The sequence below is a fragment of the Xenia sp. Carnegie-2017 genome, unplaced genomic scaffold, assembly GCF_021976095.1.
Source record: "Xenia sp. Carnegie-2017 unplaced genomic scaffold, XeniaSp_v1 HiC_scaffold_19, whole genome shotgun sequence".
Lineage (NCBI taxonomy): Eukaryota > Metazoa > Cnidaria > Anthozoa > Malacalcyonacea > Xeniidae > Xenia > Xenia sp. Carnegie-2017.
The window spans coordinates 11,687,859-11,741,625 of record NW_025813481.1 but is presented as its reverse complement, the minus strand read 5'-3'; the positions used below and the strand labels follow the sequence as shown (position 1 = coordinate 11,741,625).

Here is a 53,767-nt window from a genome sequence, read left to right as displayed (position 1 = left end):
AATCCTTGCTGTAATGTGAGGAGGGGGGTGGCGGTGGCAGGTGAAACTTGAGTCTACAAATATAAGGTTCATGCAAGTTAAAATCGGTTGCTCATGTGTTCAGAGAATATTCTAACCATTTTAGGTGCCCAAATATAAATATTTATATAAATTTTTTTATTTTTTAGATCTTTAGACATAACGTAATGGTTGAATTGTAAATATTTCAATATTGTTGTAATCATTAATATCGCCTTTTTTTATTTTAAGCATATTTAATTATTAATATCTTGAAATAGTTTATTACAGTATTAATAATGATGGTACTATTTGCTTTGTTCTAATCCAGACCATACTTCAAACTAAATCAATATTTCTTCTGATGCAATCAATTTAATATACTACACTTGTTTGCATTTTTTAGTTATCAAATGCTGAAGATTTGTTAGCTAGCCATGACAATAAATATAATGATAATGCGCATCACCCGTCGCCGGGTCGCGAGTTTTTGCCATTTTTAGAGTCCCGACCATTTAACACTCATAGTGGTGAATGCACAGGAAACGACCACTATGATTTTGGCCAATCAGCGACTGACAGTGATGAGGCTAGCGAGGAATTCGACATGGTCACTACCCAGAAGCATTTAACTGGAGATATTCATTACACTAAAGAAAGTGAGCATGGAGATGCATCTTCCATTAAACAAGATTCAAAAAAAGAAGTTTCAAGCAGACACACCAACAATGTGGTCAAAACCTTAGCACAATCCAATAAAGAAAACAAATGCATAAAACGTAGAAGATGCATACCGAAAGCCCATACTCCAGAAAGTAACAACCAAAAACTATGGTGTCTCTGTCAAAAAGAAGATGTTGGAATCTATATTTTGTGCGATGAAAAGAAAGAAGGTTGTCTGGAGTTTTATCATCCAGAATGCGTTGGTTTACCTCATCTTAAAACAAAGAAACAACTCGAAAAATACAGTAATTGTATAGACGGCAAATCTTATATCTGTCCTATTTGTGCTAGCAAAAAATCCCGCAATAAATACCGTCCACAAGAACTGCTGTCACTTTCAAACAAAGAAACTGATGACAATGATCCAATGCACGTTTTTTGGCACAAATGATATTCACGAGGAGGGTGTCCTGGAGTCACATGGAGAAATGGAAGACGTGGTCGATAACAGAGAATGTAATGTACTTTTACATCCTTCTTCACCGTGCATTGATGAAAAAGATGAAAACATATGTATTTCAGATCGTGTATCTTACAGCATGGAAAGTAGTCCGTCGATTGAGAAAGTCATTTATCACTCTGACGAATTTCAAAATGTCATTCCTATGATTATAAGGAAGAGGAAAAGTACAACTGACTGACTTCTCAAGCAAGTGGCGCGATGATTGTAATGATAAAAAGTATCATCTCCCTCAGCATTTTTGCAAAACTTGACAATGTTGATAAAAGACCTTCTACTTGTGAAAGTGATTCTAGCGATGGGAGCCGATGAAAATATCAGAAGATGAAGATAATATGGATAATGTTTGTGCTAAAGCAACATCTTCACCATTCAGCGATGTTGAATCGTATGAGATGTCTTCCAAAGAAAAGAACGTTGGCAAAACATATGCTAATATTACCCCAAACAATAATTGCAACACATCAAACTATTGCTCCGATGAGCACGAAACTTTCCAGAGAATGATGGACTGCCCATATTTGCCACGACCAAATACATTCTTTATAGCCGATGTTTGTAGGTCTGCAACATTTTTTGAGTGAAGCAGAGTGGTCAAGGATCAGACCTACCACGGAAAAACCAAACACTCTTCGGTGCCCATGGACGGATATCATGATGGATCACATGAAAAAATCCAACGCCTACTGCACCTTCCAATTCGAAAGGCATTTCATCGCTAAGGAAAATTCGAGGAAAAGAAATACGCCGATTGTGTTTAATGCTACAGGTCACTGCATCTTTGCAGATTGTTCTTGCAAGTTTGTATTGCAAATCTTTCGCAAAGACTTTCTTCCCAAGAAAGTTACCGTAACTTATGACGGATCTGTGAAACACGCTGCTGGAGAGCGCCAGTCTAGGTTCATAAAGAGTGACAAACGTAAGCAACTGGCAAATCAATTTCACAAAGGACCTGGCCAACCTTCAAAAGTGTACCAAGAAATAAAAGAGGAATATCGGTAAATGCAAAGGCAGCTGGAAATAGAAATGAATGTGGTAAAATTCCAGATACTGTGAGAAAATAGCCAGTGAAGGAAGACAACAAACTCAGCTGGACAAAGACGTCATGACTTCCTTGAAGATGGCTATGGATGATTTAATTCAGCGAGAAAAACAGCGCGAGATGCCTCCCAAACAGATTGAAGGATTTGTTCAAGCAATTTCATTTTGTCCACTTTGGGTATATATGTGGAATGAAGATCAGGTGCGTCTTTGGCATTACTTATGCATGAAAGATATTGCATACATGGACGCAACCGGAACGATTGTGCAAGATTTCATGGGCAAAAGAGTACTTTATTATGCAATTATTGTTCGACACCCAAAGAAAGGAAATCCATCAGTGCCGATTGCCGAAATGATAACAAATGATCACAGTGCTCCCAGCATACGTTCCTTTATTGAGAGGTTTCGTCGAGATGAGGCAAACGTTTTCAAAGGAAACGTTCGAATACCTCGTCAGTTAAATACAGATTACTCAAAGGCGTTGATATTGGCTGCTCTGAAAGAGTTCAACGGAGAAACCCTTGCTCAGTTTTACTTCGAGCATTCAGGATTGTGCAGAGGATGGCATCAAACGAAGATTTTGCATTTATGGTTTTACATGTTGGCTGCAGTCATTTCATGAACATAATTCATAGGCGTTTGAAATCAATTATGCGTATCAAAGTCAGTACGACAAACGAGGTGTGGTATCGCTTTAACATGTATTGTGTGTCGCTGTTGGTAAACTCTAGAACCCAAGAAGAATTTGATCATATTCTTCTACCTGTTGCAATTTGCCTGCTTCATAAGACTCAAAATGATGAAGTCCAAAACGCGTTCAGCACCTTATGGAAATTGATCCATGCAATGGAGGAACGAGAACAAATCCTTGAACATGTTGAAGTGCATGGAGTCTTTTCAAATGCAGGCGATGATGATGCCGATCTTACTGAAACAGACAGAAATACAAGTCAAAATCCATTCAAAAATCATTACGATAGCTTGCTACGAAATGTCAAAGAAAGAGCGATGGAAGATGCAAAACATAGCAAGGCAAATAATAGATGCTACGCACCAGAATTTTTTGCATTCATAGAATCTTATCTTTGTGAGATGCCTTTGTGGTCTGGTGTACTTTTAGGTTCATTAGACCGATACATAGAGGAGAACGATCCAGTTTACGAAACATTACACGACTATCCGTACCTTTCATTTAAATCAGAAAACTCAAAAACAGAGGGCTATGTGGAAGGTGTCATGCGAAACTTAAAACAAGAAGATTTTCCAAACAAAAGAAGACTGCGTCCTGATGCATTTGTTTTGGAAAATTATGACAGAATTAGGCGACGAATGACAGATTTCTCGGATAGACTAACTGCTAATAAACCTACCAGAAAACAAAGACGTCCAATAAATTCTTCGAAAAATTTTCAGACGCAAACATCGGACAAAACATCTGCACAAGAAATCGATATAAAAGAAAATACAAAAAGAAGCGAAAGCAATACTATCGTAAGTTCAGATGACACTTCAGATGATGAAGTTGATGATTATTCACAAGTCAGTGAAACATGGGGGAAAAAGACTCCATCGACACCAAAAACTAATGCTAAAGTTGGACAATTCCAGCAGTCACCGGCAATTCCGTTAAGCGAAACTCCAGAAATCAATAAATGTACACAGAGTAGACGTCCACCGTCATCATTCTTAAATTTTTTAAAGGTAGTAAGAAAAAGAGCTTCTAAAATCGCCCTAACGCGTTTTTAACGAAAGAGGCAGCTAAATTATGGCTAGATATGTCGGCAGAGGACAAGTTCCGCTTCAAGGATACAAGTATGTTGACGAAAAACAAACAAAGTAAAGACAGCGAGCGTACGAAATCCAGCAAATCCATTGGTGCGTCGCACAAGATGCACGTGTCTTTGCTAAGAAAAGAATTAACAAGAGGTTTAATCAATAAGGGTAACGATTGCTGGTTGAACAGTCTTCTGCAATGTTTGCATGCATTAAAAGTTGAATACCCCGAAACAACGACAAAATGTAATCCAACTGTAGTGAAAGTACTGAATAAAACCTTGCGAATATTAAAAAACACGAATGACAAACCTTTGTATCCACAACAGCTGCACGACATTTTTAATAAGTATTTTGGTTATGCGAGTGGCCAACAACACGATATTCACGAGAGTTTTATAGTTTTGCATGAACATTGTGACGCAGGCTCCTTTAGAGGAACGTACAAATATAGAAAAATTTGTGATGTATGTGGAAAAACTCGGTTGCATGATGAGGAAACCTTCATGACGCTTTTTGCTTCCGTTGACAATGGCAACAAAACCTTAACAGAAAAAATCGAAGAGAGTTTAATCGATTCTGTATTTACACACTGTAGCACATGCAGTGTGAGGACGAATCACGTTCGCATAGGTGAACTCAAAACACTGCCTAAAATTTTATGCCTTGGTTTCAAAAGATTTGTTTCAAATGGATCAGGAGTTACGAAGAGTTGTCAGAGAGTTCCACTGCCATTAAAATTAACATTGCAGAATGATGGTGCATCGGCCACTTATCAATTATCCTCATGTGCATTGCATTACGGCTCAGGTATTGATGTTGGCCATTACACAGCTGTAATATTCAAAGATGGAAGAGTTTATGAGGTCGACGATACATTCGTCTCTGATATATCACAAAAGTGGAAGCAAAGGTGTCAACTTATGCGTACATAGCCTTTTACTCCGCTGAAAATTTTAGTGACAAAGGTTATGGAGACGAACGACAGTCGTCAACCCAACTCAGCGATGATAGTGACAATGAGGACATACCCCGAAGTACAAGCTCACCAAATTTTGTGGGCTCTGTTCATAGCACAAGTGCGCCAACCGCACAAACGAATAGTAGAGATGTCCAATCAAAGGTCGATAGTTTGCCTCCGTCAATTGCACAAAAATATAAGAAAATGTGCAAGGTATTTCACTCACTTTGTGATCTCAATGTAAGAAATGAACGTGTTGCTTCATTTAAAACACACGGATACAATCTTCTGGGAAAAGATATCAAAACTCTTGAACCTTTGGAAAAGGGTTTTTCAAACGATACATATGTTCTTTCCAACCCTGGATGGCTCAATGATGAGGTTATAAATTGTTACCTTCTATTGCTAACAAAAAATACGGAAAAGTTTGGATTGCGTAGTTTTGCATTCACGACACAATTCATGACAAAACTTCGATCCGTACGCCAGCCGAACAATAAAGAGCGCTTTCATGAAATGTTAAGGAGGCACTACCGAGGTGTTTTGTTTCATCTTTACGACGTGATTGCAATTCCTATAAATGTTGGACAAGGTAGTCACTGGTGTATGGCAATAATCAACACTGTTGAATGTTGCATTTATTTGTACGACCCAATGGCAAGAGGCAGTCAATATCTAACATTGGTAGATAATATAAAATTTTACTTCAAAGAACTTTACCGAATGAGAGGTCAATGTATCGAAATAGCAAACAAAATTTCGTGTCGGAATTCTCGGCGCATTGGGAAGACAAATTTCCAGCGCAGAATGATGCCATTAGCTGTGGTGTTTTGTCCTGGCTTATGCTCGTTATAGAATGGGCTTATATGATCATAGTCCAAATATTTTTTTGATAAACGCATTGCGACCAATAATTGCTAATGAGCTGTACATTAATGAACTCGTTTTCATTTCAAAAACAATATTTCCTCGTGACGTTAGATGTTGTCAAATACCAACGTCTTACAAGCAAAATGTCGGTCGTCTCGTAACTCTTAAATGTTTTGTAATGGGGAAATACCTAGACAGTTCCAATGGAAACACAATGATAACATTGTTTCATTAAATCAAACTTATAGCTTTACATTGGAATATCATAATTGTGGTGAGTACGTTTGTTATGTTCTTTTCAACGACGAGCAAACACATCTCACAAACACATGTATTGTTACCGCTTTATGAAAATCAATTAATGAAGAAACTAACTGTATGTCTTGCATATACCGATAAATTCATTGTTGATGCACAACTGGCTGCTCTAATGCGCCGTTGCTGCAGAAATGTCAGACAACGCAACTGGCTGCTCTAATGCGCCGTTGCTGCAGAAATGTCAGACAACGCAACTGGCTGCTCTAATGCGCCGTTGCTGCAGAAATGTCAGACAACGCAACTGGCTGCTCTAATGCGCCGTTGCTGCAGAAATGTCAGACAACGCAACTGGCTGCTCTAATGCGCCGTTGCTGCAGAAATGTCAGACAACGCAACTGGCTGCTCTAATGCGCTGAGAGACGTCTCGTATTATATCACGAGAAAATGCGGCTGTCCATGTCGGAATTGCACCACCCTATCGCGGTGTGGTTCCTAGGCATGCTGATGAGCCCTGATATTGGGCGAAACAGTCACATTCTTTAAAGAATAGAAAAAAATGAAATAGATTAGATTCAAAGTCGAAGCATCGTATAGTTACGCTATTTTGTATTAGTACTTCACTATGATGAGTCATTTCTACGATAGGAGTGAGGTCAGCTACTTTTAAAAGCAAATTAGAGCTCTGTCTCTTTCTGTCTATGTCTAATAAAGCTATCTTTCTGGTAAGATAGCTTTATTAACTTGTGTTAAAAGGCGTTGAAGGGCAACAAAAGTCAGAAAGTAAGGACATCCTAGAATATATTAGTACCAGTTGCGAAATTGTATGTTGTATGTACGAGATCAAAATGGACACTTGCACGCTTCATTTGTACGATTTTTATTGTGCGCTCGTTCGCTACGCTCACTCGTTTGTTTTCAATCCTCTTCTACTCGTGCATAAAAATCGTACGCACTCACCAACCATGAAGGAATATATTAAAATCACGTGTTAACCCTGACCATTTTACAATAAAGATGTCATTCTGATGTCGAAACATGTTTGTCATCGAAAGATGTCGTTCTGATGTCGAAACATGTTTGCGCTTAAAAATCGTCGTGTTTCTCAAATTGTAATGTTTTATTGACAAATAACTTTAAAACACCAACACTATTCTGGAGTTTTGATTTTTCGTGCTATTATTATATTCTCCTACATTATTTAAATTTCGAACCTATGAATATGTTTATTTTTTTGCAACATATTATTTTTTTAGTGATTTACAATGTCTTCAAACTTGACAGCTGACATTGTCTTTTGTTTCATAGCTAGTTTGTCGATGAATGACGATGACGCATGCAAATGCGTGCACCAAGGGTTAATCGTTCTTCGACACAAACAATAGAAATAAAATCAGTTTATCGTGTTTTGTTTCTTCAATCACTGCAAAAACAATATTAAAATTTTTTTGATTTGAAATCTGCCAAACCGACATTCTGTGCGTCATCGTTGAATAACAAAATACGTCACAAAGTTGTTGCATTTTCCAGTCGATGTCAAGTATGCTGACTTTGGAAATTACTTTTTATCAGCAAAAAAAAATAAAACATGCTACCTTTTGTTAGTTTTTCTACAAAATATCAGCAACAGCCTACTCGGATCGGTTCAGAGATCATTTTAATGTTTTTGTAGAAGACGAAACTCTTACCAAAAATTCTGTAACTTCCCTACCAAACAACACAACTGAAATTTTCTCCGGCAGTTGGAAATCTTCAAAGGAGTGGCCTTTGCTTTGCCGCCTTTTCTCTTTAGTTCACTAATTAGGAATGCGATTGGTCCATCATAAAGAAGTAGTAATGCGATTGGTCCATCAAAAGAGATACAAATGAAGAAGCCAGTGTTAATATCACGCGTCATAATTCTCATTCACTTTTGTTGAGTGTGCCGTGGTAATAACAGATTAGAAGTGTGTACGGAAAATGTAAGTGAACAATCCTTTATAGCAACTAGATTGTTTCAATAATTTTACCCAAAGTAAAATAAGTATATATATTTAGACACAACCATATGCATATTTTGATTGTTTTTATGCTTGGGATTGCCTTATTCTCTACCAAAAGTTTTATACATTAATACGCTGCATCACATGGTACTAAAGCATAAATATTTAAGCTTTCTCCGGAGGCGAAACTATAATGATATTTTTTATTGTATTTATGATTCCATTTTTATGTAATGTGTCACTGCTTGAACGTTCGTTTACTCGTATAAACGCATGAGCATCGCCGCGTTTACACATGTCGGTGCCCAAGGCATTTTCTCATTGCGGTACCCCATGACGCATTGCTACTTCCTTTTAGCATGGATCGCGGGGCACATGGCATATTTGCCACTGTGCGATATCGGCGCTGGGCATAAGACGATAAGTTTGTTCACGCTGTACAACTAATGATAAACATTATTTTCTATTTAGAAATGGCCGAAAAAGAAGCACAAAATGGTAAAACGATAAGTAACATTTTTTGCAAAGTTTCTTAGTTTTCTGCATTAAGTGAAAAGAAATATTTCAACTTGTCTTTATGGCAAAGTGTACAATGTTCAACAATAGTTGATTCAATTCTATTACATCACCATCAACCTTACTTAAACGTGCTTATGCTAAAGAATAGTCGCAAAAGAATTGTGTTTATTAACATGCATGTTATCCAATCAGTTTAATGTGTGTTCTTTGTTCCAGATACTCAAAACAAACGAGAGAGGGGTAAAGGTGAGCCAGTTCTTCGGAATAGATATAAAATTTCAAAATGTTAATAGCTAAATACATTTGCATAAAGATGACTCAAACCTACAAAAAATATCTCTTTTTTTATGAATCGTCTTAATCAGAAGAAGAAAATCGAAAGAAGCGAAAAGGTTTGTTGCATAATTTGTACAATATATCGACTAAGAGTGTTTTTTGTACTTGTGCTTAACATAGTACTTATACATGTATGATAATTGAATATCTTTATGATCGTTTTTCATGTTAAGCGAACGCCAATGAATATAGTATAAAAAGCTGTTCCGCAACACTGTAAAATTCACTATCGCTTTTTATAACAACCATCTAAATGCATGGTTGAGAACAGGTTTCCAATTCTAATACATTTTTTTTGTATTTTGTTGGGCATGGAAAATCTCTAACGTCTTTATCGTTCGCAACTTTTTAGCAGACGTCGAAAACAAGCAAGAAGAAATAAGTGAGTTTAAACTAATGACACACTTGTTCGCACAAATTATATGTTGATTTTATTACTTTATTATTTCAGAATGTAACACATGCAATGACGTGGGCACGCCCCGAAGATTGCCCAACCAAACCGCGTCGAGGGGCGGGTGCCAGGAGAGGCCGCGGCGGACGGCGTGGTCGTCCCCAATGGCGAGGTCGCGGAATTTGGCGGAAGGGGCGTGGGGCGTGGAAGGGCGTGGCCAAGGGCGTGGCGGCGTTGTTATCAATATATTTACAAGGTAGAACGATTTTCATTAAACATATATCAAACAAAAAGATTAAAATTTACTTCATCAATTAAGTAGTGAAGCTTTTTAAACTATATTCGCACAGAATAAAAAGAAAACATTCTGATTCTGACTCTATTCGATCAATCAAAAACAAAACTTATTTCAAAACAATGCAAAAAATAAATATGATTTTCTTTTGTTATCTCACATTGTTCTTACCATCTTTGCAGGGACTAAGGAGGTTAGAAAGTCTTAACGAAAGAGGAAAAAAAGTTTAAAAATCGCCAAAAAAATAAAAATTTTGAAAAGTATCTTTCCTGTGTCCAATCATTATTACAAACAGCTATTCATTATCAATCAATTAAATTCGCCCGGATGGAGGGCAAATTCAGGTCCCCGTTGTATTGCGACCTTGTTTCGTGAAGCACTAAAAAAGTATACACGAAGAAGCCCAAACCATTGTGCCATCTGACATCCAGCTTTTGTTTGGCTCGTTCTTTAATAAACTGCATGTAAGTTTTTAAGTTCTTAAGGAAATTTATTAACTAAAACGTTAAAAAATGTTTTTTACGAGCTGTTATTGTAATTACATGTTGTTTATAAGCTATATGATATGTCCATTCAAAGAAACAACAAACAAAACATTTTTCTTCCTAATTGTAATCCTCAGAACAAGATCTTTAAGACGATACTAAACACAAGTAAATTGTAGCGTGTTAACTTCATCAAAATTAGATATATATAAACATGTCAGTTAAGTACCGCGAATATTAATTAACGCAAAAATGCTCTACCTTTCCAAAGCTGTAGATTCGCTCCTGGAATTTCGGCCACAATAATAAAGACATATTTGTAATCCTCAGAACAAGATCTTTCAGACGATACTAAACACAAGTAAATTGTAGCGTGTTAACTTCATCAAAATTAGATATATATAAACATGTCAGTTAAGTACCGCAAATATTAATTAACGCAAAAATGCTCGACCTTTCCAAAGCTGTAGATTCGCTCCTGGATTTTCGCCCACAAAAATAAAGACATATTTGTAATCCTCAGAACAAGATCTTTAAGACGATACTAAACACAAGTAAATTGTAGCGTGTTAACTTCATCAAAATTAGATATATATAAACATGTCAGTTAAGTACCGCGAATATTAATTAACGCAAAAAGTCTCCACATTTCTCAAGCTGTAGATTCGCTCCTGGAATTTCGGCCACAATAATAAAGACATATTTGTAATCCTCATAGCAAGATCTTTAATCTGATACCAAATACGAGTATATTGCAGCGTGTTAACTATTTCAAAACCCGGCATATTTAGACGTTAGTGAAATAATGCAACATGACAACTTGCCTATTAATTAACGCAAAATGCTCTACCTTTCCAAAGCTGTAGATTCGCTCCCGGCCACAATAATAAAGACATATTTGTAATCCTCAGAACAAGATCTTTAAGACGATACTAAACACAAGTAAATTGTAGCGTGTTAACTTCATCAAAATTAGATATATATAAACATGTCAGTTAAGTACCGCGAATATTAATTAACGCAAAATGCTCGACCTTTCCAAAGCTGTAGATTCGCTCCTGGAATTTCGGCCACAATAATAAAGACATATTTGTAATCCTCAGAACAAGATCTTTAAGACGATACTAAACACAAGTAAATTGTAGCGTGTTAACGTCATCAAAATTAGATATATATAAACATGTCAGTTAAGTACCGCGAATATTAATTAACGCAAAATGCTCGACCTTTCCAAAGCTGTAGATTCGCTCCTGGAATTTCGGCCACAATAATAAAGACATATTTGTAATCCTCAGAACAAGATCTTTCAGACGATACTAAACACAAGTAAATTGTAGCGTGTTAACTTCATCAAAATTAGATATATATAAACATGTCAGTTAAGTACCGCGAATATTAATTAACGCAAAAATGCTCGACCTTTCCAAAGCTGTAGATTCGCTCCTGGAATTTCGGCCACAATAATATAGATATATTTGTAATCCTCAGAACAAGATCTTTAAGACGATACTAAACACAAGTAAATTGTAGCGTGTTAACTTCATCAAAATTAGATATATATAAACATGTCAGTTAAGTACCGCGAATATTAATTAACGCAAAAGTCTCCACATTTCTCAAGCTGTAGATTCGCTCCTGGAATTTCGCCACAATAATAAAGACATATTTGTAATCCTCAGAACAAGATCTTTAAGACGATACTAAACACAAGTAAATTGTAGCGTGTTAACTTCATCAAAATTAGATATATATAAACATGTCAGTTAAGTACCGCGAATATTAATTAACGCAAAAAGTCTCCACATTTCTCAAGCTGTAGATTCACTCCTGGAATTTCGGCCACAATAATAAAGATATATTTGTAATCCTCATAGCAAGATCTTTAATCTGATACCAAATACGAGTATATTGCAGCGTGTTAACTATTTCAAAACCCGGCATATTTAGACGTTAGTGAAATAATGCAACATGACAACTTGCCTATTAATTAACGCAAAAATGCTCTACCTTTCCAAAGCTGTAGATTCGCTCCTGGAATTTCGGCCACAATAATAAAGACATATTTGTAATCCTCATAGCAAGATCTTTAATCTGATACCAAATACAAGTGTATTGCAGCGTGTTTACCGTATAAAAACCGTACTATCTTGAATCCTGTGGTACCTTCACAGTCCACTTTGCATGGCTGTAGATTCGCTCCACGAATTTGAGCCACAAAAGTAAAGATATATTTGAAATCCTCAGAAAACGTACTTTCGGATGTTACCAAACACAAGTATTTTCCAGCGTGTTTATTTCTTGAAAATTAGGCCTTTTTAGATGTCAACATTTATGCATTGTAAACATCGCGCAATTATTTAACGTAAAGAGACAAAAGCGGAAGTAGTCTTTAAAAGGCTGTAGATTTGCTCCAAGACTTTCGACCAAAATAAAAATAGTATAATCCTTGTCTAAATAACTTGGTCTTTACAACGGCACCAAACACGTGTGCATCTTTTGCTTTTTTGTAGCAAAAAATACGGTTTTTTTCTATTTTGTTTCTGAAACTGATGTTATTTAATAATATTAAAATGAATGTGGTGTCAACTTCACACTTTATGCTAATTTTGAATGTTGTGGTGAATCCTGTGGTGAATGTGAGGATGAATGTGAGGATGAATGTCAGGATGAATCCTGTGGTACCTTCACAGTAGTGAATTATTCCTTGCCCAAGTTCTGTGTTAATTTAAACAAAATCAAAATAGCATGTACTTACGATGTAAACGTTGATCAGCTCGTTGTACCAAATATATATTCTTTCTTGGGTGAAAAATTTTAATAGCTAAAGATCGACTTGCCACTTGTAATGAAGTATTAAGAAGACACGTGCAAAATAGTATTCTGAGCCCGCAAAGTTCCTTAACGTCTACAACGATTCACGTTTCTTTTATTGCATATTTCGCCAACTGTGTCGCATCGGTCGCATCCGCGTCATAACGTTATCAAACTATAAATTAAAATTGATTTTTATCAACGCTGACACAGCGAACGCATATTGATATAAATGTTCAGAAAAAACGAACGGCGTGATTTTTGTATTCGACATTGATACAACGTTAAGGTTCATCTTAACGTTCAACCGACGTTGAAACAACGTCAGACAATAATGACGGGCACGCGACCAAAAAATCACCTTAAACTAAGGTTCATCTTAACGTTCAACCGACGTTGAAACAACGTCAGACAATAATGACGGGCACGCGACCAAAAAATCACCTTAAACTAAGGTTCATCTTAACGTTCAACCGACGTTGAAACAACGTCAGACAATAATGACGGGCACGCGACCAAAAAATCACCTTAAACTAAGGTTCATCTTAACGTTCAACCGATAATGAAACAACGTCAGACAATAATGACGGGCACGCGACAAAAAAATCACCTTAAACTAAGGTTCATCTTAACGTTCAACCGACGTTGAAACAGCGTCAGACAATAATGACGGACACGCGACCAAAAAATCACCTTAAACTAAGGTTCATCTTAACGTTCAACCGACGTTGAAACAACGTCAGACTATAATGACGGGCATGCGACCAAAAAATCACCTTAAACTAAGGTTCATCTTAACGTTCAACCGACGTTGAAACAACGTCAGACAATAACGACGGGCACGCGACCAAAAAATCACCTTAAACTAAGGTTCATCTTAACGTTCAACCGACGTTGAAACAACGTCAGACTATAACGACGGGCATGCGACCAAAAAATCACCTTAAACTAGGGTTCATCTTAACGCTCAACCGACGTTGAAACAACGTCAGACTATAACGACGGGCACGCGACCAAGAAATCACCTTAAACTAAGATTCATCTAAACGTCTAACCGACGTTGAAACAACGTCAGACAATAATGACTGGCACGCGACCGAAAAATCACCTTATACTAACGTTCATTTTAACATTCAGACAACGTTGTTTCAACGTTACAACATAACTTCCTTACCTAATGTTAATGTCAATGTTCAACTAACACAACGTGGTTAAAATTTGAATAAGATAAAAACGTGATAAGAACGTTGAATTAACGTTATGTCATAACGTAACGTAAGTACAACCTTCAGCCAAAGTTAAGAAAACGTCGTGTGCTGGCTGGGCAAAATCATACGACAGTTTTTTCATGATTGCACAATTTTCAGTTATTTCGCTGATTCACAAAATGATAGCGACTTAATGCAAAACATTTTAATTTCAAATTGTAGGCCATTCATTTGGGTGGATACACTGCAAACCATTTTTACTTTATTTAGTGAAATTAGGAAAAATAATGAATGGGACAAAACAAAATAAACCTTCTCAACAATATAACTAAATTTTTTAATTTATTTTAAAAAAAATTAAAAAAAATATTCACGACATTCAAAGTCCCTACTCTACGAACACTATTCAGTTAAGAATATTCTAGAATATGTATAATGAATTAAAAATCTCAACCTTAACTCATTCGTGTTAATATAGCCAGTAGAGACTGTACGGACTGTAGAGTGTGTATAGCCTGTATAGTGTGTACAGCCTGTATAGTGTGTTTAATATGCATCTCTCACTCACTTTTTTATTGACGGAATTTCAACTATTTAGCTATAAACAAAACAGGCACAGTTTTGGTACAGTTTTTTACATGGACAATATATCCGGTGAATTTTGAGATTGTTAAAAATCTTGAAATGCAACTCAGTAACTACAAAACAAAAATGACAGTTAAAAAGTACTAGCTTAATTCTACATTGCTTAGCAATGTTGTAAACAAGCAAATTTTTGCATATAGTGGCTGCTAATTAGGCGATTATCACAGTATGAAATTTACGAATCAATTTATTTCGAACGTATTTAGATAACTCGAATCGCTTTTCTGGGTAGAATATAAAGCCAACCGTCTTTACTTGGAAAAATTAGGAAGGCATTTCAATAAGATGCAACGAAATCAACATTGTCAACGCACTGTTCCAAATGAAAGGAAGCTCAAGTGAAATTCGGGCGAATTCCGCTCGTGCCCATAATGATTTTGCGTGAAATTCAATCAAAACGTTTAAAATTCACCAGAGTTGATAAACTTTGTCTCTTTAAAAAATTTTTGTTATATTAGTCGTTGTTCTTTGCGTTCATTTGCATTTATTTCCCATGTATTTCATCAGTCGCACCGTCGTCAGTCATACCATGATACTCCTGTCATCAATGCGAATCAGGTGGTAATTATTAAATCCATATGACGTCTTGAAGATGAATTGCGTAAGTAATCACTTTCGTCTATTCAATGAGGAAAATTAAGCTTTTTTTCCAGTATGAAAAACCAAACGTTGGTAGTCGACAAAGATTTTCCAAACAGTACATTTTAACAGTACATTTTATCCTGGCTGCGTGTGAGTATATTTGCTGTGGCAGTCCTCTCTCCCACGCAAGGTATCCTTGCGGGGCATTTTAAAAGTAGCTATCAGAAGAAAAGTTTTTTATAACATATAACACCCGCAAGGATATTTTGAAATTGTTAACATTTTTAAGCATATGTCTACGTTGCAGTTAGAGGTTTTAATCTGTTAAAGACGAAATTGGTGACGAAGTGATTGATTGCAAAAGAAAAGGTACGTTACATAGACTAAGTGCTGTTTGATTTGTGTTGTAATGCATTAGTAAACATTTCAGAGCACATAATCATAGTGCCAGAAAAATTTCCAGCGTTGAAAGGTTAGATTCAATAGCAAAGAGCCTGTCTCTGTATCCTTTATCCCCCTGCATGCGCCAATCTCAAGAAAAAAATTCAAAAGAGTGGTTCGTTGGGCAACCGTGAAAAAAGTAGAAAAATTATTTGAGGCGATGTAACTACCATCTTGAACTCCATATCATTTGAGGTTTTATTCGCAACATCATTCCTTAATTCTTGAAGCCCATAATGACCCACGCTTTACCTTTCCTAAAAATTGAGAAACAGGAAAGTTTATTAAACAGATGTGAAAAATTGCACAATACGAACTAATGCAGTCAGCATTCTATGACTAAAATCAATATGACTCGCCACATTAAATGTTTCGTTAAGGTCCAATCTTTCTGCGTTACTCAGCTGAATGAACGTTTTCGCATAAACAAACAGCTTGTCCCTAATAATGTGATTGTGTAATTTTCAACGTTTTTTATAAAACTCACATCTTTAGATAACAAATGACTTATTAGGACTATGACAAGCTATTCTTCTAGAATGGCGAGAACATCATCATTGCATGACAATAATTATTTGAGAGGGGGTGGATAAAGAAACCTTGTATAACTAAAGTGCATTTCTCGCCGTTTTAATAGCTTCACTCAATAGCAGCTGCCTGAGTATTTATTTGACAATAATCTTGATATGTGTATTTCAAATCCTTTTCTCATGAACCTTGCAGTTCCCAAAAGCGTTATTTTCTCTATTACTGCATAACCTTTAAACCAATACTTAATTTTTCTATTATTAACACAAAATAAGTACCAACAGGCCTTAAACAAAAACAGTTTTAACTTCCTTTATTTACCATTTCTTTCGAATATCTCTTTTTAAGGACTCATATCGATAGTTCTGCTATCACAAAGACACGGGTTATCTTTAATTACACATGTTTGCTGTTGTTTGTCGGTGAAAACAATATCAGGCTCTCTGAGCTCAAAAATGTTATTGCATTAGATTAAGTAGTTCCATAACATTTTGGTCCTGTACCAATAATATTGCAATTATTTTCTGTTCCAACCAGCTCCTTGCTCTATCACTTCCATGCTAACCACACATTTCCCATTACGTACATTACGCTTCCATTTCATCTTTTCAACACTTCCTTTACACTTCTTTTACATTTTTCCCAAGACAAACTACTTTTGAGCTTTTCTTCTAATTTATCCTTGTACCAATTCCTTCTTTCTTTCCATTCCATAACTAAAGACTGAGTCATTCAATGCACTGTGGAGCGCGTGGTCACGTTTTCTTACATAACTTGCTCATGTCATCTTGCATCCAGCCAGCAGGGGTTGCAAATAATTCTTTTACATTCTCCCTGCAGTTGGCGCTTATTCTGATCCACAACTCTTCCGATTTTTTTCTATGCTCTCAATTTACCGTCTGCTTGACAGTCATTTTCACTATTTTCTTATATTCTACAAGTATTTGGGTTTTTCATCTTTGTTGGTTTAAGTTTGTTTCCAAACTAAACTTCCAATCTAATCTTTCTTCCAATTTTTTTATTTCATAAATTGAAGTCAACCTCTTATCCAATACTCGTTTGTTTCAAATACTTGTTTCTCTGTGCCTCTTTAATCCATTTATTGTTTGACGTTGTCAATTAACATGCTACCCGTACTTCGATCTTAAACTTCCTTAATATTTACTGTACTTGATCTTATTGTAAACTTCCTTAAAATTATATCGTGCAAATATATTCTAACAAGTTCTCTCTTCACAATAACATGTTTCACACATTATATCATCTTATTGACATCTACCAAATGCATGCTCCGAAATCAACATATTTTCAACGCTAGGCCCTTTCTCTATTTGCTGTGGTGCTATTGGTCTACCATTAAACATCTCTACCTCCACTCTTGTTTTCCCTCTTCTTCTTTATTTAATTGATTCGGTTATTCTCATCCCTCCTTTTTTCCAAACTTCTTATTTTTTTCTCTTAAAACGTTGATTACACGAGCCCGGTAGCCGGGATTCAGCGAAGCGTTAAATGATTTTGTCAAATGGAAACGATTCAATACTTATCATTAGATAAATCTTCTCAAGCAACTTCACAATATTCCGATTTAAAAACTACACGAAAAATTATTAAAATAAAAACAACCAATTTGCCCTAATTTAAGAATTACAACAGGAATGACGTTTGGCGCTTACTTTCAATCCCTTGAAATCATCGGGCTTGCTTGTCTCTATATAATCTGGCCCAAACTTGGTATTGTTCCTATTGGTTTACTATTCCGCTAATTGCATATACGCATCAAATGTTTTACAAATAACATTTCCTACATGTTTTTAGATGTAGATTGTCCAAATGAGTGCAGTCCAGAGGGGGACTGTTGTTCATGTTGCCTGACGTTTCGGCAAACTAGGCTGTAGAAATCAATATTGACGACGGATAAAATACACATCTGACAGTGTAATAGTTAGATTATACGAAATTATATTTTAAAGTCAATCTGTTTACAAATGTTATCTGATAACGCTTAGTACTAATTTTAGTATGGAGCTACTAGCAATAAAGTTCAAACAAATCCATAAAATATCACAAATAAGTTAAGTTATTCACATCGCTTCGACGCTACAGTAAAACTTTAAACCAAAATATAAATTGTGTGCTGAAGCAATGATAGGATGCTTGCGGCAAAGCCAGCATAATTTCTCACTCCCACTATCTAAAGAACTTGATAATTTTGCTGGAAAAGTCACTAAATAGCACGGGGGAAAATTTAAGGAAGCTTCACTACTGGTGAATGCCCCTTGATAACAATGAAATTTTCCATTGTAATACCTTATTGTGCAAAACCTATTTTAGATTGCTGAATCAAAACAGAGCACAACTCAGGACTGGCCTACTTGAAGACTTCAAGCTTGCAATGGATCCAATAGCATTAAGTTGGGAACTATTGTCGGGTTTTTCAGTAGGTGGGAAACCACTCCTGGAATTACTAGGTGTAATCGACAGCGAATTAACCATATTAAAAGCAATGTGTAGAAAAGATCTCCAAAGCAGCATCAGTCATTTCAGGAGAGGTGTAGAAAAACTAAATCTCCCAAAGTCAATTGAAAACAAAGAATATGAGTCGCTACCATCAAAGACACTACAGTCGGCTAAAGAGTCGTTTATCGAGGCGGACAGAGAAGCAAACAAGGCATTTCACAATAAATCATTAAAAATTGAAGAAAAAATAACTGCGTGCATGATTTGCATCGCAAGTTCTATTCTTCGACATTTTAATGATAGTGAGGCAGCAGAAAAGGATGCTATGGTATACTTGAAAAACTTGAATTCGTTGCACGAGGTAGGAAAGCTTTTTTCTTTTCCACAATTAACCTTTAACAAAAACCAGAGGGACAAAAACATTGAAAATGTACTGATGGTGAATTTATTACTAGCCAATTTCATTTCAAACAACACATTTATAAAACGAGCTGTTCTTGACTGGCCATTAATTGAATCAGGTGTGCACAAGTTTCATCCTTTGTATTTTAAAGATATTGAAGGAATCATGAGTTCTTCCACACCTTGGTACGAATCTCGTTTTTGTAAAGATGAAGCTCACCTATTTGTCGACAAAGAAATCACAATAACCAACGAAGGAGAAGTGCTGATTTTTTCTGGAAAAAGTCTCCAAAAAGTCGACAGCGAAACAGGAAAGCTTCAACCGTGGTGTAAAGAAAGTTGTGAGATTGATGATTGGCAAGTTAGATGTATGACAGCTGATAACAATGGCGTGGTATATGTTCTTTCTGGTTATGGAAATAAGAACACTTGGAACTATCAATTGACAGTTTTTTCAGAAGATGGCGCTATCCAACAATCTACTTTGAAGTTTCTTGACAATATAGAGGCACGAAACTTGTTTATGGCCGTCACAAATGATGAAGTAGTTGCTATTGCATTTGTTGAAGGTGACCAACCTAACATCAACCTATGTGTATGCTACAAAACTGGTTTTCTCTTTCTCGAACCTTGTAGGATTATAGGCATTAATAATCCACTTGTTGACGAGTTGAAATCTTTGTGTTTTTCTGCTGATAGGCAAATAGCCATGATAACCTATCGAAATCCCCGTGAATATTACAGAATGCTTTTCTACAACATGGAAGCAAATTTATCAGATTGCATGAAATTCAAACCGTCCCTTGATGAGATCAAAGAATATGATCAAGTTATTTACACACCACTCTCCAAGTGTATCACAGGTTATTTCTTTAATAAGGATGCTTCAAAGTTATTGATCGAGACTTTTTCAACTGAAACCAAAAAACTACAGTCGTCGCTCGTATTGATGAAAGCAGGATATGATTTGGGATTGTTTAATGGCTCATTTCGTATTGTTTATCATGATAACGGAGGAGTGGCTTTGGTTACAAAAGAGTGCATAGTTCATTTAACAAAAAATTTAGAAGAAAATCCCAGTCAAAACCGAGTGTTTATGGATAGGAATGAGCCTGGCCTTTCATCAGCAACAAAAAAGCCTGATACCAACCATAACGTTCGTGCCTACAGCGTTAAAGTAAGAAAAAGAAGTGAACGAAAAAACGAAGACAGCTCGGAACAAAAACTTGAAAAGAGTTTCAGTCAAGGAAGTTATTTTAAGACGCTTAAAGAGTTGGAAAAAAGTTGATAAGGCGGAGTTGTACTCCAGTATCTAATGCTATTACTCAATTCAAACAAACAAAAGGCAAAGTATTCATTGAGTCGCACGTAGAAATACGTTATTATCGCACATACTCTAATTTCATTGCTTCAAAGCAATATTGCATGGCAATTCGAGGTCGCAAAAATATCAAGATGACAAAATTTTTAGACAAAATTTTACCACTAGCACTGTCAACTTTCATACATATCACGATACTTCAACATATATATTTTGATCAATGTTTATTGTGGGCACTAGAACTCCTAATGTCTTATATGAAATTATAATAACAGCATGCACACATGTCAAATAGCAACAATGTCAATAAATTTATACGTTGCTTAATTGCTTCCAAGCTTTTAATGAGTATAGATACATTGGTAGTTACAGAATACAAAAAAACTGCAGAAACTACTGAAGTATATTTCCTAGTTCCTATGGAGACATTTAGTGTGAATGTTGTAATGGTTTCTACAAATACAACAGTGGCAGCCTATGTTATATAGTCCCAAGTCTATAAACACAATTCAGTCAACAATGTTTTGGATTCGTAATACCTTAACACTAAGAATAATATTCTCGACTTTCCTTTACACAATTTATCATTATATCCAGTGTGGGGTGTGTAGCCTATGTAGTGTATGTCTAGCAAGCTGAGTGTGTGTAGCCTGAATAATTGCATAGCCTAAATCAATACTAACTACATTGCTCAGAGATAATGGAAACGAGCAAATTTTGGCAGACATCGCGCGGCTGCTAAAGTGTTAATTGTCACGAAATGAAACTTAAATAGTATAATTATTTCAAATTTTTTTCGAAATTATTTTGGCTGATTTAACAATATGGTTATTAATGCAAAATATTGGATGACGAAATTGCTGGGTAAGAAACAGTGCTAAGTTTTTTTATGGCAAAAATGTATAAGACTATTGAACGAGATGCAACGAAATCAACGTTTTCAACCAAATGCTGACACATTAAAAGACACGCAGGTGAAATATTACGTAATTCTTTTATACCCATACTGATTTTGTGTCAAATGCAGTCAAAACGTATGCAATTCACCATTCCTGAAGTACTTTATCTTATTTTTAAATTGGTGGTAAATTTTCCATTGCATGTTCCATAGTGATGTACTTGACGATCGCAATGTATTTCATTAGTGACGCCAGAAATGATTTTAATTTTGGTCATCGATGCGAATCAAGATTTAATAATAAATCCCTGTGACGTCTTGATGATGGATTGCGTAAATTATTAGTTTTCTTTATTAAGGAGAGCAGCCATTAAAGAGAGAGAAAATTCTAGTCAAAATTTATTTATCATTATATTTTTTTCATCTGTGGACTAATTTCTGTTATAAGCTTACTTTACATTTATCAAAAGTAATGTACGACTACCTACTTTTCCCTTCTTTGATTTAACCTTATCAGCTTGTTGGATACGTGAATAAAAAATTAGTTAAGCATTTAAAATATTCCTCCAATCAATTCCTTCTCCCCGTTTGCTTTGAAGAGGACAAAAATCTCTTTATAAAACTCAACTCCCGCAAAGATATTTTGAAATAGTTAACATTTTTACATTTCATCAAAAGTTATATATCAATGTTGCAAAACATTGTTCGACTGATTTTGAAGGTTTTAATCGAACGGAAGCAAAACTGGTGACGAAGTCGTAGTTCGCACAAATTTACGGTAGGTCATACAAATTTAATTAAGTTGTAATGCATTAGTATACAATTCAGGGCACGTAATGATACTCCTAAGAAAGTTGCGTAGCGTACAAACGTATCTTTCATTCGCCAAGAGCCTGTCTTTAAACAGTATGGCTAATTAAGCAACCATGAAAAACGCGAAAGAATTAAATAAGGCGACAACCTAGAAACAACTCCATATCAGTTGAGGTTTTATTAACAACATCATTCCATCAACATAAGTAATGATACGATTTATAAAATTTCCGCCGGGAATCTTTTAACTTGACTGAAGTATTTTCAGTTATTACTTTCATTCATTTGGTCATGAATTCTTGAGTTGGTCATAGTTAGTTCGCAAGTCGACACACAGATGGTTGGTCCCAGATAATAGCCAACGGCCTACATGCGCACAATAGTTAGGAAATGAGAAAATTGAATAAATAAATGTAGGAACTGCAGAAAATTAGAAAACATAAATCAATGCAACCAGCACTCGATGACAACAGTCTACATGGACCATTGCAGAAAATGTGCCTTATATTTACGATTACGACATTGAATGAGCTCATCGTATAAGCAAATAGGTTTGTTTTTGAACATGTGATGAGTAATTGGCAACTTTTCTCATATTACACATATCTTCAGCTTTGGACAAGCGCTTCTTCTAGAATGACGAGTTAATGATTGTTGCATGCACAACATAGTTATGGGGGATTGGGTTTGAGAAAGAAACCTTATTTTGGTTAAAAAGTGTGCATTTACGATGACAACAGTCAATATGGACTATTGCACAGAATGTGCCTTATATTTCCGATTACGACATTGAATGAACTCATCGTATAAACAAATATGTTTGTTTTTTAACATGTGTGAAGTAATTGTAACTTTTCTTTTAATACACACATCTTCAACTTTGGACAAGCGATTCTTCTAGAATAATGAGCTAATCATTAATGCACAATATAGTTATGGAGGAGGGGATTGAGGAAAAAACCTTATTTTAGTTAAAGTGTGCATTTTCGGTGTTTGCAATAGCTTGAACTATGTAACGCATAAAGTTTACAAATAGTAGCCTATTCATTTCATGTACCGTACAAAGCAAACGCACAAAACAAATTTAAAAATTATAGAAGTTTTGCTATGGATTTATCATTATTATAGATAATGCTAGTATTTTCCCACAAACTCAAATCTACCTGCCTACAGGAGGTAAGCTTCGACGGAATTGCTCATTTTAACTACATCTCCATTTCTCTCGTGATCATTGCTTTTTAAGAAATCGTTAATTTCTGCAACTGCTGAAGCTTTATATCAGTGCTCAGTTTCTCTATTCTTTCCCAAATAAGTTCTAACTTCCTCCAAAATTAGAGGAACATTTTTAATTTCTTTTATTTACAGTTACTTTCGAATATCTCTTTTCAAACAGTCTCTGTTATCACCAAGATTCACAATATCTATAATTGTACATGTTGTTAATTACTCGTGTTTCCTTTCGGTTTACTCAAGTATCATTCTGTGAAAGAACGGTTTTCCATGGTTGACCCCATCTGGTTTACCTGTTTCCCACCCTCCAATCAAGTACAATGGTGGAAGATTTTCTTGATGTTGGCTCCCAATGGAACCACACATATGAGGAAGACTTAGAAAAAATGTACTTTTGGGTAGCCCATTAGAAACGCTTTTATGATATTCTTAACAAAGGAGTTTAATTCCTATTTGGGCTCATCCTAAGTGCTTCTGACCTTTTCCTCCAAGATTTCTGTAAATCACTTCCTCTTTATCAATGGCCTATTGTACTCTTTTTGTGCTAAGAAAGAGGATGCTGCAAACTTTCCTTATATTCTCCCCATACTCCGTACCTATTCTCATCCACCATTTTTCTGATTTTCTTTCATGCTCTCATTTCATCATCTGCTTTTGTAGTGCACAGACAGATGCTTGCTGAATTGTTGTTGTATTTGAATCATTATCTTCTTCAAAATCTGAAAGTACTTTTTCTAACTGCGTTTTTCTTCGTTAATTGTTTGTTGTTTCCAATCCAGATTTGTCTAAGGCATTGTACTTTTTGAAGAGATATTTCTTCACAGTTTCATTACTTTCGGATTCGTTAACGTTTTTACTATTTATTTTCACGTTGTTGCTTCTCTTTTAAAATCCCTCCTATAAGTTTCATTGAAGAACCACACTATAATTCGTCTCAGCATGACATGTTTTTCGCATCATTTTTCTCTCCTTTTGTTGTCGTCCTGTGTACACATAGTTTTTTTTTCATTATGTCGTACATCGTTCTGCCCATAGCATATACCCTTTTACTGTTTTATAAAGATTATTTGTGTTGCTGAAGTGACTTTCCAAGACCCAAGTCTGTCCTTATTTACAATGCTTTGAATTTCTCTAGGAAAACGTTTATCATTCTCATTTCTCTCGTATCCTTGTTATCCTTTTTATTGCCCATGAACTTTATTGCTATCATCTACTTGAACGTTTTCATCCCCTGGATGACCAACATTTTCTTTCCTCTAAATAATAATTTCTTTATCCTATTCACTTTCTACACCATGATCTTTACTTTAATTTTGACGATATCTTACACTTAAGGTACGTTTACACACAGCGCTTTGTCGGGCCGACAATGACGCCATATTACGTGTTCTTGCCATATTTGGAAAGTCGCCGACTAAAAAAATCGGATGAAAATCTATAACAAACTACAGATTCGTTCCCGATTTTTACTATGTTGCTATGGCTTCAGAAACAAGCAAATTATGATTATCGAAAAATCATCAAAATGTTTTCTTTCAACACGGAAAAAGAAAGTGCTGAAAGCGTCGTTGTTTTTATTCAAAAGCAAAAAGCTGCAGAGATTTAGAAAAAATAGTTAAGAATATGTTCTTAAAAAAAGAAACACGGCAAATTTACCTTGATTTGCACTTTTATACTCACACCGATCTTTATATTTGTTTTCTTCTTTTCTTTATTTTTTGAAGCAATAATAATAATATACATTACCTTCGTAGCTACAATGACAACTTTTAATTTCGCTTTGCTATTGTTCTTCGACATATTTGTTTTCTTTTTTGAAATCGCGTAAATACATCGGATGCATTATTTACACACAACGATTTGTCTTTCACGACAAATGTTCCATATATGGCAAGAATCACGTAATATGGCGTAAGTGTCGGCCCAACAAATTGTTTTGTGTAAACGTACCTTTAGTCTTAGTTCCTTTTTGTCCATCAAACTCATTGGCTTCCTTTCGAAATATCTTTATATAACGCTTTTGGCAATAAACGTCCATTATCTTACCAAGGAAGTTCCTTTTTAAATCTAACTATATCCATAATGGAGCAGTTAAAATTTATTTTGGCTAACGCAAGATCTACAACTCGGCTAAGAAAATGTCACGAACTGTGACGTAACCAGCACTCAAGTTTGTTCATGCTACGTAAATATTTTGAAGTTCACTCACTGTACGTACAACATAAATGAATGAACTTAATGATGAAACATTTACGTAGAATAAACAAATTTGTAAGCTGGTTACGTCTCTGGTGACAAAAAACGCCCAAAGACAGACTGTATATAACATTATAAAGATTGTATACACGTAGTGTATTTAAAGTGCATATAAACCTTATGGCGTTTTGGTCTTGTTTGAAAGACCATGTCTTAAAACACATATTCGTATTAATAAAAATAGAATGTAAAACTTTTCTTTTAATCCCCCTTCAAAGTCTGGATTTTGCACCCAATGTTTTCCCGTATGGGCTCTGGAAACGAGTTGTTGTTTCATACATCCGCCGACGTCATGCAAGTAACTAGTAGCGATTGTGGTCTAATCATTGAGGTCTTATAGAACTCAGCAATTTTAATATGACAATTTTTAGTTGACAATGTTAATTTGACCGTGTAAACGACAAAAAAGTTGTCAAATTTTATTTAATAATTGCCTGTTTTGAAAAGCTGGCGTGCTAGCTTTTATGTGACAAATAAAAATTATCACATACAAAAAATGGGTCGTGTAGATGGCTGTCAAATAAAAAGTCTCACATATCAAGGAGCGAAGTAGATCACAGGCTTCACATAAAACAAAACATGGCGGGTGATAAAAAAAACTGGCCCGATCAAGTGGGGAGTTGGTTTCTCGATACTGTCAGAGAAAGAGAGAGTATTTGGAATACCAAAAGTGAGCATTACAAAAACAGAAATATGAAGAATGCACACTACCGGGAAATACAGCAAGCAATCAAAGTTGAACTGCCAAACGTTGATTTGCCAAGCATCAAAGGTGAGTGATAAGATTCTAATGGAGTCGAAAGAATTGCATTTTAGCGATGTATAAACATTGTTTATATTCTTTGGTTTGCCTTAAATCGCAAAGAAAAAATATCTTGTCCTGCTTACATGGCAATGTGTTTAAACTTCTAACTCAGCTTGTTTGCAGGCCAAAATTGGTAAAGGAAAACATATCCATCTTTAGCTTTATATACTATTATTTGGATTCAAATAAGTCTATTCTAATAAAATGTCTGGCTTAACCTTTTAGCAGAGATACAGAGCTTAAGAACATTTTATAGAGAAGAAGTTTGAAAAATAAGAAAAAGCCGAGGTACAGGAGGTGGGGCTAGTGAAGTTTATGTATCAAAATGGACGTTTTTTGACCAGTGCAGTTTCCTGGATGAATTATATCACACAATCGTAAAGTATTTACAAATGCTATTGATGAAGGTTTTCCACCAGACAGAGAAAACCAATTGAATGATTTAATTATTGATAATGAAGATACAGGAAGTGAATGTAGTTTCATTTCAAGCTCAAAGAATAGAAAACAATCACACAGTCCATTTCTTGAGTCAGCAACATCTGCCTTGAACCAGTTGGCAAAATAAGCAACATCTGCTCCTAAAGACCAGTGGGATATTTTTGGTAAAGATGTAGCACATGCAATGCGTGGTCTGGCAGATAAAGATATACAAAGACGTGTTAAGTTTGCCATACAATCGACTATTTTTAAAGCCCCCACGGGCTCAATACCAACCATTTTATCAAGCAGAACAATCAATAAATAATCAGCTTCAACCACCATCTTATTAAACTAGGGTATTTTAAATGAACATGTTTCAATGATTAAACTTCTACATCAAAATAACTTATACATTTGTTTTTGAGTTTCCTTTACTGTATTTATGTGTATATAAAGGGCAACATCAACCAGCAAAACAAGTTTTCATATATTTTTTATATACAAACGAGGTAAATTTATGTCATTGTTATAATTCCTTAGTTTGTCATTGTCCATTTAAAATCAACTGCCCCTTCTTCAAAGAAATAGTCTTTAAGAGCATTTCTGATTTGTCTAGCATGAATTAATGATGGGTGGGCACTGGCATCTGGCTGGATGTCACATATTTTATTTTCATTGCCTAATTGTGTTCTTCAAGAACCATTCACAACATTTCCTACTATATCTTCAAAGTCCAGGATGGATGTGTGTAAAACTGGTCCTTCTGACTTATCAAAAGGTCATGCAGTGCCATGCAGGCCCTCACCACCTGCATTGCATGTGGAACATTCAACTCCAATGTTCTCAAAAGACATCTAAATCGACTACACATCAATCCTAATGCATTTTTGACAATTCTTTGTGCTCGTGAAAGTCTATAGTTAAAAACTTTCTCATCACCTATTGCAGTCTGGTGTGGATATGGCTTCATTAGATTTTCATTCAAAGCAAAGGCCTCATCTCCAAGCAGAAAGTAAGGTATAGGCAATAATGTATCTCTTAGTTCTTAGGCTTGTGGGAAATAGCATGTCTTGCGTATGTTTTTAAGTGACTGTCTTTAAAAATTCCTCCATCTGACTGGCTGCCAGGGGCTCCAAGATCAAATGAGATGAATTTAGCATCTGCATCTGCAATTGCCAAGAGGACTATGCTAAAATGTTTTTTATAGTTAAAAAAACTCAAAGGCTGAGTTTGGAGGTGCACGCAAATTGATATGTTTACCATCAATGGTGCCAACTGCAGTTGACAAAACCCATTCTGAAACAAAAAAAAATATTATCTTTAGATCTTACAATCTACTAGTGTAAATAAATTATTGGAATAAATTCAATACCTGTACTTCTGCTTGTGCTGCAATTGTTTTACTTACAAGACATCAAAAAATTCAACATCACTATCACTGTCTTCCAAAAAGGTAGCACTTTCAGCTTCAAAAGTCTTGATTAGACAAAATAACTCTAACAACCTACAACAACATGGTATCAACTGCAAAAATTAAATTTCAATTACAAAATCTTTGACGAATTTAAAACAAGCTTCCTTCATCGAAGAAATCAGTCTCACGCGGAAAATATACAGGATTTAAAACAAAAATCCTTACCTGTCTACAATTCATTTCAGAAGGCGCACTTTCTATCATCAATGCCTTTGCAAACTATTATACCGTCTGGTAAAATCTTCAGGTTTGAAGTGCAGCGAGCAAATGCTCCACATCTTTGCTATGGGGCATTTCGCTCGTTTTAAAGGGACGAAATGTAGCCACTTTCTCTTCTTTTTCTTTTTTAAAGGATCTTCTGATCCATAAAAAGAAATGCCGTGAAGTCCTATGCCCTTTCTCGGGCAAGGAACGCTAGAACAGCCAGCAACTATACTGCAATTAAGCATGTCAAAGCAGATATTTCACTATATCAAAGCAGATATTTCACTATATCACAATATCTATTCTGTGACTATATTTTTAATGCATGCTTGCTGAAATGTTACTTTCATGACGTCACGCTTTCCTCAAATGACCGCGCAGTTCCAGTATATAGCCGGGAAATCGAGCAACTCAAATAGCCAGTTTTTTGATAATTTTAATTGAGTGTAGCACGAGAACTATTGGTCCAACGAAGAAAAAAAATTTGGAATATAACGTTTTACACCACGATTCAGTATACAAAAAATCCCATAAGCTTTATATGCACTTTAAGTAACGACAGAACGCAATTATATTTGTGCTCAGTCGCTGAAAAAACAATGCATGAAATATCATTTTCTAAACAAATTTAGGGGCTTATTAAATGAGCCCGAATAGCCGGGATTCAGTCAAGCGTTAAATGATTTTGGCAAATGGAAACGATTCAATACTCATCATCAGATAAATGTTCTCTGGCAATTTCACAATATTCTGGTTTGACAACTACAAAAACATTTAAAATGAAAACCATTGATTTATCTTAATTTAAGAATTACAACAGGAATAACTTGGCGCTTAATAAACAGTTGTAATTTTTGCGCTTGAAGTTTTGACTCCTTTCAATACCTCGAAACCATTCACGCCTCACTGAAATTCCGTTAGCCGGGATCATGTAAGCAGCCCATAAATTATTATTTTGCTGAGAAGTCAGCATAGCACGAGCCAAATACAAACTTGCTTTGCTAATGTAATACCTGTATTATACAAAACCAATTTTAGATTGCTGAAACTTGCGATGGATCCAATAACAATAAGTTTGGGCGTGATAGGAGGTTTACAAAAAGGTGGGAAAACATTGCTGGAACTCCTAGGTGTTGTTGAAGGCGAATTAACAATATTAAAGGCAATATGCAGACAAGATCTCGACAGTAGTATTAGTCATTTCAGTAAGGGTATTGAAAGACTGAAACTTGCCGAGTCAACTAAAAACGAAGAATTCGAGTTGAAAGAAGAGCGAAAACAGTTGGCTGAAGAGTCTTTTACAGAGGCAGACAGAGAAGCTGGCTTAGCATTTCATAATGCATCATTAAAAATTGAAGACAGAATAACTGCATGCAAGATTTGCATCGCAAGTTGTATTCTTCGAAATTTTAATGATAGTGAAACAGCAGAAAAGGATTCGATGGTATACTTGAAAAACTTGAATTCGTTGCCCGAGGTCGAAAAGCTTTTTTCATTTTCACAATTCACACTTAATAAAAACAGGAGGGATAGAAACGTTGACAGCATAGTGATAACCAATTTATTACTAGCCGATTTCATTTCAAACAACACACTTCAAAAACGAGCTGTTCTTGACTGGCCATTGATTCAATCAGGTGTGCACAAGTTTCATCCTTTGTATTTTAAAGATGTTGAAGGAATCACGAGTTCTTTCACACCTTGGTACGAATCTCGTTTTTGTAAAGATGAAGCTCACCTATTTGTCGACAAAGAAATCACAATAACCAACGAAGGAGAAATGCTGATTTTTTCTGGAAAAAGTCTCCAAAAAGTCGACAGCAAAACAGGAAAGCTTCAACCGTGGTGTAAAGAAAGTTGTGAGATTGACGATTGGCAGGTTAGATGTATGACAGTTGATAACAATGGCGTGGTATATGTTCTTTCTGGTTACGGAAGTAGAAACACTTGGAAATATCTAATGACAGTTTTTTCAAAAGATGGTATTGTCCAACAGTCTACATTGAAGTTCCTGGACAACAAAGATGCACGAAATCTGTTCATGGCCGCAACACAAGATGAAAGAATTGTTGTTGCATTTGTGATAAGTGATCAAAGCAATATCACCGTGTGCGGATGTAACAAAGATGGTGAGCTTTTTCTGAAGGCGCTAAAGGCAAAAGGCAATCGTAATCCACTTGTTGGTGAATTAAAATCGTTATCCATTTCTTCTGATAACAAAATGGCAATCATAATTCATCGAGAGGAACGTTTTCGCAGATTTTATAAACTGTTTATCTACAACATGGAGGGAAATCTATTAAAAGTCATGAAATTTAATCCAAGCGTGAAAGAAATCAAGGCATATGATCAAGTTATTTACACGCCAGTCTCCAAGTGCATTACAGGTTACTACTTTGAAGATGTTTCTTCAAAGGTAGTGATTGACACTTTCTCATCTGTCACGGAAAAAACATCAGTCGTCGCTCATGTTAATGAACACAGAATATAACTCGGGTTTATTTAATGATTCTGTTCGTCTTGTTCACCATGTCAACGGAAAGGTGGCTTTGGTTACTGATGAACGTATAATTCACTTGAAAATGCACTGTGCTAAGAATGCCAAGCCTGCTACACATTTCGATCGTCAAGAATGTGCACAACGGAAAAGTTCTACTTACGGTTTATCCCAGAAAGGTACCTTCTCAGCGGAAAATTTTGCTAAAGTGATGCTTGAGATTATTGAATATGTTCGTAAAAAAAGGGGGAAAACTGACGAAGATGTGGAACCCGACTCTGAGAAAGACACCAACCAAAAATCGATTTCTCATCTTGATGCAAGGCCGCTAATAATGCAAATTTTATTCTCTCACGTCATGCATGATCTTCGTGGGCAGACCAAAGTTAAGTAAAAATTTCTGAAGATTGTTTTGGTGCGCTTATTTCATGTAGTTGAAAGTGAGCGAGTTTCAAAGATGTATGATATATATAAGCTTGTGTATATAGCTTGCTTTTCTATTAAAAACTGCACCTGCTTTTTATAAGTTACGTAATATTCATGATCTTAGACACGTAGCGGCGTGCGAGATATGAAATCACAATTGCAAACATTTGGGTAACCAGCAAAAAAGTGAAAAATTCAAACACAATATCTGATCGAAATTTTAATTAATCACGAAATGTTTTCCATTTTGAAATTTATTTATTATGGATTTTGTTACGTTATACTACATTTGACATAATGAATTATGGATTTTTCACATTATTTTTCTGTTCTTTAACTTGAACTACAAGTTAAAGTAAAGAATTCGTTCAGTTCACGTGGAAATATCAGAGCCCAGCTAAACTGTCACAATGTTTTGGCGTAACATCATGCAACCCTGTTGAAGAAGATTGCAAATAGTTGCCTGAACAATCGAAATCGTGAAAGCGATTGGCCAAAAAACATTTCTATAAAGGCTGATGGAGAAGATAGGAAAGTATTTACTGATTCATTAGCGTGCAGAATTTACATAGCAAAATCAGTTATTTAACATTTTCACAAAAGAGAGGAAGATGAACTTAAAGAGCTTAAATGCCAAAAGTTAGAGCAATATGCTGTTGAAATTTGAAATTGGACGATTTCTTTTCGAACAAAACATCCCAAAACAACAAAGTTCTAAATTTTCTATGATTAACTATACTCAAAAGGCTTTTATTATCCATATTAAAAGAGACTTAAAAAGCCAAGTGTTTCAACACCTTGGTAAGTGTCTCGATCACTTGGGGATGAAGATTAGCTGAAACATTGAAATGACTTCAAACAATGACAAAGAGCTGCTTGTTTTATGGGAAAGCAATCACCAAAAATTCGACAACAAAACAAAAAGCTTCGACGGTAGTGAAAGGATTGTCACTTCATTTAAAACAATGTACGTTGAGCAAGAATCTATACTCTGAAGTACTTCAATAACAAAGAAGTGAGATACTCCATGCACGTAAAACTTCAGTCTGAACACAGGAAATGATTAAAAGCGGAGCTTAGGGGTTTATTACGTCTTGTTAATAAAAGTATATCTTTTATTAACTGTGTTCGCGTCATCTACTTCCTCTCACCAAGATAAATCAAGCTTGTTCTTTTAGCCAATTTAGAGAAGCTAACAACTTATTTGAGATTTTTTTCCCCAGTAAGAGTTGTTTCTGAATATTTTTACTATGGCTACTTCATGTATAAACCACAGTTAATAGCACAGCACTTATGGAAAGCAGGCATTATCTTTTATTTAATGTAATGTAATTTTATTCTTACTCGATGCATGTTTTACTTATTTATATTTTTAGTTATTATATTTTGTATTTTTTTTGCCGCTGTAATCTCTGATTGAGTTTGTGGTAAATAAAGTTACAAATTACAGTTGTACGTTGATTTACGTAGTGCATATCAAAATACCTTAATCTTCCAACATGCAAAGAATATAGACTTCAATACATTTGAGCAATTTTACACTCCTTAAAAGAGGTTTTTAATGAGCACTGGTCGTTCAATATATTTGAACAAGAAAACCTCATACTCGAAAAAGATTTTTTTCATGTGCACTAGTCACTCAATACATTTGAACAGTAAAATTCTAAACTCCTAAGAGCTTTTTCATGTGCACTGGTTGTTCAATACATTGGAACAAGAAAACTTCAGACTTCTTGAAACAGTGTTTACATGTGCTAGGTTGCTCAATACATTAGAAAAATAAAATTTTACACTCACTTAAATCATTAACGCACAATAGTAAATTATTTACGTAAACTGTAAATAATTTTTACATACTTGTTCTCTGTCTCAGATGTTTTAACAAGATTTTAGAGCGCTAAACCAAGATGTACCAGTTCCAGGTGTACTTTCAATTGCTCTGCAAATAAAAGAATGTTCGAAAGTTAAGACTTTAAAAATCTACAAAAAATCATTGACAGCCAATTTGGTCTAAGTCATTACAAATTAGTTCATCTCGAAGGTATTCAGGGGATTTACAAATTACTTGACGCAAATTATGCTAATTTTAAAGTGTGGCCCACTCAGTTGGGAGGGTGCTAAACCTTTTAACATTATTCGGTGAAATTTTAAAGAATAATGGTTCTAAATAATATAAACCTTATCAACAATATAAGTTAAACTTAAAGGAGCGCGCACGTGCATGCTGCTTTTTTACGTTCATTCAAAGACAAACATTTTGTGTTAAATGCAATATGTGACGATGTATATCAACAACGCCGTCAAAGATATACAGGTCAGCGAGGAGAATCAAAAGTTATTTAATAAATTCCCAATGTCTTCACAATAGACTGCGTAAATTATTACTTATGCTCAATGCATGATCAAAAAAACTTAACTTTTTCAAAGCAAAAAAAACGTTGGTAGTTTGGAAATATCTTCCAAAGGAGTACAGTTGCTACTGCAGTCATTCTCTCGCACGCAAGGCTCTCGTGCAGGCTAGTTCTATTGCTGCATTAGAAGAGAGACAATTCAACTTTCGATGGATAGTTTGAAATTATTTGAATTGCTAAGTTTATATCCACGTTGCAAGATAGTATTTGACTTTTATTGCATCACAATTCTCATTTAATTGAGGCAAATGTAGTGAAGAAGTGATCGTTTGCAAAATAGAAAGTAAGTTTTACTAACAGGCTTACTTGTGTTGCATTGCCGTAGAGCGAACAAATTACATTGCGTTGAAATGTTTCTTTCAATACTCAATAGCCTTTTGAGCATTGCACATATCACCCTCCAATAACACTTCAAGACAGCAAAATTCACATCCGTTGGTCATTATTTTTTGGCTGTAGTATAATGATTACCAAGGTAACGTAACACCAAAATTAAACCTGCAGTGCAACAAATCTCTCGCACCACTGGATATACATTAAACTATCTTTCCAATTGCTATTTTGACTTTTGCCAATCATTGAAGTGGTTTTACGCTGTCACAATAACTGTTTTTTTCATCAAAATACTAACTCACATTGAATTAGTTTGATTTGTGCTGCCTTCCTGCCGGTTTTCAATCATCATTCTTTACATGAACAGTTTTGCATGGTTGAAAAGCATTATCTGCTCTACCTGTTTCCCAAAGGCAATGGGAGGCTTAAGCTACCATCACTTGCCCAAGGTGACCCCTCAGGCTAGTAGAGGGAAAAAGACGCCTTACTTTTCCATTCTAAGCTTGCTCCAAGCTAAGCCTAGCCACTGCCCTGATGCATGTAATGAATATTATCACGTATTGATTATAATCACCTATAATGGTTCGTGCAAAGCTAAAGAAATAAAGTTCAACTGAGAAAACATTAACGACACCAGAATTAAAACAAAAGAACGTTTTGTAATGAAACGAAAGCAAATGATGCGTTTTCATTGAAAGCTGACATGTTGTTAGTTAATACAAAAGGAATTCAACACATCTGGGAAATTTTTACAATCCTAAAGTGTTAACAAGCGTTCTGATTGTTCAATAAAAAAAAAAGTAAATGTTGAATAAATATGGAATAGAAAGAACGAGTAAATATAATAATGTACGTTTTGAATTCATTCAGCTTCCGTATATTGATCGTTACAAAGTAACAGACTTCTTGTGTGTTAAACCGTTGGAAAGAATATGAACTAAAATGGCAACAATTTACTGGATTTCAATAATTTATAATTACAATTTGCTCTTTAATTATTTCCACATCAATCCGTTCTATGACTTAAAAATCCCAGAACGTAATGTTCATGTAAAATTATATCTATTTTAATAAAGTAACATAGGAACAAGTTATTGCATTTTCATTAGGCATTTTCAAATGTTTCACTTTGTCTGATTTCAATTTCACTATTATCCCTCCCCCGGCTACGTATAAAAACGAGGCATTTCTTCGAAATTGTAACGTTTTGAAAAAATGATATAGGATATTACAGTAACACGAAGAAACCCAAGACATTATGCCAAAGTCAAGTCGACATCATCTAGTTGTAGCAATCTTTGTAATTTACCTTCTTATACAGCGTACCCACCAACACCGACCCAACCATGAACAGTGTAGACCTTTTAAATTAGGTAGGGCAGAGATATCATTCATGAGTTATGGTTTTTCACGAGATGATAAAAGATTTGCGCGATGATCAATCAATGTCAACATGTGATCCTGTAGTCTCTACAGAAAATAAACATCCGCCGAAGTATAACATCACCAGAAATTAGGGACATTTTGCGACTGCGCTCGCACTCAGCGGTTCCTCTTTTATACAACTAATATTCAATAAGCGTGGGAGTTTCACAGAGTTTTATAAGGCTCTTAAAACTATTTTTTCTTTTTAAATCAATCTTTGGAGGAACTTATAAAAATAAAAATAAATATAAAGAGCACGAACGTAGGTTTTGTCTTCGAAAATTAAGATGTTTGACATGTTCAAGAAAAAAAATATGCAAATGTTTGAGTCACATTCAAAAGCGACAACCTTATTCATTATTCTACAGAAGCAAATTTGTCAAAAGTTTAAGAGCTTTTGGAAGTATTCTATCGTGACTAAATCAACTATCAAACAAACAATTTCAGTAAAGGAAACATTGGACTTCAGTTTAAGAGTGTGGCAATTGGGATATGAGGACTAGGTGATGTATTATATGCTCGAGTCCGTCAATCATTTTCAGCATATTCATATAATTGCTATAGAAACATTAGCTGCAAACCAACATTCTTGTCACATATCAGGGAAAGTCTGTGCTCTTCGTAGTCGTTTTCATTTATCATTTACAGGTAATTTATAATGCTCGGCAGCTTTACCACAGTTATCGAGTGTGGCAGCTTTACCACATTTATCGAGTGTGGCAGAGGGGGAATATGCTATACTATCATGTGTAATTTTGAATTTAAAATTTCCACCACTCCTTTACTAATAAAAAACACGCCATTTTGAAAAATATAGCTTTCTTATCCGGCATTATGTACCACATTTCTGGTAATGAGCTTTTCTTTAAGCACTAATAATGACAGCCGAGTGTTTTGTATTCCCAGAGAAGAGCAAGTTTCTAACGCTAGTTTACTATGAGAATGAATTTGAATCAAAGTCACCCTGTTGATTCTAATCAACAACAAAGCAGTTATAATCACATACAAATTTACGTAGCTCAACACTGTAGATGCAATGTACATGCATGGTGTACAACAATCAAAATACAACCGGCCATTTCAAAATAAAACGATTTAAGAATTGCCGAAGTAAAATATACTGAAATGTTTTAATCTCTGTCTCCACAATATCGTTTGTAACGATGAAAACTGTCCTAACACCAAGTCCTACTTGAACTATTAATTTCAAATACGCAAGTATATAATCACACATATTCAACCATTGAATTAAAATACATGAAACGCTACATGAAGCAAATAATTGAAACCAAATCTTACACAAGACACGCGAGACTTTACCCCAGACACGCGTGTGTGAAAATTGACCACACACGCGTATCTGGTGTAAAACAACGGCTTCAAAAAATTACTAGGGTTTTGTATTACAGGTAGCGTTCCATGTATTTTAGTTCAATGTAATCAACACAACACACTATGAACAACCAGAAGACACTTTGATGATTGAAAATCCGATTGATAAAAGTACAAAATCAAATAGTGATGCAAAGAAGTCGCTTACCGCAAGAGCTCCATCAAGGTGAGATTCGACGGTTTTTGCATTTGATTTTTCTCTCAACGAGTGGGAAACCTTTACAAATTCAAGATCAAAATGTTAGCTATGTATTAAGTTCATTTTCTGGAAAAACGAGAATACACATCAGCGGTAATAAACTGCTAACGCAAAGTCTAAACTACACAGTTTTTTAACACTTCCTTAAAAAAAACACGTATATTGTACTGTGTTCAAAAAAATAAAACGCCTTGAAATACAAGAAATTATTTCGAGGTATATTCGACCGTATGAAAGCTACAACTTGCTAGTAATATAATTCATTAAAGAAAACAACAGACCGAACAATAGACCGTTCAAACACGTCCCGTGTCGTTTTTTATGAAAAAATGAGCAACATACCGTGTTTTCTAGGTTTTGTAGATCAGACCTCAATGTGTTCAACTTGTTCTATAGAAGAGATTTTTGAAATATTTCAGCGAAAGTAAAATTACAAGTACGTTATGGCGATTATTTCATGAATTTATATTGAAATTTAGCTATACTTCAAATATCCAACTAATTTTTTGACAGTTTTATCAAAAAATTATTCTGCATGTTTGTAGCTTGTGCGCTAAAGTTCAGCAATTGGAATTACTTTATACCTCAGTTATTTGAGAAGACAATTTACTTTGGGTTATAGCCAGTCTTTCTTCAAGGGATAGGACGTCTTCCTCCTATGAAAAGAAAGTCTTAGGGGCTGATTGCATGAGCCCGATAGCCAGGATTCAGCCAAGCGTTAAATGATTTTGGCAAATGGAAACTATTCAATACTTGTCATCAGATAAATCTTCCCGAGAAATTTCACAATATTCTGATTTAATAACGACGCAAAACATTTAAAAGTACAAGAACCAATTTTGCCTAATTTATGAACTTCAACAGGAATGACTTGTAGCCCTTAAAAAACAGTTGTAATTTTTACGCTTAAAGTTTGCCTCCTTTCAATGCCTTGAAATCATTTCACGCCTCATTGAATCCCGGTTAGCCGGGATCATGTAAACAGCCACTTAAATTGTAGGATAACTTCAAATGCGATTGGATGAAATTGTTTCAATTGGAAAACTCACCAATTCATCGTGTTCAGGAACATTGCAGTGCTCCCTTTTATGTGAGTTTTTCAATTTTTTAAACTGTATCGTATGATTGCCGCTTCCATAGTGATGATGTCTATGTATCTCGCTAACGTTTGTTTCAAATCTTCTGTTCGTTTCTGCCGGTAATGATACACCGTCGTCATAGTGATGATGACAAATAACTTCAGGAGGAGAAAAAGCTGATACATTGATTGGTTGATACTTCGACTCGCTAGCTATGTCACCATGATGATAATTGATCACTTCAGGAGATACTCTAATTGGTTGAGCCTTCGATTCTCGAAGTACGTTACCATAGTGATGATGAACTTCGCTCAAGTTACCGGCCAAGGGTTGATTAGCTATGTTCTTTGACTCTATAGAACGTGGTATTACTGGAGCGGCACTGCTATTGTCCTGGTAGCGCACATGATCACCATGACTACCTGGAGAATATATATGATGTGTTATTTGATGTACTGGCCGGACAGCGTCTGGAAAATATGTTTACAATTCTTTGAGAGCCGAATTCATCCATTTGAAATTTGCAAGATGATAAAGTAATTATTGCTAACATGCTATAATATAGAACTACACGGATACTGACCATTATTTTGTATTGTTTCATTCAATAAATTCTCCACAGATTGTATCTGATAATCAAAGAATTCATGTGGTCAGAAATTGTATAAAACATTCATCTTTTACAATGCTAGCATAAACTATGCAAAATATATCAGAAGGCTATTAAAAGAGGCAACAGAATTCATAGGTAAAGGTCTCAGCTTAGTCATTTGCTATGCAATGACGAGTGTGAGCTGATGACGAGTGTGGTAATGAATATCGATCTACAATAACCATCTCGTCATTTCTACTTTCAATTATATGATGCTTGCGTGCATACTTGATTTAAAATGTAAATTTCGTCGCTCAAAACTTTTGAAACACTGGCTTCGTATAAAACAACAGAGGGAAAATGATAATTTGAGGGAGGGGTGGGTATAATAATGTGTTATGTTATTTTAAAGGAAAGAGTAAAATACATATGAATATTCATTCATGCTACCTCCCCAATATCCATATATATAAAAAAATGTAAAACTTACTTTGTCTTCAGCATGTCTGATGTCTGCCTCGATTCTTTTTCGACTTTCTTCCATTAGTCTTCGAGATCTCTCAATGTCATGCTCATTCTTGGCAGCTTTCGCTTTCTGCAATATTGAACTTCAAATGAAATTTTTCATGCGTTTTTATTTAGTAGCAGCGTAATAAAAACACTCAAAAAGAGAAGATTACAATAAGTCGATGCGTTGTACATCACGAATCTATGTACAAAACAAAAACGGACATAAGGTTGAAAAAAGACTGTCTTTTCCAAGAACAAAGCTATACCTCTTCAGCTTCAAGTCTTTCTGAGAGTTTGCGTTTGATTTTTTCAAGATCTTGATGGACCTGATCTCTAAGGTCGCCAGCCTTATGAAAAGTAAAAGAAAATAAAGGCAACAGCTTTAACAACATGCAAGCACAGACAACACATGGTGGTGGACTTGTTAAAAGCGGTAAGCACCGTATATATAATTACGTTAGTATGTCTTTCATTGGTTACTCGTGTACATGCGCATGAGTAATTGTATGCATACATGCATTGGTTCAACCTTGAGCATTGCAATATACTTCTTCAAAGTGAAATCTTGTTTTTACCTTCATAGCTTCAGATAGCTGAGCTTCCAAGTCAACAATTTTTGCATCTTTCTTGTTGATCTTTACATGAAAAAAATGTAGGCAAGCGTGAATCAAGATGGCGCTTATGAATGTTGATCACAGGCTGGTGGTTAAATGAGAATGTTAACCCACTCAATCAGGAGTGATGTTAGAATGAAACTTTAATCATTATTTTTTTAGTGTGGTGCCTGAAATCGAGTTTACAAATTCTTTGGACTAATACCTTCGTTAAGACCGATACGATGAAGAAACTTTACCGTTGACGCGCTACACCGTCTAGTGTCTTCATCAGGAGTGATCTGATGTTGAAACTTGAGTTGTTATAAACTCCAGTCTACCGTCTTCATCAAGAGGGATCCAACATCAAAACTTTAATTCTAATATACCTCCGTCTAGTGTCTTAATCAGAAGTGATCTGTTCTGATGTCGAAACTTAAGTCCTTATGTACTCCAGTCTGGTATCTTCAACGGAATTGATCTCGGGTTAAAAGTTGAGTCTTTATTAAACCAGAGTAGTCATTTTATTATGACTAATCCGCATTGCATCTCAAATTGGCCACTGAAATAGAATACTTTTATTCGAGAAAAGAACAAAACAATTCCTTACTCCATCATCCCTGACGTGGAATGTATACGCAATATTCTATATTTATCTAAAACACAGTGACCATCACCTCTTTAAGATGTTGCTCTTGAAGTTCACTGATTTCATCTTGCAGTAAGTCCATTTCAGTTACAAAATTCTTGCGCTCAAATGCATCCAAACCTGCCAACTCATTCATCTACGAATGATCAGAAATGCATACATAATGTATCAATAAAACCAGAGCACCCTTATGTACCCAGAGCACCCTTATGTACCCAGAGCACCCTTATGTACCCAGAGCACCCCAGAGCACCCTTATGTTATAAAATTCAAGCAACTTCCTTGAAGGCCCAGTGTCTTACTTGAAATCGGAGATCTCGGTTTTTTTCTTTAGATCTATGTAATTGATGTCGTAAATTTTCATTTTCGTCTTTCAAAATTCGATCCCGTGATGTTGTCTTCTGTAACTAAGCAAAAACACATCCCACTGATTAGCATCCTCAGGAGAAAAGGAAAGGTTTTCACAGCTCTTTTAGAACTTCGGATGGCATTATGTAACAGCACAAACATTGTTATGAATTGAAATTCATTCAACTATTTCATTGGGTCATATCAGCTATCATTCCACCTGATGTTTTTAACGGAGTTCGTTTGAAAAGTCACGGCATTTTTTAAATTAGTCAATCAATTTCGAACAATTAAATCAAATACAAATATAAATGAAGGACCACGTACGTATAAGATATTGAGTATGGTATAAAAATCGATTCTAAATTCAACGTTTTCAAAAAACCGGAGCAAAGCAACCCTTGTTTAAATGCCCATAACAAATGTCAACATAACCACCCGTTCATGCACAAGTACTTTGCTGAAGCTGTTCAATAACGGGCAAATTTAATCACTTGCCTCTTCATAATCACGTTTTTAAGATATAGATACACACAAAAACGAAATACAAACTCCACTTACATCTCTCAGTTGACTTGACTTCGATTCTAACTCGTCATTAATTCGACGTAGATCAGACAGCAACTCTTCAATAACAGATTTTGCCTGCGGAAATATAAAAATCAACAGTACTCAATGTGATATGGGAAAATAACACACGTAAGTTAAAGTTATTTACAATTGTTCACACATGAACTTTTCCGCATAAAGAAAAAAGGATCGTTATATTCGCCAAGGACCTTTTAGTTTTATTAAAAGAAATCATCAAAGCCGATAATCTTATCTTCAATAGCTAATTATATCCAGTAAATAATCACAATCAATATCCAGTGATATTTCATCGAAATTTACAAAAAATTACCTCATGTCTAGCGTTTTTTCGTTTTCCCTTTTCTTGGTTTAAATCTTGCATTAAGTCTGCATATTTTTCACGCAAATTAACAAGACAAACGCCAACAGCGTCTTCTTCATCAACAGACTGTCTTTCAACGATCTTCCCACCTTCAATATCAGCAAGCAGTTGTTTCAACCTAAATACAACCTTATCCTTTAAACCATCCGATGGTTCTTGATCCAGTGTATGTTGCAACTCGTGAAGACGGTCCTTAAGTGATTCGTTAGTTGCCTACGCAAAAAAAAATACAGAATAATTCAAAGTTACAAATAAAACACAATCATTTGACTCATAATTCGAGCAAAAAACATACAGATTAATTCAAAGTTACAAATAAACACAATTATTTGACTCGTAATTCGAATAAGCTATAAAATGTTTTGTGTATTTATTTCATTTCTACGTTAAATCGTATTTGATTTTGATTGTTAATAAGCATCATTGACTTCATGGCAAAAAAAAGTAATAAAACCTACACAGTAAAAACTGATTGGTTAAAATAACCATAACAATTGGTTACCTCAGATGCATTTAACCACTTTCACCAACATTTTTATGGTTATACTTCAACCAATCATATGGTTATTTTAACCAATCAGTTTTTACCGTGTACAAGCCAAAGTCCGTTTCTCTCCGAAGAGGATAAATTTACGTTACGTATAATATCTCATCTAATATCCTATACTATACACCTTAAATTCTTGAACATTTATCTGTAAGTGAAAACGTAATGGAATAAAAATAAAGTGCGAGAGGCAATGTACTTTTCTACTCTTTAAGTTCGCTTTCAACATGAAAGAATATGCTAAATCTATCAACTACCAATGCGTGTATTTAAGATTAAGCAAAGTGAAATCAACATTTAATGCAATTAAATGGAACACGTGTCTTGAATTACGTGATTAAATGTAATGCGTTGGTTACCTGTAAAGCAGAAGTTTGTAAGTTAAGATGATTGATTTTTGTTTCTTGGTCCGCAAGTTTCTTCGCAATTTCTGCATCTTTTGCAGCAAATTTCTGATTATGTTCAATATGAGACTGCGATGCTGCACGTTCTTTCTAAGAAAAAAATGAAAATTCATGACAAAACAAGATGTTAGGTTGACTCATCCCTTAATATTTGTCTATCATACGTAGAACTCACAAATTTTACTTTGAGTTATTGTAAGAATAACAGCCGACCCATAAACTTGCAACAATTTGAGTAAATTTTCGGCCAAATTTTTACACAAACTCAGTGTATAAAGAGCGTGTAGAGAATAAACAGGAGGAATTTACCAACAATCTTGTTGATATCCCTACAAGCCTCGTTAAAATTTTATTAGCTAAATGGTGGCTAATTGATTCATTGGGAGCTCAGTCTTTCTAGTCGTCATAACACGTACTCGAGACACAACTAAATTCTCACCTCAAGTTTTGCATTCAATTTTTTTATATTTTCCTGAAGTTGGGCAATTTCTTTACTGGCGTGTTTTAGTTTTCCATCGGCCTCAATCATTCCTAGTTTGCTGTTTTTTTCCAAAGCCTTCAATTCATTCCGCAACGAGTTCTCCCTTTCTTCAGCTTCTTCCGCTTTCTGTTCCTCGTTTTTTAAAGCCACAAGCGCATCTGAAAAATTAAAGTACTTAAAGTCTAAGTTTTACCTTTAAAGTAATGGGATGAAATAGAAAACCATTCTCTATGAGTGGGTGGAGGGATGCTAACAGCAGTTAACATCAAAGCAAAGAAAGAAAAACTGCCCAGAGGGATGAAAAGAAAAAAATTAGCATTAAAAATATTTTAAATTACACCATAGGTAGAAGATAAACAAATGCTAGAAGATCCGAGAATATAACTTTAAAAAATGAAGAGAAAAATACAAAAGTTAAGATAACGTGATGGGCAAAAAGAAATACTGTATTTTTATATACGAAGACTGGTATGACGATTGACGACTAAAGACTGAGTTCTCACACTGTAATTCTTGCTCCAGGTTATCCTGTTTGTCCTTCTCTTGTGCAAGTTGACCAGTCAATTCATTGACATTATTCAGCAGTTCTTGTATTTTGTGTTCCTGCTTCGTTATACGCTTACTAATTTCTTCACCACTTTCTCTCAAAGTGCGAATCGTGTGCTCATCAGCCGCTTTTCGGGATGATTGAACTACACAAAAAGAAAGTATTATATTTCAGAGAGCATCAAGCAGTAGAGCATAGGAAGAAAAGTGATGAGTGCTAAAGTGAAATGCATTTACCTTCATTCCCAACTTCTTCAGCCAGTTCCTTCTTCATTTTTTCCACCATACCCTCTTCTTCTTTGATTTGTGCAGACGCATACATTAATTTCCATTTCAATCCATTGATTTCTTTCTCTTCTTGAGCCACTTCATCAGTTTTAGCAGCTATAATATCTTCCAATTGTTTTTTCTATAAGAGAAAATGTATATGAACGATAGTGAATGAAGATAACTTAATCAAGGTGTTTTTCATGTTATATATGATCTTAGACCCCGTTCACAAGATACCGGTAGAGTTTGAAAACGACGAAAAACTCTTATAGTTTGGTGTAAGGTTCACACGACACCGGTATAAAAAAGTAAGAGACCTTAACGCTAACAGTAACAGTTTGAAAACGGTATGGAAATCCGTAGCAGTTTGAAAACGTAACCGTAAGAGTTTCATTAAGGTAAGGGGAAACTTTTTTCTCTGCTAAAAAAGATGCGATAAAATATTCGAAAACAGTCGTTACGGCGATAAATATAGTCCGCGCAAAAAGGTAGACTTCAAATAAATGTAACTTAAATAAACTGAAAGCCGGCATAAATAATGGAGTAGCGGGAACACAACACCAAAATCGAAGCAAAATCTTTGACATTAACGTGTGAACAGTACGAAACGGTATGAAACTACGGGTAGAGTTTCGTAAAGGTATCTTGTGAACGTAGTCTCATACAATACGTAGTGCTTCTAAATATCCTCTTACACGACGCAGTGTTAGAAAGGTATGTCATTCGAATAGCTCAGGCTAAAAATGGACAAAATCTCAAAAGAAAAGAAAAAGTTGTTGTCAGTTGCACAAAGACTTAGGTTTTAATCAGTCGTTAACTTCTTTACTTTTTCAGCAATCAGCAAGCATGAATTGCATGTGCAATATTACAGTTGAATGGGGTGAGAGCGCATGAACTGCATGTGCAATATTACAGTGGAATGGGGTGAGAGCAATGAACTGCATGTGCAATATTACAATGGAATGGGGTGAGAGCGCATGAACTGCATGTGCAATATTATAGTAGAATGGGGTGAGAGCGCATGAACTGCATGTGCAATATTACAGTGGAATGGGGTGAGAGCGCATGAACTGCACGTGCAATATTACAGTGGAATGGGGTGATAGCGCATGAGCTGCATGTGCAATATTACAGTGGAATGGGGTGAGAGCGCATGAACTGCATGTGCAATATTACAGTGGAATGGGGTGAGAGCGCATGAACTGCATGTGCAATATTACAGTGGAATGGGTGAGAGCGCATGAAATGCATGTGCAATATTACAGTGGAATGGGGTGAGAGCACATGAACTGCATGTGCAATATTACAGTGGAATAAGGTGAGAGCGCATGAGCTGCATGTGCAATATTACAGTGGAATGGGGTGAGAGCGCATGAAATGCATGTGCAATATTACAGTTGAATGGGGTGAGAGCGCATGAACTGCATGTGCAATATTACAGTGGAATTGGGTGAGAGCGCATGAACTGCATGTGCAATATTACAGTTGAATGGGGTGAGAGCGCATGAACTGCATGTGCAATATTACAGTGGAATGGGGTGAGCGCATGAAATGCATGTGCAATATTACAGTGGAATGGGGTGAGAGCACATGAACTGCATGTGCAATATTACAGTGGAATGGGGTGAGAGCGCATGAGCTGCATGTCCAATATTACAGTAGAATGGGATGAGAGCGCATGAACAGCATGTGCAATATTACAGTGGAATGGGGTGAGAGCGCATGAACTGCATGTGCAATATTACAGTGAAATGGGGTGAGAGCACATGAACTGCATGTGCAATATTACAGTGGAATAGATTGAGCGCATGAACTGCAAGTGCAATATTACAGCAGAATGGGATGAGAGCGCATGAACTGCATGTGCAATATTACAGTAGAATGGGGTGAGAGCGCATGAACTGCATGTGCAATATTACAGTGGAATGGGATGAGAGCGCATGAACTGCATGTGCAATATTACAGTGGAATGGGGTGAGAGCACATGAACTGCATGTGCAATATTACAGTGGAATAGATTGAGCGCATGAACTGCAAGTGCAATATTACAGCAGAATGGGATGAGAGCGCATGAACTGCATGTGCAATATTACAGTAGAATGGGGTGAGAGCGCATGAACTGCATGTGCAATATTGCAGTGGAATAGATTGAGCGCAAATGAACTGCATGAGCGAGAACTGACTAATTTAATAGAAAATTTTAGCAATTAATTTATCAGCACGTTCACCATGTATGGGGCAAATTGAGAAATAAGTGATTTCCCCAGTAGTCCTAATTCACCCAATCGCAAGTTTTAAAAACAATAAACGATGACCTGTTCTCAAACAAAAAAGCTATGAAGTACATGAACAAAGTCTGTACTTTCAAGTAAACTATACTTTAAGATTGTAGTTTAGTAATTTTTTCCATGTTCAATTCATATGAAATAGATAAAGTTTGTCCCAAGAGAACTCGCCTCACGAGTTCTAACACGACGAGTTAGATACACGTGTAGTATTAGAAATCTTCTAAAAATGACACGTTTTCAATACTATACGACTGCAAAAATTTTCATCGTTCTAAGACTCGTGTTACCTGTAAATCATTGTCTATTTTATTACTCTCGCGCTCGAGTTGCATGAGTTCATCTTGTTTCTTGTGCATATTGTGTATCGCTTCGTTCATTTCCCGCTCGAGGTCTACACATTCGCCTTGGATAGTGTTAATCTAAGCAAAGAAAAGCAATGTGAAGAAAAATTAGGACAAACAAAAAGAATGTCTAAATGATTACACATTTCTTAAACACAAGCAAAGGTGAAAATTTCTCTATTCTACTGACGTCCTAGCATACAATACTAGATTTACAACTGATATTTGACCGCAATTGAAGCAAAACCACATAAAATTGACGTTATATAAAAGCACATTTATGAAGAAATTAAATACCACATAGCTACCACTTATGTCAACTTACAAAAACCAAACCAGGTATTTTATGCATGCAGCGGGTGAAGGGTTGGAAACTACACAAAGAGAAAGGTTCACAACTTGATGTTTTCACCATAGTTGAATAGCAAACTGCTTCTACTGTGAAAACTTAAAATAATAGTTGGTTTGTATCAAAAACAGTTCTATTACTGTGTCAAGTCTTTAAAAATCTTTTAGTGAAACGTCATAGTGCATATGAAACAGGAAATGTCTAAATATCAAAGCAAAACACAAAGAAAATACATACAAATTCGAGTTTATCAGCGAGTTGATTCTGAGCAAGACCATCAAAATCATCCAAAGCTTTCTTCTATAAATCAAACATAAATATGTAATTTTTAAGGCCGTCTAAAGAAGCGACGACTTAATAAGAATCGTTATATACCTTGTTCTCAAGGGATTGCTCTACTAAAGCAAGTTCATCACTGACATCACGCAACACGTCATTTTTCTTTTCTAGCTCCACATTCACTGAAATGTTAAAGATAATATTTACATAAAGTATGGAGAGATAGAAAGCCTTACAGATGAAATAAAGTGGACATAAAATGAAGAAAATAGCAGGGAAGCTTTAGTCACAATAACGTCACATTGTCAACTATCTCTTCATTTCCGAATGTCTAAGAGATTGCACGGTGAAAATGAGCCTACGGACGTATTCCCCATTAAAGTCGCAGAAAATTGCGAGGCAAAGTTTCGTGTCATGAACAATTTCATTCGTATATCGTCTCTAAATCTACTTACACAGTCTTAGCGCCTTATTCTTCTCATTCAATATCTTATCAAGCTCGGCCTTGTTTCTTTCCAATGCTTCGTAATTTCTTCTGAGCGAATCCACTTGTGCATTCTGTTCAACAGAGCCAGTAGTTTTCAAGAGCCGAGGGAATTGATGTCGTCTGTAGGTCGCCTTGCCAATGTACGCACTGTCATCTAGGCCTTCTATTTCACCAGACTGAACAGAAATAAGTAACAAATAGAGACGTGGGGGTTAGGATTTAAGAATAACCGTGAAAGATCAACAAAATAAACAAGCAACAGCTATCTCGAGATAACCTTGAGACAGGATAACCAACATTTAGAGATCATGGTTCAAAAACTGGCGAAAGATACATTCCATGCAAACCGAAATTTTATTCTTGTAGCGTTAAAACAGCAAATAAAAACTTATCCTCTTAATGACAACTAGTCCTCTTGCTCTTTTTCTAATCATCATGCAGAATGTTGTTTTGCCAGCCTTTACAACAATTTGACTTTAAAACGAATCTAAAATTACTCATTCCTAACGCTTTTTTAATCAAATATGAATAAACATTGCCAATAAAATGTACGTTTCTGAAAACCATCATTCTCGTACCTCGTCATCGACTAAAGGCATTTGTCCAAGCAGTTCAAATTTTTCATCCAACTTGTAAAAGGCTAGTTCTTGCTCCAACCTGTATTGGTTTTCCGACGCTTTCACCAAATCAGCATTCTTTGCTTTCACCTGGTTGATATATTTAGAAACGCGTTACAACAGAACAGTTGTACAATGAGACTATGCAAATACTGCACAGCAAAGAAATGTGAACAAAAGAAGGAACTTTTGCCTTGTATTTAAAGCAAATAGATAGTTTCCATGATGTAAACTTGATCAGAAATTGCTCATTTCTACAAAAAGGTTCACTTTATAGCAAAAATAGGTACTTAGCAGTTCCAATAACAATTTACGAGTTGTAGTGAGCTGTTTCTGACTACGAGTAGATTCATCAAAAATGCTTGACACAAACGAAACTTACAATTTCTACTTACTTCCTTAAAATAAAGAATTTATGTTATCAGATTTTAAACCACATGAATTTTGGTTCAAAAAATGTCCGAATGATAAATTTCAGGATTCAAAAAGCTCGTATCTTCCATAGGCTCCAAGTAATTTGCTATACAAAATACTCCATACGCATGCACATTGTCGTCCATTCAAGTACATTCAAATCCATAGGCATGCACATTGTCGTCCATTCAAGTACATAGAAATCACTCTTACCAACGCATTCTTCGCTTCTATTTCTCGCTCTAATTCGTTAATTTTTTCAGCTTGTGATTTCTCTCTTTCTTTTGCATCACACTGCGCTTTCAATAGATCGTCGATGGTGGCATTTGCTTTGCTTTTCTCTTCTTCTATATTAAGTTTCTGTTTTTCGAGCTTAGCAAGCTCGACTTCCAATCTCTGGGTCTCCTCTGAAATGCAATACATTGCATATGGTTAAATGTAACGAGGGTCACAGTTTTGTTAATAAAAATAAATAAGACGAGAACTTTTCTTTTACATGAGCAACATTTCAATTGAAGTGTACATCTCCACAACTTTACGGTACAACGTGTTATTCAAAATACCCCATGTCAACATTTCTATTGAAGTGTACATCTCCACAACTTTACGGTACAACGTGTTATTCAAAATACCCCATGTCAACATTTCTATTGAAGTGTACATCTCCACAACTTTACGGTACAACGTGTTATTCAAAATACCCCATGTCAACATTTCTATTGAAGTGTACATCTCCACAACTTTACGGTAGAACGTGTCATTCAAAATACCCCATGTCAACATTTCTATTGAAGTGTACATCTCCACAACTTTACGGTACAACGTGTCATTCAAAATACCCCATGTCAACGTTTCAAGTTGAAGCAGACCTGAGCACCCAGAGAGAGAAAAAAGACCCTTTTAGAGCGTTGACAAACAACCTTTTAGATGATGATCGACAAAAGCATTAAAATTACCTATTACATAAATTAAGCAAATCAGGAAGGAAGCAACAACTTAAAACTTTCTAAGAAAAAAGAACGTTTTAACTGAAAAGAAGACTAAAACCTTAATTGAAAGGGATTTACCTTGAGAAAATCTCAAGTCTGCCTGTCGACGTTCTTCTTTCTTAATAACTTCACCATCTAGCATGTTCAGACTACGTAAATGATACACGATAAACTCGCGATAGTGCGGAAGATTGGTGACTGGATTTCTTTGCAGGTCCAAGGTCGTCAAATCTTGAAGACATCGCAATTTAGTAACCTCGAACAACTATATGTATCAATTAACAATGAGTAGAGTAAAGGTATTGTGATGTATAGGAGTCTTAGGAGAGGCTGCCTTCAGTACGAGTTACAGTTAAATATTAAAACTTGAGTAGTTACGTACTCAAGTCTAGTGTCCTTCTCTGGAGAGATCTGATACTGAAACTTTAGTTCTTACATACTCCAGTCTAGTTTCTTCAATCAGGAGTGATCTTATGTAGAAACTTAAGTTCTTATATACTTTAGTTTAGTGTCTTCAATCAGGAGGGATCTCATGTTGATAATTTAGTCCTAATACAGTCTAGTCTAGAGTTTTTGTTTCTATATAGTTCTTGGAAATACTGGATCATGCAAAAACTGAAGATCTTCCTACATTCTCTTGCTCATAATTGCTCAAAGAAATGAAGAAATGATAAAGGTATCATGGAAAGATTTAATGAAGCAAAGCTTACTGATGTAACTTGATTGTCGGACAACTTAAGTTCTTTAAGACTTCGCAGTTTCTTCATCACAGCACGAGGAATACACGTGATTCCATTACAACTCAAATCAAGAACCTCTAACACGACCAAACTGTCCAAACCCTCGATGTTTTTAATTAAATTATTAGACAAGTTAAGTTCACGAAGTTCAACAAGACTTTCAAGTTTCTGTATTTTTTCAATCATGTTGTGACTCAAGTTGAGTATTTTAAGTCGTTTCAGCTTCTCCAAATTTTCAATGAACTAAAAAATGGATGGACAGAGATTTTCAATGAAGAAACAGCTAACAAAAAGCTCGTTTTTCTTCATCGATGGAAATGTATACAATGCTAAAACACATTAAAGAACAGTGCTATAAATATTAGTCTAAATACGTATGAAGGGCCTTTCAATGAATTATATATAAATCACATTTTTTCATCGTCAACAATAACAATGTAAACCTACGCATCAAAAAACATAATGAACTGATGTCCTCAGCCTTATCATGTAGTCATGAAAAGTTGCACTGTCTGTTTCATTATTTTACCATAATGATAAGCAAAATCCCTGAATGTAAAGTTTTATTGCCTAGGTAAGTGTTGGCTAGGATGAGCAAATTGAAACATTGGCAAAACTGATCTATTCAATGTCTTTGGAAAGAAATGAGAAAGATGTTGGAAACCTGCATGTGACTGTGAAATACTACACAAAACTGCACTTGAATTCATTGATATAATATATGGTTTTACATGTGATTGGCAGAATCATGCAGGTACTAGTCAAATATACCAGCATACCAGTAATTGCAAAATCATGAGTTTTGAATGAGCATATTTAGGAATGTATAGTAAACAACATACCACATTAAGCATTTTTATTAAAGATAAAGGAACAGAGCTTTTGTTAACAATGAAGCAAATATGTTATAGTACCTTGATTTTTTTGTTCAATTTGTCTTTTGGCAAATTGATCGTTAAAGAATTTATCAAGTCAAGCCTCTCCTCCTTTGTAATTTTTTTTATCAAGGTTTCAGTAAGGTAAGCAACTGAAGTTGCAATACCAATCTTTTTACCTATATACCGAAGAAAATTCTTTATAACAAATGAACTTCGTGTCTAACGAGACTAGTGATGAATATATAGTGTCTAATAAGGCTAGCAATGAATATATATAGTGTCTGATAAGGCTAGCGATGAATATATAGTGTCTCGTCAGGCTAGTGATGAATTAGCCTCTCATAAGGCTAGTGATGAATATATGTAGTGCCTGAAAAATATGTTGCAATTCAACTGTTAGTATCTTACTGGGCAAATATCTCCATAACATAAAATCGTATCAACAAAATTGCAATAAGGTATTTTTAAATATAAGTATGTAAGCATATGCAAGTATTTGCTGTTTTTCATTTGTGATTTATTTTGATAAACACTGTGGACCTTCAAATGACAACATTAAAATGCAAATGCTGCCACAAAGTTAAAACTAGATATCATAGCTAGTCATAGAAATGTGGATATCTATGTTTCTTCTTACCTTCCGGATTGGCAGCTGGCTTCAAGTGCCTATTGATATCTTCATCAGACATATCTTTTATTCTTAAAGATGTACAAATGCAATGTAAATAATATCTGTAGGTCTAGTTGGTTACACCACAAAATACTCAAGGACAATGGAACACTTTTTTTGGGGTAAGGAAGGGGTGAAATATCCCATAAATTCACTAAGTGGCATGTTAGGAACATTTTTGGGCAGAGCCATTCATCAAATCTGTATTTGAAAGGGGGTGGGGTTCAGTGTTTATTCACATATTCAGATGTGTCCTGTTGATTTTATTTGATTGCATGATGGTTTGACACCTCCAATGAATTGCTTTCAAAATAATCAGACAGGCACAACTGAATTTATGAAGGGACCAGAGGCTTTTCTTTCAGAAGCTCTAAAATGTCATTTTTTGGTCATAAAGGAAATAATACTAGCTGTATCATTTCAAATGGATTTTTCTAATCCAAATTAAAAAATTGACACCACTTAATAATTTCTACACTTTCCCTCCCCCCCAACAATCAAAAGTTGACGAGCCATTGTCTCCTGACAGCATGCCACTAATTTACTTAAATATTATTTCCCCTAGCAACACAAATATTTTTCATTTGTGTAGTTTTAGCTTTAAAGTATTTGTGACCAAAAACTCTTATAACACGACAAAACATCCCACAATTGCACTGCACTCCACACGACCATAAGAGGTTGTGAAGGGTTCGCAATTATATAATTCAAGACAAGAAATACAATACGCGTTTAAACTAGCTTGTACAAAATTACATAAAATAAACTTACAAGACACTTTTCTTCTTAATTTTCCCTTACAAAATTACAGGATATTTTAACTTTTCCCTCAAAATAAGTAAAACAATGACACCACTTGAGCATGGAAAGTATTTCCAAAATCTGACTTTGAACTTTGTAAAACTTTCCCGCCCTTCGCTAAATAAAGTGCATGCTAGCGCAATACTTCATGTCATAAGGTTGACACGGAACCTATAAAAACAGGTACGTAGGGTTTACTCAGTAAAATAAGGCAAAACCAGTGCTATGAATAGTTTTGATGATTTGAATAGCTGTTTCATCTTTCATTGTGCGTATGTCACGGTGTAACAACACAATTTAATGGCATTAACACCAATTCTATTCACAACACACCCAAAACCTATAACAACGCAATCCACATAATCCAATCAGCTTAATCCACCCATTTATCCAATTGGACGCTCTAAACGTCTACAAATTAAAAACAATTGTGTATAACTTCTTATATTCTGAAGAAGGCTCGAAGCATCTAGTCGAAAGCTGAATAAGTTATTTAAAAAAATCCATTTTTTGACAACGTAATAATTACATAATAGTAATAATTAAGCATTTAAAATAAGCGACAAAAATTTTTACGAAACGTTAGAGCATCTTCATCTGAGATCATAATAATATTGATGCCTATTTCACACTGGTTCACACCGTGACATAAGCATAACGAAAGAAAG

The 53,767-nt window shown here is 35.3% G+C and overlaps 4 protein-coding genes across 6 annotated transcripts; 3 read left to right on the top strand and 1 right to left on the bottom strand.

Moving 5' to 3' along the window:
- The first annotated feature begins 3,999 nt into the window (after positions 1-3,999).
- On the top strand, positions 4,000-4,932 carry LOC124439455 (ubiquitin carboxyl-terminal hydrolase 17-like protein C). Its single transcript, XM_046989680.1, has one exon. The coding sequence runs from the start codon at positions 4,000-4,002 to the stop codon at positions 4,930-4,932; it is 933 nt and encodes a 310-aa protein (XP_046845636.1).
- Positions 4,933-14,523: 9,591 nt separating this feature from the next.
- On the top strand, positions 14,524-20,816 carry LOC124439055. Its single transcript, XM_046989261.1, has 2 exons — positions 14,524-15,709; positions 18,641-20,816. Exon 2 carries the CDS (start codon positions 18,702-18,704, stop codon positions 20,454-20,456), a length of 1,755 nt encoding a protein of 584 aa, XP_046845217.1. The 5' UTR covers positions 14,524-15,709; positions 18,641-18,701; the 3' UTR covers positions 20,457-20,816.
- Positions 20,817-21,189: 373 nt separating this feature from the next.
- Positions 21,190-31,083, top strand: LOC124439454. Its single transcript, XM_046989679.1, has 3 exons — positions 21,190-21,463; positions 22,109-22,165; positions 29,631-31,083. The coding sequence occupies exon 3, from the start codon at positions 29,647-29,649 to the stop codon at positions 31,081-31,083; it is 1,437 nt and encodes a 478-aa protein (XP_046845635.1). The 5' UTR covers positions 21,190-21,463; positions 22,109-22,165; positions 29,631-29,646.
- Positions 31,084-35,211: 4,128 nt separating this feature from the next.
- LOC124439023 (centriolin-like) lies at positions 35,212-53,245 on the bottom strand. Of its 3 annotated transcripts, XM_046989218.1 has the most exons (28): positions 53,070-53,245; positions 52,266-52,327; positions 51,665-51,804; positions 50,721-50,993; positions 50,089-50,275; positions 49,235-49,428; positions 48,569-48,697; positions 47,959-48,166; positions 47,600-47,685; positions 47,462-47,524; positions 46,822-46,953; positions 44,214-44,385; positions 43,934-44,122; positions 43,389-43,588; positions 42,905-43,039; positions 41,948-42,211; positions 41,608-41,691; positions 41,001-41,105; positions 40,727-40,834; positions 40,032-40,091; positions 39,723-39,803; positions 39,437-39,541; positions 38,938-38,983; positions 38,325-38,824; positions 37,860-37,931; positions 37,618-37,665; positions 37,225-37,293; positions 35,212-35,729 (listed from the first exon to the last, which is right to left on the bottom strand). In XM_046989218.1, exons 2-28 carry the CDS (start codon positions 52,315-52,317, stop codon positions 35,658-35,660), a joined length of 3,774 nt encoding a protein of 1,257 aa, XP_046845174.1. In that variant the 5' UTR covers positions 52,318-52,327; positions 53,070-53,245; the 3' UTR covers positions 35,212-35,657. The 3 variants fall into 3 exon arrangements, with proteins under 3 accessions (XP_046845174.1, XP_046845173.1, XP_046845175.1); XM_046989217.1 differs by lacking the exon at positions 35,212-35,729 and having other exon boundaries at positions 37,078-37,293; XM_046989219.1 differs by lacking the exon at positions 35,212-35,729 and having other exon boundaries at positions 37,096-37,293; positions 38,325-38,776.
- Between the last annotated feature and the right edge of the window lie 522 nt (positions 53,246-53,767).

Excerpts from the sequence above, each read along its gene's own strand:
- LOC124439455 (XM_046989680.1), top strand. The coding sequence starts at position 4,000 with ATGTCGGCAGAGGACAAGTTCCGCTTCAAGGATACAAGTATGTTGACG.
- LOC124439055 (XM_046989261.1), top strand. The coding sequence starts at position 18,702 with ATGGATCCAATAGCATTAAGTTGGGAACTATTGTCGGGTTTTTCAGTA.
- LOC124439454 (XM_046989679.1), top strand. The coding sequence starts at position 29,647 with ATGGATCCAATAACAATAAGTTTGGGCGTGATAGGAGGTTTACAAAAA.
- LOC124439023 (XM_046989217.1), bottom strand. The coding sequence starts at position 52,317 with ATGTCTGATGAAGATATCAATAGGCACTTGAAGCCAGCTGCCAATCCG. Across the intron at positions 50,276-50,720 it reads CCGACAATCAAGTTACATCA|TTGTTCGAGGTTACTAAATT; the intron begins GTAAGCTTTGCT and ends TGATACATATAG. Across the intron at positions 38,825-38,937 it reads TGAAACAATACAAAATAATG|ACGCTGTCCGGCCAGTACAT; the intron begins GTCAGTATCCGT and ends CATATTTTCCAG.